The sequence below is a fragment of the Zea mays genome, chromosome 6 (assembly GCF_902167145.1).
Source record: "Zea mays cultivar B73 chromosome 6, Zm-B73-REFERENCE-NAM-5.0, whole genome shotgun sequence".
In the NCBI taxonomy this organism is placed as follows: domain Eukaryota; kingdom Viridiplantae; phylum Streptophyta; class Magnoliopsida; order Poales; family Poaceae; genus Zea; species Zea mays.
Window position 1 is genome coordinate 124,590,835 of NC_050101.1, and position 71,486 is coordinate 124,662,320.

The 71,486-nt window shown below is 48.3% G+C and overlaps 2 protein-coding genes across 4 annotated transcripts; both read right to left on the reverse strand.

The window, feature by feature from the left end:
• Window positions 1–17,677: 17,677 nt before the first annotated feature.
• On the reverse strand, window positions 17,678–19,497 carry LOC100192054 (putative RING zinc finger domain superfamily protein). Of its 2 annotated transcripts, XM_008649102.4 has the most exons (2): window positions 19,409–19,497; window positions 17,678–19,308 (listed from the first exon to the last, which is right to left on the reverse strand). In XM_008649102.4, the coding sequence occupies exon 2, from the start codon at window positions 19,235–19,237 to the stop codon at window positions 17,966–17,968; it is 1,272 nt and encodes a 423-aa protein (XP_008647324.2). In that variant the 5' UTR covers window positions 19,238–19,308; window positions 19,409–19,497; the 3' UTR covers window positions 17,678–17,965. The 2 variants fall into 2 exon arrangements, with proteins under 2 accessions (XP_008647324.2, NP_001130949.1); NM_001137477.1 differs by lacking the exon at window positions 19,409–19,497 and having other exon boundaries at window positions 17,774–19,226.
• Window positions 19,498–28,529: 9,032 nt separating this feature from the next.
• Window positions 28,530–37,770, reverse strand: LOC100283814 (DCN1-like protein 2). 2 transcript variants are annotated; one of them, NM_001370355.1, is made up of 11 exons: window positions 37,538–37,709; window positions 37,232–37,293; window positions 32,338–32,471; window positions 32,058–32,116; window positions 31,098–31,121; window positions 30,415–30,497; window positions 30,244–30,308; window positions 29,973–30,022; window positions 29,533–29,634; window positions 29,343–29,402; window positions 28,530–28,906 (listed from the first exon to the last, which is right to left on the reverse strand). In NM_001370355.1, exons 1-11 carry the CDS (start codon window positions 37,538–37,540, stop codon window positions 28,796–28,798), a joined length of 753 nt encoding a protein of 250 aa, NP_001357284.1. In that variant the 5' UTR covers window positions 37,541–37,709; the 3' UTR covers window positions 28,530–28,795. The 2 variants fall into 2 exon arrangements, with proteins under 2 accessions (NP_001357284.1, XP_008647909.1); XM_008649687.2 differs by lacking the exon at window positions 31,098–31,121 and having other exon boundaries at window positions 37,538–37,770.
• Window positions 37,771–71,486: the final 33,716 nt, after the last annotated feature.

The following is a 71,486-nucleotide window of genomic DNA, read 5'->3' on the forward strand; positions in this document are numbered from 1 at the left end:
AAGGATGTTGATTGATATAATGTTTGATACCATGTATGAATAGATAGGTTCTCATCTAGTCTAAATTATTATTCTAGAACTTGAAAAGCTAAAACTCGTTTTTAGACTCAGCTAGTGCTTTTGGCAAACCAAACCCCTCAGCCAAACAGCTGCATGGTCTAGAGGTAGAGGAGTAGACTCCTCACACTGGGTAAGTCTAGCTGAGTATTAGTATACTCAGCCTTACTTGTGGCATAATTTTTGCAGGTACCTCCTTGATTTGGTTGATGGTGTGACTTGGCCTCCATCCCTGCCACCGGGATAGACGGTCGAGTGGGTTATTGCTTCCGCAGGAGAGGACCAGGAGGAGTAGCGTGGCCAGGCTTCGCCATGTTACTCGGTTTTCTCCGTTAGTTATTTCCGCTGCATTAAAATTTATGGTTATTATTTCTGAAACTCCGATAATGAAATCACTAATGATACTTATTAAATTTGTGGTATTATGCTTTATTGTATTTCTCTGTGCCTCACCTTCGAGTGAGCTAGTGGTATTCGATCCTGGATAAGTGGCTTTATCAGACTAGATCCGAGGGACTGACGGGTTATTCCGATTTAAGTGTGTTGCTGCCTTTAAGGGTGCGACTTGGGCACTTAAGCTGGAATAATTCGGGTGGTTCCGCCACAGCGCCCAGGGTGGATGCGCTTGCAGTAGGGGGTTACAAGCGTTCGCGAGGGAGATAGAGAGAGAGACTATCCGTCAGCCCATCCTCCCGCGCGGCCACCTTCTTGTACGAGCGCCCTGGACCTTCCTTTTATAGATGTAAGGAGAGGGCCCAGGTGTACAATGGGGGTGTAGCAATGTGCTATCGTGTCTAGCAGAGAGGAGCCAGAGCCCTATGTACATGTCGACGTGGCTGTCGGAGAGGTGTTGCTGCCCTGTTCATGTGATGTTGTGGCCGTCGGAGGAGCACTTAAACCCTGTAGAAGTACAACTGTCGGGGCTGTCGGATCCTTGCTGACGTCTCCTTGCTTCCGTAGGGGGCTGAGAACCACCGTCGTCATGGAGCACGCGGGGTGCCATCATTACTTGTTTACCGGGGCGAGCCAGATGGGACGCCGGTCTTGTTCCCCGTAGCCTGAGCTAGCTAGGGGTAGGGTAATGATGTACCCCCCTGCGGCGTGGTCGGTCCGAGCCCGAGGTCAGGCGAGGCGGTGACTCCTCCGAGGTCGAGGCTGAGTCCGAGCCCTAGGGTCGGGCGAGGCGGAGACCATCTTCCGAGGTCGAGGTTGAGTCCGAGCCCTGGGGTCGGGCGAGGCGGGGACCATCTTCCGAGGTCGAGGTGGAGTCCGAGCCTTAGGGTCGGGCGAGGCGGAGACCGTCTTCCGAGGTCAAGGTGGAGTCCGAGCCCTAGGGTCGGGCGAGGCGGAGACCGTCTTCCGAGGTCGAGGTGGAGTCCGAGCCCTGGGGTCGGGCGAGGCGGAGAACGTCTTCCGGGGTCGAGGTTGAGTCCGAGCCCTGAGGTCGGGCGAGGCGGAGCTTCCTATGGCGCCCGAGGCTGGACTTGGCTGCTGTCAGCCTCACCCTGGCGGGTGGAACATCAGTCAGAGCAGGGCAGGCGGCGCTGTTTTCCTGTCAGGTCAGTCAGTGGAGGGGCAAAGTGACTGCGGTCACTTCGGCCCTGCCGACTGAGGAACGCGCGTCAGGATAAGGTGTCAGGCGATCCTTGCATTGAATGCTCCTGCGATACGGTCGGTTGGCGAGGCGATCTGGCAAAGGTTGCTTCTCCGCGAAGCCTGCCCGAGCTAGGCCTCGGGCGAGGCGAGATCGCGTCCCTTGAGGGGACGGAGCCTTGACCTGAATTGCGCCCATCAGGCCTTTGCAGCTTTGTGCTGATGGTGATTACCAGCCGAGTTTAGGAGTCTTGGGGGTACCCCTAATTATGGTCCCCGACAGTAGCCCCCGAGCCTCAATGGGAGTGTTGGTACTCGCTTGGAGGCTTTGTCGCACTTTTTTGCAAGGGGACCGGCCTATCTCGGTTACACTTTGTTCCGGTGGGTGCGCGCGAGCGCACCCGCCGGGTGTAGCCCCTGAGGCCTCGGAGGGGTGGTTTGACTCCTTCGAGGTCTTAGTGCTTTTCGTGACGCCTCGGTCGGTCTGGTTGTTCCCTCATGCGATTTGATCGTAGTCCGGATGCATGGTCAGGTTCCGACTTCTCGGGCTGGTATGTTGACGCTGTCAACGGTTTGGCTAGAGCCGGGTTTGCGAGAGCAGCCCCCGAGCCTCTGCACAGGGCGAGAGGACGGTCAAGGACTGACTCGGCATTTTTCATATGCCCCTTCGTCTCCTTTCCGCAAGGAGGAGGGGGGAAAGCGCCATGTTGCCCTCGGAGGGCGCCGAACATGGTGTCTCCAGTGAGTTGCTAACGGGTGATCCGAGTGGACGCCTGTGCCCCGTTCGATAAGGGTCGGCTAGTGGCCCAGAGGCGCGCTCCAAAAGTACCTGCAGGTGATTTGCGGGACCCGGTCCCATTTGATAGGGTCCAAGGGCTCGATGCCTCCCTCAGATGGGATTCCGTTACATAATCGCTCCTGCTGGTCTCGGAAATGTCCTACGGTACCTCGGGAGCGTAGCCCGAGCCTCGGCCATGTATCAGACGTACCCAGAGTCATCCCTCGCTCTGCATGTTCTGAGGCGGTTGTCGAACCCTTCGGGGGGCCAGCCTTCAAACCCCTGATCAGTAATGGGCGCGGAGCCCGAGTGGCCTGAGGCGGCTGTTGAACCCTTCCGAGGGGCCAGCCGTCGAACCTCTGACCAGTAGTGGGCGCGGAGCCCGAGTGCTCTGAGGCGGCTGTCGAACCCTTCCGAGGGGCCAGCCTTCGAACCCCTAATCAGTAGGAGGGCTCGGGGCCCGCTTCCTTCGCAGAGAAGGATCCCTTTCGGAGTATCCCCTTTCCCGGTCCCTGTAGCAAGAGAGAGAAAGGGGAAGAGGAAAAGGATACGAAATTGAACGACATGGCGCACCTTTTTTGACGCGGTCATCATGGCGGAGGTGAAGCGTCGCCCGCTTCGCCTGCCAAAGGTGTCGCCTGCCCTGCCGCAGAGTTAATGTGGTGGGACGAGTGGTTCGCGGGGCAGCCGTTGCGCGAGCCGTTCGAGGAACGGGCGTTTCGCCTTCGAGTTTTGAATTTCACGGCGGGTTCGGGCGAAGTGTTGAACGGGTCTTGCCCGGGCCTTTATATATTTGGAAGAGGGACCGGTGGTGGTTCTTTACTCTGCTGCTCGCCTCCTGCTTTGGTTTCTGCAACCTGAGGGAATAGTCAAAGAAAGAAAACCGCGCACCTTTTCCGCTCCGCCGCCACCCCCTTCACTTGGTGATGGCCGACCGGGCAACCATCGTTCCGCCGCGCGGCCCGTGGCCTTTCTCCACCGTCACAGTGGACGATCTGGAGGCCCTTGTTGCCGATGGCTTGCTTCATCCCCTCTCCGGTGACCCGCAGCCGGAGTGGATGGCTCCTCCGAGCGGAGCCGCCCCGTCCCCGCAGTCGGGGTATGTGCTGAGTTTCGTCTCTTTCCATGAGCGGGGGTTCAGAGTGCCAGCAAGCCGTTTCATGCGGGCGATTCTGCATTTCTACGGGGTGGAGCTACACAATCTCAACCCCAACTCTATCGCGCAAGCAGCCATCTTCGCGGCGGTTTGCGAAGGATTTTTGGGGATTGACCCCCACTGGGATCTGTGGACCCATCTCTTCTCCGCGAAGCCTTTTGCCTCGACGACGGGGGAAAAGAGAGTCCGCATGGCGATGCAGGCCGGTGGTTGCATCCTCCAGTTGAGGCAGGCGCGTGCGCAACATTACATCCCCGCCATCCTTGTGTCTTCGAACAAGGGGTGGCAGCGCCGGTGGTTTTACCTTCGGAATGACGATGGGAGGCTCCCGTTGTTTTCTCAACGAGTGGTGACCGCCGCCGGCAGCAACTGGCGCTATGGGGCCCCGCGCGAGAGACAGAAGAATCTACAACCCCTTCTGGAGGCCTTGCAAGAGCTGCGAGACGGAGGGCTCACCGCCGCGGGGGTGGTTGCCGCCATCCATCACCGGAGGGTGCTCCCCTTGACGGAGCGGCGGCTGCTGCTTTCGGAGATGACGCTGGGGGTCAAGTTGGAGGGTTCGCAAATGTCCTCGGTCCCCCTCCCCGCCGATGACCTCCACAGGCGGGTAGCCAGCACGGTAGGGAGGCTGGACGCCGGTGCCCTTACCCAGCCCTCGATGCGTCCCGAGCGCGGGTGCATATCCCTGGTGAGTGCCCGCTCCTTCTTCCTTCTTGTGTCAGATTGCCCTTGGTTCTCACAGTCGAGATTTCCGTCCGTCTCCAGGAGTTGGGGTTTCACAAGCCTTCTCTGCCACCGGTCCCGGAGGACGCGGTGGACCGAGCCGCGCGGAGGGTTGCTGCGGAGAAGAAGAAGGAGAAGAAGGACACGAAAAAGGCTCGGGCCCGCGAGCGGATGCGGGCTCGGGACGCCTTGGAGAGGCGTCGTCGGAAGCAGAAGAGGGACGGGCTCTCGAGGGAGCCGTCGCCGGAGACGCCTGACGACGACGACGACGATGATGACGAAGACATGGTGGCCTGCCTTGGCCTCAGCCCAGATCTGCGGCTGGGCCAGGGGTCGTCGAGCTAGCCCCCGAGTGGGCTGGCGCCATCGGTATCTAGGGCCGGGACATCAGGGTCTCGGTCTGAAGAACAGGGGCAGGCCGAGGGGGTACTTGACCCCTTGGCCGAGGTAGTTGAGGTGACCCCGGGGAGTCAGGTCGACCCGCTTGTGCCCCAAGAGCCGTTGCCCGTGCCGGCCGCACAGGAGGTTGATCCTCAGGTCGTCGTGACTGCGCCAGGGCGGACCGTCCCTTCGGCGCCCTGGGCGCCCGAGGCGGGGATGGTGCCGAAGCCGGCAGCGGGGCAAACCTTGGTAGTGCCCGCGGGGACGGAGGCTCGAGGGGCCTCCCCGCAGGCACGATTGGTCGTGGTCCGGAGTGGGTAAGTATTTGAGGATACCTCTATCCCGGCTCCTTCTTTGTGTGTCCTGATCCTGCTTTTCCTTTTCTTCAAACGGAGGCACGGCTCGACCGGTCAGGCTCCCGGAAGGTCCTCAAGACGGCGTCGGCTTCTGCAGCCAGCGCCGCACCGGGCCACGCCGATCGGCTGGCCTCCTCACAAGATGCCCCCAAGCAGGGGGCTCAGGCGGTACGAGTCGCCGTGGGGCGAGCTCCTGAGGCTGACCCCTCCGTCGAGGCGGCCGTCGTGTCGAGGGAGACTGCTGGCGCGGCCGTGGCCCCGAGCCCACCTGACGTGTTGCTAGCGCTGGCACCGGCTTCTGCCGAGGCTGTTGCCGTTCTGGCCGTGGAGCCACCTGTCGCTGCCGATGCTGAGATGGTCGAGGCGCCGCTACTCGAGGCCGGCGATCGGAAACCTGCCCCTTAGCCGAGGAGGTACCCGATGCGCCGACTGCAGGGGGTGCCGATGCCTTGGAGGAGGGGGCGCGGAACCGCGGCCCGTCCTGGGGAGCGGCGACCTCGTCCTCGCGCGGCGCGGTCCCAACGAGCGGCGTGGGCATGCGCTCCGGTTCTGGACCCGTGGTGCTTCGAAACCCCTCTTCGTTCTTGACGATGAGCGGGAGGAGCAGTCTCGGGACGAGCTTCGTGAGTGTGCCGAGGCAACGATGGGGTCGCTTCGGTCGACCATGGAGGTCCTATCCAGGGACGTTCCCAGGATCCTCCAGGTAAGGATTTCAGGCGTACCTTTCACGTGATCAAGGCATTCTTCGTGACGCCCTGCTTCCCTTCCTCAGGATCTGACGGATCTGAGCACCGCCAAGTCGTCGTTCATCCACCGTGAGGCCGACGTCTGGGGTTCACTGTGATTTCTGAGGGCCGCGCTTGCCGAGGCTACCGAGCGCCTCTCCCAACGGAGCGCCGAGGCGGTGGACCTACGGTTGCTCCACGATGAGCTGGGGGCAGAGGCAGCGGCGGCATGCGCAGAGGCGCAGCTGTGATAGTTGGAGCTTGACCAGGTCATCGGTGAGCGGGACCAATCTCGGAGCCAGGCGGCCGAGGCTGAAAGCCGGGCTGAGGCCCTTGGAGGCTAGCTAGCCGAGGCGTCTGCTCGGGCCGGAGCCCTTGCGGTGGACCTGGTCGTGGCCGTTGGGTCTGCTCAGTCCGCCCAAGCCGCAGCCTCAGAGCAGCGTGCCCGGGCTGAAGGTATGTCTTGGCTGTTTTGAGATTTTGATTCAGCCTCGTTCTTCAACTCGTGTTTGAAGAATTCTGTTTTGGCTGTTTGCAGAGCTCGAGTCTGCCCTCAACGAGTCCCCCAAGGCACTTGCCCACACGGCTGAGCAGAAGGAAGCCGACCGCGTGGCCATGTCCGAAGCTATCTCGGCCTTCTGCCAGATCTTTGGTCTTGACGATGTCCCCTCGGGGAGCTCCCCCCAGAGTCGCCTGTAGGCCTTGGGCGGCCATATGCGCGGCAGACTCCGCGAGGCGCTGCATCATGGCGTTAGGCGGGCCTTTGCCATGCTTGCTTCCCACTACGATGTGGATCTGGAGCGGGTCAGCGAGGGGTACTGTCTTCCCGACGAAGATGAAGCTGCCCTGACCGAAGTTTAGAGGCTTGACGCGGCCGCCGCGGGCCCAAGCGCGATGCTAGCGTCCTCCTTCGAGGTGGAAATCCTTCCGCTTGCGTCACCGTCCGAGGCCGGGGCGGATCTCGCCGAGGGTGGAAACGGCGCTGAGGGTGGAGACGAAGCCGAGGGTGCAGCTCCTCCCTCGGGCGATGCCTGATTCTGCCGGAGCAGTTTGTTTTGAACATGTATGTGTCTTTCGCGGCCACCGAGGCCTGAACACTTTGTCGTCGTGTTATAAAGTTGTGTTTCTTTTCCTCCTGTTTCGAGTATCCGGACTTGTTCGTCAGTAGCAGAATCTCTTATCCGAGTAAGAGTTATTTTTTCACGAAAGGTGACGAGTGAGGTATCCGTATCCCGGAGGCGTAGGAGTCCCTTGGCTCGATCGGCCTTGCCGCTTACATGCGCTCTTATTTGTTTCATGGGGTTCTGTTACTGATATAGCCGGGGAACACGAAAGTCGTTTTGGTAGGACTTTTTCCGAGGAAAATTTTGACGCAGAGGGGATTCCCCCCTTCTAGCCCCCGAGGGAGGGTCGGGCTTTGCCGAGGCTAGGCTGACCCTTCCTTGATGGTTAGACTTTATTTGTGTATGGATGAGGCATATGAACGATTTGAAAACATCTTAAGGGTAAAAGCGACGTAGTTGTCGGATGTTGCAAGCGTTGCTGAAGACCTCGCCTTGACTGTTGGCCAGCTTGTATGTTCCGGGCTTCAAAATCTTGGCGATGATGAACGGCCCTTCCCAGGGAGGTGTGAGCTTGTGGCGCCCTCGGGCGTCTTGACGTAGCCGAAGCACCAAGTCGCCCACCTGGAGGTCTCGGGACCGAACCCCTCGGGCGTGGTAGCGTCGCAGGGACTGCTGATACCGCGCCGAGTGTACTAAGGCCATGTCCCGAGCCTCTTCCAGCTGGTCCAGTGAGTCTTCTTGGCTGGTCTGGTTGCTTCGGTCGTCGTACGCCCTTGTCCTCGGGGAACCGTATTCTAAGTCTGTGGGCAAGATAGCCTCGGCCCCATAGACTAGAAAGAACGGCGTGAAGCCCGTGGCTCGGCTTGGCGTCGTCCTCAAACTCCAGACCACTGAGGGGAGTTCCTTCATCCATCGCCTGCCGAACTTGTTAAGGTCGTTGTAGATCCTCAGCTTGAGTCCGTGCAGAATCATGACGTTGGCACGCTCTACCTGCCCGTTCGTCATGGGGTGAGCTACGGTGTCCCAGTCCACCCGGATGTGGTGGTCCTCGCAGAAGTCCAGGAACTTCCTGCCAGTGAACTGGGTGCCGTTGTCGGTGATGATGGAGTTTGGGACCCCAAAGCGATGGATGATGTTGGTGAAGAATGCCACCGCCTGTTCGGACCTGATGCTACTAAGGGGTCGGACCTCGATCCACTTGGAGAATTTGTCGATAGCGACCAGCAGGTGCGTGAAGCCCCCGGGTGCCTTCTGCAGGGGACTGGCGAGGTCCAGACCCCACACAGCAAAGTGCCAGGTGATGGGTATTGTTTGCAGGGCCTAAGCAGGCAGATGCGTCTGCCTTGCGTAGAATTGACACCCTTGGCAGGTGCGTACAATCCTAGTGGCGTCGGCCACCGCGGTTGGCCAGTAGAAACCCTGTCGAAAGGCGTTTCCAACGAGGGCTTGAGGTGTTGCGTGATGACCGCAAGCCTCCGAGTGTATTTCTTGCAATAGCTCCTGACCTTCGGCGATGGATATGCATCGCTGCAGGATGCCTGAGGGGCTGCGGTGGTAGAGCTCCTTTCCGTCACGCAGCAAGACGAACGACTTGGCGCGCCGCGCCAGTCGCCGAGCTTCGGCTCTGTTGAGGGGTAGCTCTCCTTGGTGGAGATATTGCAGGTATGGGGTCTGCCAGTTTCGATTAGGCGGGACCCCATTCCGCTCTTCCTCGACGCGCAGTGCCTCACCCTCGACGCCCGAGGGTGCCTCAGGCAGAGCCAAGGGTGCCTTGGGCTGGGCCAAGGCCTCCTCGGGTTCGGGCGTGTCGTTGGTCTTGACAGAGGGTTGATGTAGGTCTCGGGAGAAGATGTCCGGGGGAACCGTTGTCTGCCCCGAGGGTATTTTAGCCAGCTCGTCCGCAGTCTCGTTGTATCATCGAGCGACGTGGTTGAGCTCGAGCCCGTAGAACTTGTCTTCCAGGCGCCGAACCTCGTCACAGTAGGCTTCCATCTTCGGGTCGCGGCAATGTGAGTTCTTCATGACTTGGTCGATGACAAGCTGCGAGTCGCCACGAGCGTTGAGGCGCCAAACCCCTAGCTCGATGGCGATGCGCAACCCGTTAACCAGAGCCTCGTATTCGGCCACGTTGTTGGACGCCGGGAAATGGAGGCGCATCACGTAGCGGAGGTTCTTCCCGAGGGGTGAGATGAAGAGCAGGCCCGCGCCCGCTCCTGTTTTCATCAGCGACCCGTCGAAAAACATGGTTCAGAGTTCCGGTTGGATCGGAGCTGCTGGAAGCTGAGTGTCGACCCATTCAGCCACAAAGTCCGCCAAGACTTGGGACTTGATGGCCTTCCGAGGGGTGAACGAGATTGTCTCTCCCATGATCTCCACCGCCCACTTTGCAATCCTACCCGAGTCCTCGATGACACCACAGTCACCGGATGAGACTCGAAGTAGTGTCGCAACTTTCGCCGCGTCAGAATTACCGCGTACAGTAGCTTCTAAATTTGCGGGTAGCGAATTTTGGTCTCGAACAGTACCTCACTGATGAAGTAGACTGGCCTCTGGACGAGCAATGCATGCCCTTCTTCTCGTCTCTCGACTACGATCACGGCGCTGACCACCTGAGTGGTTGCGGCTACGTAGATCAAGAGAGCTTCTCCGGCAGCGGGGGGCACCATGATGGGCACGCTTGTAAGGAGCGCCTTTAAGTTCCCGAGGGCTTCCTCGGCCTCGGGGGTCCAAGTGAAGCGCTCGGTCTTCCTTAAGAGGCGGTACAGGGGTAGGCCTCTTTCGCCCGCGAGATGAAGCGGCTCACAGCCGCAAGGCATCCCATGACCCTCTGTACTCCTTTCAAGTCCTTGATAGGCCCCATGTTGGTGATGGCCGCGATTTTCTCCGGGTTGGCCTCGATGCCCCGCTCGGAGACGATGAACCCCAGGAGCATGCCTCGGGGGACTCCGAAGACACACTTCTCGGGATTGAGTTTTACGTCTTTCGCCTTGAGACACTTGAATGTCGTTTCAAGGTCAGTGAGGAGGTCAGAGGCTTTCCTCGTCTTGACTACGATGTCATCGACGTAAGCCTCGACCGTTCGGCCAATGTGCTGTCCGAACACGTGGTTCATGCACCTTTGGTATGTCGCGCCTGCATTCCTTAAACCGAATGACATAGTAATATAGCAGTACATGCCAAAGGGTGTGATGAAAGAAGTCGCGAGCTGGTCAGACTCTTTCATCCTGATTTGGTGATACCCTGAGTAGGCATCAAGGAATGACAGGGTTTCGCACCCAGCAGTGGAATCCACGATTTGATCGATGTGAGGCAGAGGGTAGGGAACTTTCGGACATGCTTTGTTTAGACCAGTGTAGTCTACACACATCCTCCACTTCCCACCTTTCTTTTTCACAAGCACAGGGTTGGCTAGCCATTCGGGATGGAATGCCTCTTTGATGAACCCTGCAGCCATCAGCTTGTGGATCTCCTCGCCTATGGCTCTGCTCTTTTCTTCGTTGAATCGGCGCAGAGGCTGCTTCACGGGTCGGGCTCCAGCTCGGATATCCAGCGAGTGCTCGGCGACATCCCTCGGTATGCCAGGCATGTCCGAGGGACTCCACGCAAAAACCTCGGCGTTCGCGCGGAGAAAGTCGACGAGCACGGCTTCCTATTTGGGGTCGAGCTCGGAGTCGATCTGGACTTGCTTGGAGGCGTCGTTGTTGGGATCGAGAGGGACGGACTTAACCGCCTCTGCTGGCTCGAAGTTGCCGGCGTGGCGCTTCGCATCTGGCACCTCCTTGGAGAGGCTCTCCAGGTCGGCGATGAGGGCCTCGGATTCGGCGAGGGCCTCAGCGTACTCCACGCACTCCACGTCGCATTCGTACGCGTGTCGGTACGTGGATCCGACGGTGATGACCCCGTTGGGGCCCGACATCTTGAGCTTGAGGTAGGTGTAGTTGGGGACAGCCATGAACTTGGCGTAGCATGGTCTCCCCAGCACTGCGTGGTAGGTTCCTCAGAACCCGACCACCTCGAACGTGAGGGTTTCCTTTCGGAAGTTGGAGGGAGTCCCGAAGCAGACGGGCAGATCGAGTTGCCCAAGGGGTTGGACGCGCTTCCCGGGGATGATCCCGTGAAAGGGCACCGCACCAGCCCGGATCGTGGACAGATCGATCTGCAAGAGCCTGAGGGTCTCAACGTAGATGATGTTGAGGCTGCTACCTCCGTCCATGAGGACCTTGGTAAGCCCGACGTTGTCGACGACGGGATCGACAACGAGTGGGTACTTCCCTGGGCTCGACACGCGGTCGGGGTGGTTGCCTGGGTCGAAGGTGATGGGCTTGTCGGACCAGTCTAGGTAGACTGGCGCCGCCACCTTCACCGAGCAGACCTCACGGCGCTCCTGCTTGCGGTGCCGAGCCGAGGCGTTCGCCACCTGCCCACCGTAGATCATGAAGCAGTCATGGACCTCGGGGAACTCCTCTGCCTTGTGGCCTTCCTTCTTGTCGTTGTCGTGGGCTTTGCCACCTTCCGCCGGTGGACCGACCTTGTGGAAGTAGCGCCGAAGCATGACGCACTCCTCAAGGGTGTGCTTGACGGGGCCCTGATGATAGGGGCACAAATCCTTGAGCATCTTGTCGAACAGGTTGGCCCCTCCGGGAGGCTTCCAGGGGTTCCTGTGTTCGAGAGCGGCGACAAGATCTGCGTCGGCGGCGTCGTGTTTCATTTGTGACTTCTTCTTGCCCTTCTTCTTCGTGCTGCGCTGAGCGGACGCCTCGGGGACGTCTTCCTGCTGGCGTCCCTGAGGCTGCTTGTCCTTCCAGAAGATGGCCTCGACCGCCTCCTGGCTAGAGGTGAACTTGGTGGCGATGTCCATCAGCTCGCTCGACCTGGTGGGAGTCTTGCGACCCAGCTTGCTCACCAGGTCGCGGCAAGTGGTGCCGGCGAGGAACGTGCCGATGACATCTGAGTCGGTGATGTTGGGCAGCTCGGTGCGCTGCTTCGAAAATCACCGGATATAGTCCCGCAGGGATTCTCCTGGCTGCTGGCGGCAGCTCCAGAGATCCCAGGAGTTCCCAGGGCGCACGTATGTGCCCTGAAAGTTGTCAGCGAAGGCTTTGACCAGGTCGTCCCAGTTGGAGATCTGCACAGGAGGCAGATGCTCCAGCCAGGCCCGGGCGGCGTCGGAGAGGAACAGGGGGAGGTTGCGGATGATGAGGTTGTCATCGTCCGTTCCACCCAGCTGGCAGGCCAGCCGGTAGTCCGCGAGCCACAGTTCCAGCCTTGTTTCCCCCGAGTACTTGGTGATGGTAGTCGGGGTTCGGAACCGGGCCGGGAACGGCGCCCGTCGTATTGCCCGGCTGAAAGCTTGCGGACCGGGTGGTTCGGGCGAGGGGCTCCGATCCTCACCGCTGTCGTAGCGTCCCCCACGCCTGGGGTGGTGGCCTCGGCGCACCTTCTCGTCGAGGTGGGCTCGACGGTCGCGGCGGTGGTGCTCGTTGCCGAGGCGACCCGGGGCTGCAGGCATTGCGTCCCGCGTGCGCCCGGTGTGGACCGAGGCTTCCCGCATGAATCGGGAAGTCGCAACGCGATGCTCCGGGGGGTACCCCTGCCTCCGGGAGGCAGAGCTTTCGGCCCATCGGACCGCGGCATCCTCTAGGAGATTCTTAAGCTCTCCCTGGATACGTCGCCCCTCGGTAGTGGATGGTTCCGGCATCGCTCGGAGTAGTATTGCTGCTGCAGCCAGGTTCTGGCCGACCCCACTGGAAGCCGGGGGCAGCCTTGCCCTGGCATCGTCAGCGATGCGGTGCTGGACGTCCTGGGGCAGATGACGCGCTTCTCCGGCTGGTGCTCGGCCTGCCCACTCCTGCCCGATGTTCTGCCGGAGCTGCACAAGTTGTCCTGCTTCCTCGTCGAGCCTGGCCTGCATCTCGCGGATTTGCTCAAGCTGTGCGTCCTGACCCCCCGTAGGGACTGGGACCACAGCTAGCTCCCGAAGGATGTCAACGCGAGGCGCAGGCCTAGGGGGATCGCCGTCCTCCGGCATACCAAGGTGGTTGCCTTCGTCGAGACCCCCTAGATCGACGTGGAAACATTCTCGACTTGGGCCACAGTCCTCGTCGTCAAGGCTGTGGCTACCATCGGAGCAATCGGAGAGGTAGTAGTCACATGCGGTCATGAAGTCCCGCATGGCACTGGGGTTATCGAGCCCGGAGAAATCCCAACCATAGTCGGGCTCGTCATCTTCCCCGGAACCCGGGGGCCCGTAGGTCGAGACGGTCGTCAGTCCGTCCCAGGTTGACCACATATGGTACCCCGGAAGGTTTGGATATGCCTTTATGAAAGCGTCCACCGAAGCGGGGTCGCTTGGTGGATCGAAGCTGAATCTAAAAGGCACAGGGTGGAAAACGGACGGTACCTCTTGATCGACGGATGGTGACGAAGTCGCGTCGGGGACGGACTGCACCGTTATCTCAGGTACGAGGCTAACGCCCAGCAAGTCCTTCGCGAGCGTGCTGGCGTCATCCGTCCGCTTAGGGTTGGCGTGTTGCGGGGAAACGACGCCCGTCTTCATCTCAGACGCGAGGTCGACGCTTGACGTGTCCCCCGCTAGGGCGCCGGCGTCGTCGACTCGCTCGACAGCCGACGAGGTGTCGCCTCCTGCTTGGCCATGGTTGCCCCGCCTCCTCCTCCTGCTGCGGGGAAGGTGACGGGACAGACCCGGATGCTGCTCTTCTGCCACGCGGGGAAGACGTCGTCGATTCCGTCGCCGGCGGGCGGGCTGACGGCCGCCATTGTCGTTGTCATGCGGCGGTGGAAGGAGTGCCATGTCGTAGCTGTCGTCGAGGGACATGAACTCGAGACTCCCGAAACGGAGCATCGTCCCGGGCTGGAGAGGTTGCTGGAGACTACCCATCTAGAGCTTGACGGGAAGCTCTTCGTCAACACGCAGCAGGCCCCTACCTGGCGCGCCAACTGTCGGCGTTTCAACCCCGGGGGGTCCCTGGACCGACGAGTAAATTGTCGCTGGGTGTCCCAGCCCAGATGGGTCGGTGCGAGACGGAACACAAGGGGGAACAATAAGGGGAACCGCGGCTCGTGTTGTCCTGCGCCCAGGGCGGATGCGCTTGTAGTAGGGGGTTACAAGCGTTCGCGAGGTAGAGAGAGAGAGAGAGAGACTGTCCGTCAGCCCGTCCTCCCGCGCGGCCACCTTCTCGTACGAGGGCCCTGGACCTTCCTTTTATAGATGTAAGGAGAGGGCCCAGGTGTACAATAGGGGGTGTAGCAATGTGCTATCATGTTTAGCAGAGAGGAGCCAGAGCCCTATGTACATGCCGACGTGGCTGTCGGAGAGGTGTTGCTGCCCTGTTCATGTGATGTCGTGGCCGTCGGAGGAGCGCTTAAACCCTGTAGAAGTACAGTTGTCGGGGCTGTCGGATCCTTACTGACATCTCCTTGCTTCCGTAGGGGGCTGAGAACCGCCGTCGTCATGGAGCACGCGGGGTGCCATCATTACTTGTTTACCGGGGCGAGCCAGATGGGACGCTGGTCTTGTTCCTCGTAGCCTGAGCTAGCTAGGGGTAGGGTAATGATGTACCCCCCTGCGGCGGGGTCGGTCCAAGCCCGAGGTCGGGCGAGGCGGTGACTCCTCCGAGGTCGAGGCTGAGTCCGAGCCCTGGGGTCGAGCGAGGCGGAGACCGTCTTCCGAGGTCGAGGTTGAGTCCGAGCCCTGGGGTCGGGCGAGGCAGAGACCGTCTTCCGAGGTCGAGGTGGAGTCCGAGCCCTGGGGTCGGGCGAGGCAGAGACCGTCTTCCGGGGTCGAGGTTGAGTCTGAGCCCTGAGGTCGGGCGAGGCGGAGCTTCCTATGGCGCCCGAGGCTGGACTTGGCTGCTGTCAGCCTCACCCTAGCGGGTGGCACAGCAGTCGGAGCAGGGTAGACAACGCTGTTTTCCTGTCAGGTCAGTCAGTGGAGGGGCGAAGTGACTGCTGTCATTTCGGCCCTGCCGACTGAGGAACGCGCGTCAGGATAAGGTGTCAGGCGATCCTTGCATTGAATGCTCATGTGATACGGTCGGTTGGCGAGGCGATCTGGCCAAGGTTGCTTCTCCGCGAAGCCTGCCCGAGCTGGGCCTCGGGCGAGGCGAGATCGCGTCCCTTGAGGGGACGGAGCCTTGACCTGAATTGCGCCCATCAGGCTTTTGCAGCTTTGTGCTGATGGTGATTACCATCCAAGTTTAGGAGTCTTAGAGGTACCCCTAATTATGGTCCCCGACAATATCCTTTATAGAATATTGCCTATCACTAATACAAACACGAACCAATTGAACGGAGTAGGAGGAAGATGGGTCAGTAAAGCATCATTAACATTACAATACTGTCACACATTGACAACGTCAAGGTCGAAACAAAATCTACGTCACATCAGATATTTAAATAACAATTGTAAGTATTAAATATAGTCTAATTATAAAACTAATTATACTAAATGGTTAGATAAATCTAATAAACGAATTAAGACTATATTTAATAAGTACTCGTAATTGATATCGGAACATTTCGGAACTTTAGTCATTAAACTTCTGACAGTCCTGAGAAGAAAGCTGCCGAGCTCAAACCCCAATACCTGTACAATGATCACGACAACACGACAGTTTTTTTTCAATGATGTCCAATCCTGGCCTCTACTCATGAGTGATGAGCGGCTGCATCCGAGAAGAAACAGTGGTCGTGACTAACAACAGCTTTATCTGATCAGCGCTAGTACCTCTGGACCTGAGACCTGAAGCTTTGTAGGTCCTGCTGGAGCCAGCCAGCAAGATTTGAAACTGAACAAATCATTGGGGCTCGTCAATTTAGGGGTTAAGTACAGATATTATTGATATTGTATTTATTTATTGTTTTTTGTTTGAATTTGATTCGAATTCGAATAGTATTAGCTATATTAGAATATTAGATAGGATATAAATATGAGATTTAACTATTCATTCATATATGAATGTGTGGTATTAGATATTAAATAATCAGGCTCATATAAGATGAATCTAAACTCTTGTAAATAAATTCGGACTCACATATACCATCAGAAAATATACGTATGAACACGGAGACGAGGATCTCTAGAGAGAACAAAAACAATTTGATATTCCACATCTGGTTACTAACAGCACCTGATAACAAATTATATCGATTTGGAACAGCAAGAGAAGTCAATTTGATTCACCTCTCAGATGAGATGAGATCCCTATATGGAATATGGCGCATGCATGATACCCGCCCGCTCATCTGATTGAGTGGAGTCATTTGGTGCAGGCACTTCACAATGACTTTTGTGATATAAAATCAAGGAGAAAGGAGGAGAAACACACTACATGAGAGAGTTCCACGTCACTAAAAAGCACTATCCTTCATTATCTCATCGGAATACTTACTGTACCTTGAAAACTCTTGGTTCCACCGTTCCACTCAGCGTGGGCACCGTGTAGTCCACCACGATTGGATGTCGATGCAGAAAAGAGAGATGGTGATAGAGACCAAATGGTCACGCTTTTCCATAAGGACGGAGCATCAACAGCAGTTCACTTGACAGTGGTGGTAAGTGGTATCTTGATAGAGTCCTCGCTGCCCTATGGAATATTAGGGGTATTCTGGTATTTGTATCTACGTGTATATGATTTATAGGTCTTATGACAAATTTTTCTAAACCTATTGATAATAACGGTAAATAGCAAATCTCGTAACAACACTGAACAATGATTAGGAGAGGACGACGGGTCGAAGCGAGGAGCCAGTGGTGCGGTGGGAGCTGCCGCTGACGGCCTACCAATGTGATTAGAGAAGGACGGGGTCGAAAGGCGGACGTCCCTTTTGGCTTTTGGTGTCCTTTACCAACTTGCCAGCTAAATATCTTAACACCTTTGTGGATCATAAAATTGACAGACAGGAAAATCGAATGCCGAATTCCATCCTTAAGTTGAGTAACAGCAAAACCAAAGCAACTGAGAAAGATTGATACCGCAATAAAATAGATATGCAAGTGTTAGGTACAATAAACACAAAGCAATACTGAATTGAATGTCGATAGTACATTCATACTTGGAGCATTATAGGCTTCTGGCTGCCCAGGGATTTCTTTCCGTCATTTTGAGCAAAGAGATTCTTGGAAGAGAGGGTGTAAACTTAACAAAGTGGTCTCAAAGGAAAAGACGTTGAGAATGGTAGCAGATGACTGACAGACTAAAAGCAAAAAAAGGGACGTTTAGTCTGAAAATGCAGGCTCAATCATTCGATATGCATTCATGAAGGCGGGAATATCATGAATGCATATATTCCTATAGTACCATAATTCAGAATTTATGACGTTTCTAACTCAACATGAAGATAAAAAACAAGACGAAATACTGGATGATGTTCTGCTTAAGAGTCAAAACACCCTTTATACTCACAAATATACATGAATTCAGGACCACGTAGTAGTAACAGGCAATAGTACCTGAAAACTAGAGAATCTGGAACTCACTCCCGATTACCTTAATTCATTAGTTTTGTAAAAAAACACCACCTTAAGATTTTGATGTTGTAAGAATTGTTTGGCAGTTGATAGCCACTTTCATGGGATTCTGATGCAATTCCATCTAAATATTAGAAAGTATGACTAGATTGACAGCAGACCCAAAAAAAAACAGGGGGCTTAAAGAAGCCAATCACTCTACTAGTGCATGAACAGTTAAATTGTGCTGTGATACATCTAATAGTAACTCGAAATAGCAGTACATGTTTTCCGTTGCATATTTGTCAAATGAATGGAGTGCAGAAGTCACATGTCGATGTAAGCTATACTCTGATCTAGACATTGCATATCTAGATGCATAACCAAACTGACCTATAGTTTTGGATGGAGGGAACAAATGATACATGAGACCCAACACAAAGTATTAGGCAGACCAGAATCAGATCATTCTAAGTCATCACAATGTACATGGCGCAACATACTAACATGGCAAGATTACCAAAAGTTAAGCCCCCGATGAGGTTGGCACTCCAATCAAAATCAGCACATGAAAACTAGATAAGAAAAATGACTACAGGTAAGAACTTCGGTGAGCAACACTAACTAAAGAAAGGCCACTATCACATTATACCAGTACAGAGAGTCATAAGTTCGATGTATCCACAGCACCTCCTTTCTTCATCCATGGAAGGCTCCCAGCATCCGAACATTCATCAGAACCAGCAGGTAGCTTGCCCTTAAGATTAGACCATTGCCAAATTTTTGACACGGAGAAACTCTCCCCTTTGTTGCGTGCACAGATCTTCTTCCCCTCCATAATATCAGCATTGATTGAACTTAAACCAGGAGGCATTCCCCTCATTGCACCACCAGTGCCATTCCTGATACAGCCAGGCTGGAGAGCTACCCGGAGCTCAGATGTGCCAAGAACATACTGATAGGTGCCCATGGAGAAGCATCTCCTTCCATCCAACCTGCTGCTGCTACTCTCCCCTTCATCCCTAGTCAACACCCTGGGATTAGCATTGGCATTGGCATTGGCATTGGCATGGCCACCTTCCACCGCACCATGGGTTCCGACATTCTTGAACTTCCCCAACCTCACAGGGAATACCTTCTTCTCGGCCACCGGTGTCTGTGCCAACCCTGAAGCCTTCAGCCCAGGCAATCCAAATCCGTCGTCACAGTCCTCGGACAACCGCCCTTCCTCCAGGCCCTCCTCGAAATCGAACATCGGGCTGTCCTCGCCCATGAGCCCCGGGACGAAGAGCACCCCGCGGCAGAGCGGGCAGGTCGAGTTGGAGAGCAGCCACGTGTCGATGCAATTGAGGTGGAAGGCGTGCCCGCACAGCGGCAGCAACCGGAGCCGGTCCTCGGCGTCGAACTCGCACAGGCACACCGCGCAGTCGAACGGCTCCTTGTCCCCGTCGCCGCCGCCGCCCACGACGATCTCGCGGTAGGCGAAGACCGGCAGCGCGTCGATGAAGGCCTGGTCCAGCCCGGAGTCGTGGAGGTGGAACAGCTGCTGCAGCTGCCGCTGCAACGCAGCGTCCGCCCCGCCGCCCTCCCCTCCAGACCCCCGCGCCGCTGCTGACGCCGTGCCCCCTCGGCGGCGCTGCTTCTTCATGAGGACACGCACCAGGAGGTGGAGCAGGCCGGAGATGAAGAAAACCACCGCGAGAATCACGATGATGAAAAGCACCGCGGGGCTAATCTTCCCTCCTCCTCCTCCTCCTCCTCCTCCTCCTCCGCCGCCGCTGCCGTAAGCCGTAACCTGCACCTGCGCCGGCGGCAGAGGCGGCGGGAGTGCGGCGAGGCCATTGTACGTGAGCGCGTCCCTGACGATGCCGGCGCCATGGAGGCGGCGCGGGGCGCAGGATCCGGACGAAGACGAAGATGCGGCCGCTTCAGCCATGCCTGCTACGAGTTCGGACTGCGGGAGTACCCACGCATCTCATCGGATCCCGCGGACCAGGGATGCGATCTCTGGAGGAAGAAACCAGCGATCCCCGTCAGGACAAGATGTGGAAGTCGCACCAAAAAGCGGCGGTCCGGCAAGCAGACGAGGAGCTAGGGGCCAACAGACCTGAAACCCTCGGGACGGGAGCTCTGGCCTCTGGGCTTAACAGCAGGAGGAGGGCCGGTGAGGCGGTCAGCAAACGAATCGCTTCAGTATACCGGCTACGCATAAAACATTATTTTGTACAACTATTTTATTAGTTAGAGTTTAAAATAAAATATGTAGATTTAAAAAGCAGCTAATTAGTCTACTTTTGTGACGACACGTAGTCTGTAGTCGGACAGTTCGATTTCGAACTACACAATTTCAGTCTCGCACGAGCACAACTTAGACTGATGTGTAGTAGATTTAAACCAATCTAGACCGATATATAGGACAATATTTAGGGAGTGTTTGGTTTCTAGGGACTAATTTTTAGTCCCTACATTTTATTCCACTTTAGTTACAAAATTATCAAATATAGAAACTAAAACTTTATTTTAGTTTCTATATTTGTCAATTTATATACTAAAATGGAACAAAATGAAGGGACTAAACATTAGTCCCTAGAAACCAAACACCCCCTTAGTCATGTTACTACTGGATCTGAGTATGGGTCACTCGATCCGATCACCTCGATCTAACCCGTTCGGAAAAAAAACTTTACCTGACTCGATTTAATCCAATCGATACGAACGTGGCCTAGAATTTTAACCCGTCAAAAAAATCAAGTTAGACTCGGGCCACGATTTTAGTCCACGGGCCGGCTCGTCAACCCAATAAAAAATAATAAAAATATAGCTTGGCCTTATCTCGGCTCTCAAGTAGTATGGATTTGTTTGGTTCAGCTTTCTTCTGATCAGCTTTTCTGAGAATTTGGCTGTGCGAAGAATCTGACTATGTAGCCCAGTCCATTCACATTTTCGCTGGAAAAAGATTCCTCTATGTGCTAGCATCCGGGTTGTTAGTATGGAAGAAGCTCGGCTCTCTGTAGTGCGACTCGTCTGTTTTTTCATGTGATGCTGGGCCATTAGGCTGACCCATGGGTCGTCAGGTCGGGTCATGGACGGGCTTGGGCCAAGATCTTAGGGTGTAGGTTGGGCCACAGGCGAGCTCGAGTCGACTGAAATTTTGTCAGGTTTTTTGTCAGACCTAAACCTAAACCCGATTCCGAGGAATGCTCATGTCTAGTTCCTACGCACGAAGGCTAATAGGCACAACCCATTAATTAATATAAGTCTCATATAAATTGAGTATATTTATCTTAAGCCTATGTTTAACACCAAAAGTGATGGACGGTCCAGTCGAATGTCCGGACGTTCCAACTTCCACGCCCCCACAATCAGATTGATTCATGCGATTATCCTTATCTCGTGTGTGGTTATCCACCTAATTACATGGGATTTGTTGGCTATCATCTAGAAACGAGTCCAGATCTCCCCTTATATATATAGGGTACGGTCGATTGAGAATCCCCGAACACATTCCAATCAAATCAATTTATTACTTTCTTTATCATTCCTGACTGAGGAGTAGATGTAGCATAGTCCTAGCTGACTCCAGCAAGGCTCTCTAAAGGGTTCTCTATAGGGCTGGAAACGAGCCGAGCCGAGCCAGGCTCGGCTCGGCTCGGTGAGGCTCGGTGGAATAGCGAGCCGAGCCAGGCTCGGCTCAGTCACTTACCGAGCTCGGTAATGAGGCTCGGCTCGGCTCGATATAGGCTCGCGAGCCGGCTCGGCTCGGCTCGCGAGCCTGTACACTCAAGTACTCAACAACATTAATTATAGTCATTAGTCAAATTTGAAGCACAATATGTTCCATGTAATAAAAAATTATGTCCCTGCACCCTAGTTCCTTGTGAGTTGTGACCAAAACAGCACAATTACACACTGGTCAACGGAGATTCGAGTAAGCAGTAGTTTGGACCGAGCCTCGAGCCGGCTCGCGAGCCTCACCGAGCCGGCTCGGCTCGGCTCGTTAGTGTAGCGAGCCGCAGAATTAGGCTCGGCTCGGGCTCGTTTAGGCTCGCGAGCCTCACCGAGCCGAGCCGAGCCTGATCGAGCCCGAGCCGGCTCGCGAGCCTCGAGCTTTTTTTCCAGCCCTAGTTCTCTACCCTAAATATAGAAGATCAAACGGTCATCTACGCTCTTCAGCAACGTCCTCTAAATGGTCCTCTAAATTCTAAACGGTCCTCTAAATTTAGAGGACGATGCTGGATTCTCTATATATAAAGTTTCTCTAAACGGTCCTCCATCCATTTGAATACTTTAAATAACCGGTTTAGCAAAACTAAAATATGACAATACATTTGAGAGTATGACAAATACGTATGTTGTCACACCTGGCTTTAAAGGACAAAGCCGGGTGCATCTCATACATGCGCCAAAGAAGACAACATATATAATAACAGAGTGTATAGAGATAAATGTCATGTGGGGGGGGGGGGGTGTGAGACAGCAAGAGTGAGCTCACATACGTTCATCGCTCAACAAGTTGTGGGGAATAATGTGGCATGAACTCACCAAGGGTGGGAGTTCATGAAGTGTAAGGCTATTCAATGAAGTAAAGGCTGAGGCTGAGCATTGCTTTTATAAGTTGGTCAAAATTTTATTAGCAATTACTAAGTGGAAGTAAATACCAAACCTTAATAATAATAAAGTAATAGTAAAATAATCCCAAATGCGATGCAAATGTCAAATTAAATTTAAGTTCCATAATTAATCATGTGAGGGTCCGAGCCGCTCATGACCGTGAGCACGGCTAGTATACTAGTTTTACACTCTGCAGAGGTTGCGCATCTTTACCCACAAGTCATGTTACCCATCTGCCAAGAGATGGCCAATCCCATACACCACTACCGAGGAGGCGAGGCAGGGTAACACTACGAGGCCTTTACAAAGTTCCACTAGCTTCAGAAATCCCGCTACAGTTTATAGGAAGCTCCAGTGCAGGGTTCTTGCCTGACCGCCATCGCAGCAAAATCAACCCAAGGACCTCCCTACACTGACCACTCCCCTACTGCCCTTGCCCCTTTCGGGTAAGGAAGACCTCCACTAGCTTTCCTAGTTAATCAGCCAAGGGCGTCCCATTAAACCCTTGTGGTAGCACTGTTTTCCCGAGTGGTCGCTCCATGTTCCCATTAACATAATGATCTTAACATGAACAGTAATAATAACAAGATAATAACAGAATAATCATGAATAGTGTATCTTCATACCCAAATCCACATAAAGCAATAGCAGGTACTACCCAAAAATATTTCAGGGGTGAACAAGGTATAAAGATAGCCAAAACTAGGGTAACCTATTGGGTCCCATCAAAATTATCCTATGCAGATCATTATAATTAATAAGAACATGGCTGGGAAAAAGTAAGTGATCAAGGGCACAACTTGCCTTCAATGAGCTCCTGCTCAGCTACCTCTACTTGTTGAACCTCAGTTTCCACAGTGGCTTGCTCGTCTATTCGCATCAACACAATACATACATAGTATAGCCAAAATCAACATCACACCAAACAGATGAATAAAATATATAGTAAAAATCTACACATTAAAATGAGATCCTAGGAACTGGAATCATTAGATTTGGAGTTATAGATTTCAAGTTATGAATTTCCTAAGGTTTAATGTGATTAAAATAGGATTAGGTGAGAAATTAATTTTCTTACTGTTTTCATGTAAAAACAGAGACACTAAATGATAGAGAATATTATTACAAAATTTTAGAAATTGGAATGGCTCAATTTGGAGTTAAAATGAATTTTCTATGCATTTTACAAGTTTCTAGATTTGTTTTTGTATTAAAAACGAAATTCTAATATTATTTCTCTATTTTTAATCCACTCTGGACTGGGCCTCGATTTCTGGTAAACACAGGGGTTCTGGTGTAAGATTTCATAAGACTCAGTAAACACTTCTCTGGACGGCGGGTTGTTTTATGTAAAGTGCAGGGGTTCATTTGCAATCTGCGCAAGCCGAAGGGGTAACTTCCAATCTGAGCCGTCCGATCAGAAACCTAGGGCTCAGATTAAATCTTTCCTTACAATACACAGCGACCGCTAGATCCTAGATTAACGGCGGGATGGATTTCTACGCTACTCTACACTCTCGGCCGTCCATTCGAGGATCAAGGGCCACAGTTTAACACATCGAATAGTACCTCACCCCAAATCGTGGCCGCCAAAGTGAATCCAACGGCCACAACGTCCGTTGCGGCAACAGCCGCCACCTCCGACCGAGGCCGAGCAGGGGCATGTGAGCAGGCTTCGACGGCGCACTTGCCGGCGAGGAATGATCTAGCGCCCCAACACCCAGTCAATCGTTGACGCTTGCAAGATGATGTGGAGGAGATAGCGAACGCGCGAAGGGTGAATTTACCGGAGATTATGCAGTGACGAGATCCAATTTCTTTGCCCAGCGGCTGAGCGGTGGAATCAAGGACTCAGGCGACGAATTTGCTTCCTCTGGTCTCCAGCGGCTGACGAATTTGTGACACGGCGAAGCCCCTCCGGTACCCTGCCATGGCGAGGCTGCGAACCTGGCAGTATGGTGGTGGCGCCCGGTCTCTGGCTTAGCGCCCCCGTGACGAGTCCTCGTGCAGTACAAGGATGCGCCACCGTCTGGCAACGCGTGAATATTGCGAACGAGCTCGACCTCTCCCGCGATCAAACCCACACTCTTCTCCCATGGTTTCTCTCTCACCGACGGCGGCACAGGTGAAACACCAAGGTGATGGCGGCGAGTTCCATTGTGGCGGGCTACTCACGGAAACACAGGGATGTGGTCCTGTGGAGGAAGAAAGGTTGACGCGTGCGTTTATAGAGGCAGGGGAGAAGAAGTCCGCCGAGATGGTCAGTAGATCCGGTGGCGGAAGTTTCGGCAGCCAACAAGGAGTCGTTGAACGGCCCAGCCGATCCGTGCTCGAGCTTGAAGAACGACCCGGCGAATGGGCCCCACACGTAGAGGCACAAGCACCCAGCAGTACACGGCCCCAGGCGTTAGCGATAGACTCGCCCGAGCAAGCAGCGGCTGTCAGCCAGGGCCCGCGTGCTATGTACAGGGGAGGCACCATGGCAAATTTTGGGCTACGCGGTTAGTGGGGAGCTGGGCTGAATTGTGAGGGCGCGGCCCAACAGCGGGTTTTCTTCTTTTCTTTTTCTTTTAATCTTATTTTCTGTTTTCTTTTCTCATCTTGAATTTCAAATTCAACTTGGTGACAGAATTTGTATTCAGATTTAATGTTCCACTTGATCATACCAAATTTGAAGAAGTTATTTATTCATAGATTTATTTTGTATAGTATGTTATTCCTTTCTTTCCCCCCTTTTTCCTATTTTCCTAATTCTCCTAAATTCCAATTTGAGGTACTAACATATGTTACAATATATATTTTTATATCATCACAAAATGCACAACAAAAATAAAGTCCCAGCATGATGCATATTTCATTTGAGTGTCTTTGATTATTTATTTATTTGTTATATGTGGTGTTCACAAGAAATAATAAATATAGATAACAACCATATATATAAAAGAATAAAATCTCTCTTTTTAGACTTTTCTTATAAAATGGGTATTACATATGTACAAAAACTAAAAATAAAAAATGTCTCTGATATAAGTATTTGAGTATAGAGAACATGATTTAGAGAACGTTATTGGAGAGAAAGAAGATATAGAGAATGAAATCTTTTAGAGGATACTGTAAATGACAGATATAGAGGATGAATATAGAGGACGTTGCTGGAGACAGCCTTATATCTTTCCGCATATCCACCTCTACCCATATTTGACTCTACGTCATCTAGATCTGTCTTGGGTGGCCTACCGACCCTAAGATGATCCCAGGATCTGGCCTACCTGAGGGGCAAGATCCACCCATCTCTTACATTATCCTCGTCAATTGTCCCTAAGCAACTCTACGTCGTCTGGGGCGCTTCGGGCGACCTGCCGACCTGGAGCCTCGTGAGAAAGAAGAGGACCCCGTGCCATCGCTAACAGTCTGGCCCAAGGCATGGACCATCCAGAGCGATGTAGGGAAGGCGCCGCCTTGCAGTGAGGTCGTGAACCGTATGCGTCGCCACAGAGGGCATGGCTAGGCGGTACACCCTAGTGATTGGCGTCCAGATTGGTGACAACATGCTTTTTAGCGACTCTGGTGGGGAACCATTTCTCTAAAAGATTTCAGGTGGCACCCCACTGTAAGTAATGCCATGATATCCGACATTGTTCAATCTTCTAAAAATTCTTTATGTGACAATCGGATTAAAAGTGTGGACGAATATACAGAGGAATTGAGGCATAAGTTAGAAAAAATATGTATGTCTAATTCTTCGTTATGAGAATTGGACACTGAAACAATTTCGCCAAAAACATCGATAACAAATGGGTTTTCTCAGTCCCATCCATATTATGGTATGCCAATGGACTCATATCCGGGGCAACATTTGACATCATCTTGTCTATACGGTGGATCTTCTCTGAGCACGGTCGGACAATCCATGCACAAGTTCAAACCGTCTGGCCCTCCATCAAACCGTCTAGCCCCTTACGCCAGACAGTCCGGAGTCACATAGAGCCCACCACAAGGCTCGCAGGCGATGCCCGGTACGACCGGACAGTCCGGGCATAGTACTGGACCGTCCGGTCCCTTCGCAGACCGTCCGACCACACAGGTCGAACCGTTAGGAATACCGGAAGCCACATATGACCCTCCTAGTGTATAAGGCCGACATAAAAATAGTCGACCCTCTGAGCCCAATAATGTTTATCATGACAATAGTAGCTCAAGGGATGAGCCGAAAAAATTACATGTCACTAAGCTTGTTTGGCCCGCTAAGGCCAAATCTTCTGCTCGCTCTCACCTACACTCGACACAAAAGAGAAAAGTTAAATTTACATTTAATGTTGCTAAATATAATAAAATATTTTATAAGTTACTTAAGAATGACAACATTAAGTTGTCACATACAATTACCCTAATAGAAGAGTTGAAAAAACGTACGTATTGTAAATGGCATGTCGCTTTTCTTCATGGCACCAATTATTATAATGTCTTCCGTCGGTAAATACAATCGGTTGTAAATGAAGACCAATTGAGATTTCAAGAGATGAAGACTGACATACCATCTATCCCTGTCAACACATTAGAGCCAGCAAGCAAAAAAGTCTTGGTTCGATCATGAGTGACCAATAAAGGAAAAAGAAAAACATTATCATTAATGATCCTTGCACACCAAATATGACACGTACAGTAGTTACTCGGAAGGCTCGGGACAAAAGAAAGACCGGAGACACCAGGGACAAACACGATCAAACACCCGATCACAGTCACCTGTCCTACGTACGCTGGATGGTCCGAGCACTTGTCGGCGTTTCGAGACCGGGGGGTCCCTGGGCCGACGAGTGAATGTCGCCGCGTGCCCCAGCCCAGATGGGTCGGCGCGAGGCCGAGCGCGAAGGGGGGAAGTGAGGTGGCCGGAGATGGGCGTGAGAGAGGTGGAAATCCCGCGGCCTTCGTGTTCGTCCCGCGCCCAGGTCGGGTGCGCTTGCAGTAGGGGGTTACAAGCGTCCACACGGGAGAGGGAGCGAGCGGCCTCACGTGAGCGCCTGTCTCGTCCTCGTCCCCGCGCGGCCAACCCTCTGTAAGAGGGCCCTGGTCCTTCCTTTTATAGGCGTAAGGAGAGGATCCAGGTGTACAATGGGAGGTGTAGCAGAGTGCTACGTGTCTAGCGGAGGAGAGCTAGCGCCCTAAGTACATGCCATCGTGGCAGCCGGAGAGGTTTTGGCACCCGGTTCGTGTGGTGTCGTGGCCGTCGGAGGAGCGCTGGAGCCTGGCGGAAGTACAGCTGTCGGAGCTGTCGAGTCCTTGCTGACGTCCTCTTGCTTCCGTAAGGGGGCTGAGAGCCGTCGTCGTCACAGAGTGTGCGGGGCGCCATCATTGCCTATCTGGCGGAGCGAGCCAGATGGGACGCCGGTCTTGTTCCCCGTGGCCCGAGTCAGCTTGGGGTAGGGTGATGATGGCGCCTCCTGTTGACGTGGCTGGTCTGCGCCCTAGGTTGGGCGATGTGGAGGCTCCTCCGAAGTCGAGGTCGAGTCTGTCTTCCGTGGCCGAGGTCGAGTCCGAGCCCCTGGGTCGGGCGAGGCGGAGACCGTCGGCTGAGGCCAGGGCGGAGTCCGAGCCCTGGGGTCGGGCGGAGCGGAGTTCGCCGTCTTCCGAGGCTTAGCCCGAGTCCGAGCCCTGGGTCGGGCGGAGCGTAGTTCGCCGTCTTCCGGGGCTTAGCCCGAGTCCGAGCCCTGGGTCGGGCGGAGCGAAGTTCGCCGTCTTCCGGGGCTTAGCCCGAGTCTGAGCCCTGGGTCGGGCGGAGCGGAGTTCGTCGTCTTCCGGGGCTTAGCCCAAGTCCGAGCCCTGGGTCAGGCGGAGCGGAGTTCGACGTCTTCCGGGGCTTAGCCCGAGTCCGAGCCCTGGGTCGGGCGGAGCGGAGTTCGCCGTCTTCAGGGGCTGAGCTCGAGTCCGAGCCCTGGGTCGGGCGAAGCGGAGCTTCCTATGGTGCCTGCGGCCGGGCCTGACTGCCTGTCAGCCTCACTCTGTCAAGTGGCACCGCAGTCGGAGCGGCGCAGGCGGCGCTGTCTTTCTGTTAGGCCGGTCAGTGGAGCGGCGAAGTGACGGCGGTCACTTCGGCTCTGTCGACTGAAGGGCGCGCGTCAGGATAAAGATGTCAGGCCACCTTTGCATTAAATGCTCCTGCGATTTGGTCAGGGTTGCTTCTTGGCGAAGACAGGGCCTCGGGCGAGCCGTAAGTATGTTCACCGCTGGAAGGGGGCCTCGGACGAAACGGAGATCCTCCAGGGTCGGCTGCCCTTGCCCGAGGCTAGGCTCGGACGAGGCGCGATCGAGTCCCCTCGAACGGACCAATCCCTGACTTAATCGCACCCATCAGGCCTTTGCAGCTTTGTGCTGATGGGAGTTACCAGCTGAGAATTAGGAGCCTTGAAGGTACCCCTAATTATGGTCCCAGATAGTACTAAAGCTGGACAATCCAAGGACAGACGCAGACAGTCTGGCTATGGCTATGAAGACCGAACGGTCCGCAGACGATCAGAAGCAACAACGACCTTAGACCGTCATAGCACAACGTCCTAAAACAGGTACTAGGAAGCCATAATCCCCCCCCCCCCCCCCCAATCCCCTGGTAACCAAACAAGCCCTAAGAAAAACTGAAACAAATCATATAGTAGAGTCCCAAACTCCGTTGCATTTTCGATAAGTTACAGTTCACGATCGCAGGCTGACAGCCACCACTTCCCAGGCAAGTTATGTTTCCCCACGTTTATAAGCAAATTCAATGATATGCCAACAGTTTGGTGAATGAATTGAGCAGGAGTGCCAATATCAGGCCCTGGGCGTCGAGCTGACCGAGATAAATCATGTTTGTACAGCCCAACCATTGTTTGGAGATGCATCTCCCCGTTGTTCATCTTTTACGCTGGACGAGTCCGTTCTCAGTCAGATATTCCACAAATTCGTCTATGAGGTAGGGCCAGGCACCTTCGTCGTCGTAGTTGGATAACTGTGGATCGGTCGTCTGCAAGAAAACAAAACAATAATAAAATTTTGAAAAAGCCAACATGACAGCAAGTTCTTCAAGAAAATTATGGAAACCTCTTGAACTTAATAGGAGACATAATGAATTACTGATGAGGAACAAAACTGCATGTTGCTTCTGAGCGATTCAGCTGCTCAGAGCTTAGCTTGGACGAACAAGGCTACCACAGATTTTAAACCACAGATTTTAAAACTACCTAACGACTAAAGTCATGGCTCATCGCCTAATACACCTCACTATCAGATGGAAATACCTCTCAATCATATCGTTGAAGTTCTCTACCAGATTGTGGCAGCATAAACTGACCACCTAAATGCAATACATTTGCATTTGAACTGGGCGCCTAATTTAGCCCACAAGCCACAACTGGAGTTCCACATGCAAAGGAGGTAGAACAAACAAAGTAGTGAAGTACCTTCACAAATTCCAGCAGCTGGGACCATGTGTCTCTAGATATGGCTTTATTGTGTCTGACCTGAATTTTGAAGAGCTCAAGATGAGGAGGAAGTAACACCTTATGCTTTAACTATGATACAAGTAACGCCTGATGCTTCAACTCTGAGATTCAAATTAATGAAATAAAAATTGCATTTGACTTCAGCTACCTGTAAAAACTGACACCAATGATCCAGAAGAGGCCAGTTCCTTTCAGCAAATAGCAACTGCCACATTCCAATAGCAGTCTCCAGTGAGAGAGACTTTTGACCCTGTCAAATAAGGGATATGTTAAAAAATTTACAAAAAATATATTATACTATTTTATGGGCAGACCCAGTGCCGGAGACTCCACATGAGTGGGGATGGGGAAGGGATAAACAGAGGTAAGCCTTCCTCTGGAAATGCAGAGAGGCTACTTCGAATATGTGACCTGGTGACTCGGTGACGCTTCAAATCCGTGACCTAGCGAGTAGTGACTCAGTGAGACAACTCTCACCACTGCACCAGGCTTGCCCTCTATTATACTATTTCATGAATAAATATAAATTTTCCAACGGCATACAAATATGAATAACTTCTGTAACTACTGGATGAAATATAGGCTAACCTTTTCCCTTGCCCAAGTGAATGCAAAGTTGTATATATCACGGAATTTATCTGGAAGAAGTGTAAACACACATGTTAGAAATGGAGAAGATAACAAAATCATTTCACTCTACACATCTAATTCTGAAGAAAAGGAAACCCCTTTGCCATGAATGCAGAGATGCAGACTTCACATACATTGGAGAAAAAAACTTTCAAACTAACAAGTGGTCACATCTGACTCTAATAAGCAGAACATAATCAAAGTTTTGCCTGAAATAAGGGAAACTCACTGTCATCTTTTAGCTCAGCTCGTAATGATGGTAATTTTCCACGAAACTTCTCGATTGAATCTACCCTGAAAATACCAACTAAACTTACTAAAACAAAAAACTATATGAATGAACAAACCAGAGTCTTGATCAACTTCATATGGGAGTATCACAATTGCAAACATCACTCACCCAATTGATTGCAGTCCACCAATGAATTCCTGACGAGTAAATTCACACATTGTGGCGGCTTTCATGTGCCATGATATGACAAGCTGTTAACAGCATACATCACTATATATGACTAGGAGCAATGATGATCCAAAGATGGTCGTATTTATTTAAATATAGAATAAGCATAAAAAATGCGACCATGGAGAGAAGACATTCCCTTGGTTTTGTCTCATGAAAGGGAAGTATTTAATCCTTTTGGATGATACTCACATGACATAGACACATCCAGGTTCAAGCCTAGGTTAGCAACAACCCCTCAAATAGATGCTCTACCAACCAAGTTATCACTTGGTTAATACATAATAGAAAAGGCATATCATTGGAAACATAAAAAAATGGGAAATTTGGATCCATACCATTAAAAGATCACCACTTTGGATCCATACCATTACTATCTCACTTACATGTGGGTCCACATGAGTCAATGACATGTGAGGTCCATGGTATATATCTAAAGTTTGGATCTTTTAATGGTATAGATCCAATTGTTCCTAAAAAAATCTGTGCAAACACTATCCAACCTAAGAACTGAATTTAGCTCCAGCACACCATTCCACACCACTATCTCTGCCACAGAACTAATTTGCAACCAAACTTTTAGTAAAAATAACAAGTCGGTTCAGAAGAAGCTAATCACATACCATGACAATATCCTGAGGATCAACCTGTACAATAAATATGAAATATATGCATCAAAAATAGTTGGAAAGTTGGTGCCACTAATAGGTACTATAAGGTACAAAACAAAATGCAAAGGTTTGCAAGCACATTCCCTGCAACACAATAAATGGAAACTTATATAAGCAGCAATTTATGTTTTCTGAAACCTTGTGAGATATAAGACGGTAGTAAATTGCAGCTCCAAACTCAAAACTCACTAGTCATGATCCAGTTTAGATCACTTGATAAGGACAGACAATGTAATGACCCAATAAGCCGACATATACAAACTAGAAAGCTAAGCAAGATTCAGTGAAACCTGATCCGCAGTGTCAAAGAAAACAAGACTACGCCATAGCATCTATCTCTTCAACAAAGATTAGAGATAAACAAAAATCAAGGGTCTGTCCAACAGTTAAATGTATCAAGAGTTTGTACAGCAGTTAAATGTATGTTAAAATGATAGACTATCCCCTCATACACAGATCACTTGAGGTCGATTCCAACAGAGAATTCCAGGACTCCATATCAATAAAAACAAAGGTATAGGGATTGGCCACAAAATTGGTATTGTTGAGTATATCCGGATGTAGCTTCATAGTATAGTAATCTACTCCATCTGTCCCAAAATATAGTTCTTTCTAGCCCTCTTTTTTTCTGTTCACATTCGAATGAATAATAATGAATGTAGACATACATAGTTACATACCAACTACATTCATATGTTGATTAATGAATGTATCTGTAGTCTAAAACAAATTATATTTTGGGACAGAGAGAGTATTATGTAAAATCTAAACACATTTGTGGTAGCAATTAACCATTAAAATGGTACCTTCTATTTTCAATAAAATGGATTATGCGCTCCATATGCCTATGGCTGGAAATGAAGTGCGAAGATGGTGAACGGATATTTACAGATGAAAATAAATGCTCCTTACCTGCAGATCATTGCAAAATTGAGATATTCCTTCCACCATTATCATATCAGCATCAGGTTCTGCCAACAAAAGCAAAATACACAATGAAGTTCTAAAATGAGAACATGCAAGATCACATTTTTTCCTTAAAGAAACAAAAAAAAAGGAAGGAGTTAATGTATGTTTTATGGACCTTATAGTACAACATTGTACATAACAGTGTACGAAATCCAAATGAATCAGGTAAACCCCTAGAAACTTAAGCTCTCAAAAGGTTAGTTAAGGCAATGAAAACTGATACCTTTATATCTGTTGAAAATATCTTCAAGATGCCGAGTATTGACCACAGAAACCTGAGGTTGGCTATAGAAGAAGTCAAAAGCTCCTTCCAAGTGCCAATCACTAGCTTTCAGTGCCTGAAGGGCAACCTTCTCACTGCATTAGGTCATAAAAATTGTTCACTGAAATTGTGATGTTTTATACAACTTGGGATTGCACATGTTTTTATATTGAGGTTTTCAGATATATACCATTATGAAAATCCAGTATTCTAAAGATGCCATTATAATTTGTGATACCCAGAGGACCCAGGTTTCTGAATTTTTTAGCCCAAATGCAGCGAACGGCTGCCATGAAATCAGTCATGATTACCGACCAGCAGCTTTTGTAAAATCTACCAGTGAACCCGTCGGGACCCGGGGATTTGTCCGAAGGAAGGGCCTTAATTGTATCCCAGACTTCCTCCTCAGAGACAGGCACATCAAGGGCAGCAAGGTCATAAGATGGCATCCCTAGAGCATCCAGATCCACTGTAACATTCCTTATTTCTGCAGTACCAAGTAACCCTTGATAAAAATTGAAGAGGGCTGCTGCCTTTCCTTCCTGGGCAGTCCAAATCTGCCCATCCTCTGATTGAATTGCTGCAATGAAATTCTTTTTCTTCCTGAACCTTGTTTGTGCATGAAAAAGAGAGGTATTGGCATCCCCTTCTTTGAGCCATCCAATCCGCGATTTCAACCTTGCCATGGTACGAGAAATAGAGGAGAGGGCAAGGGAGTGCTTTTTGAGCATGTTTCGGAGCCACAATTCAGCAGGAGATAAAGAGCGATTATCTTGCGCCACCTCTAATTGATGTAGGAGCTCCCTAGCCATCTCAAGCTGCAGTTTAATCTTCCCAACTTTTTTGTCATTCCAGCTCTGCAAACATCTAGCCGTTGTCTTTAATTTCTTGGCCAAGGTGATAAGTGGGCAAGGCCCTGCAGGAACAGACGTCCAGGCCTGAGTTACCACATCCTGAAAACCCTCCATCTTAGTCCAGAAAGCTTGGAAGTGAAACCTCCCTTTTCCTCTGCTGAAATCATGAAGCCCAAGCAGCAAAGGGCAATGGTCGGAGTCATCCGTGGCTGAGCTCTGGAGAAGAGAATCTGGGAATTGTTCCTCCCAATCTGTTGTGCAGAAAACCCTATCCAATTTGACCAGGGTAGGATTAGAGTGCCCATTTGACCATGTATATTTCCGGCCAATCAACGGAATTTCATTAAGAGCCAAATCATTTGCCCATCTCCTGAATCTACCCATCATGGCACGGTCTAAATTATTATTATTCTTTTCTTCCTCCCTTAAAATCAGATTGAAGTCCCCGAGCACAAGCCATGGCCCATTACAGAGAGCTCTTACTTCTTTCATTACTCTTCTTCCCAAGGTGGAGGGGGCCACTAGTGTGAGGGATTTCCGCCCAATAAGTCTGGTTCATAGTTTCGCGAAGTTGGTGACTAAATTGTTGGCTAACCGGTTAGCAGGCCGGCTGCAAAATATGGTTTCCCCCAATCAAACCGCTTTTATTAAGAAACGGTTTATTCTGGACAACTTTATGCTGGTCCAGCAGACGACCAAATTCCTACATTGTCAGAAGCAGGCTCGTATCCTTCTCAAGCTTGACATTTCAAAGGCTTTTGACTCGGTTTCGTGGGCCTTCCTTCTCGAGGTCTTGAAAAAACTTGGTTTTGGTCAGGTCTGGTGTGATATAATATGTGGGCTGTTAGCTACCTCTTCTACCAGGATTTTACTAAATGGTCTGCCAGGGGATTGGATTGGACATCAACGTGGGCTGAAGCAGGGTGATCCACTATCGCCTATGTTATTTATTCTTGTAATGGATGTCTTGAATCTGCTTGTGCAGCGAGCTTCTGAGGAAGGGCTTCTTCAACCTCTCTCTACAAGGAATATGCAGCACCGTATCTCGTTGTACGCGGATGACGCAGTGATATTTCTATGTCCGACTGCCCCAGACATCAGTATGGTTATGGATATTCTCCATTTATTTGGTTCAGCTTCGGGTCTAAGGACTAATATCCAGAAGAGTAGTGTGTTCCCAATCTGCTGTGGGGAAGAAGATTTAAATTGTTTACAAGACTTGCTACCATGTAATATTTCAGATTTTCCGTGTAAGTACCTTGGTCTGCCTCTGTCTCCCAAGAAACTCACAAGGGACCAGGTTCAGGCCATCGTTGATAGAGTAGCTAGCCTTCTGCCAGGATGGAAAGCTGAACTTATGACCAGGGCTGGTAGAGCTATTCATATGCAGTTTGTCATGACGGCAAAGATGATTTATGCAGCTTTGGCACTCGACCTTCCTGTTTGGGCCATCAAAGCTATTGATAAATTGAGGAAGGGCTTCCTTTGGAGGGGCAGGAAAGAGTTCCGTGGTGGTCATTGCCTCTTGGCTTGGCCTAAGGTTACCCGTCCCAAGGAGCTGGGTGGTCTTGGGATTAGTGAGCTAAAGAACCTATGTTGGGCTCTGAGAGCTCGTTGGCCATGGCTGCAGAAAACAGACCCCAATAGGCCTTGGACGGACTTCCCCATTCGTGTATGTAAGGTGGTTAAAAATCTGATCGCTGCAGCCATTATTACTAAGCTCGGTGATGGAGCCAATACTCTTTTCTGGAAGGATAGATGGTTGGATGGGAAATGTATTAAAGACATAGCTCCTGCAGTGTTTGATTTGGTGCCCCCGCGTCTTGCCAACAGACAGTTGGTCAAAGATGTGCTCCCTAATTTTCAGTGGATCTCCGATGTGAATGGGGCAATTTCAGTTAGAGTCATTGCTGAATTCTTGGAACTCTGTGAAGTGCTTGATGCAGTTGAGCTCCAACCTGGAATAAGGGATCGCCACTTATGGAAATTCAGCGCTTCAGGGGAGTATACAACTAGTTCTGCTTATAAAGCTCTTTTCCTTGGTTCGGTCCAGTTCGAACCAGCAGAACGTGTGTGGAAATCTTGGGCTCCTGGCAAGTGCAAGTTCTTTATATGGCTTGTGGAACATAATAGGTGCTGGACTGCTGACAGGCTTATAAAAAGAGGACTAGACCGACCTGAGCAGTGCCCCCTGTGCGACCAAGAGGCTGAAACCATGAATCATTTGCTGGTCAAATGTGTTTTTGCCAAGCAGTTCTGGTTTCAGTTCCTTAGTTTAGTGGGGCTGCAGGTTCTATGTCCAGCTCATGAGGATTCCTTTGAGTCGTGGTGGAAGTCTAGCAGCTCTCGGGCATCTGATTTTTTGAGAAAAGGTTTTAATTCTCTAGTGATCCTAGGTGCTTGGACCATTTGGAAGCATAGGAATAGATGCGTTTTTTATGGTTGTAATCCCAGCCTGGTCACTGCCCTTAGAGTGGCTAGGGAAGAGGCGGTGCTATGGTCCTTGACTGGAGCCAAGGCTCTGTCCTTCCTCCAAGTTGATGAGTTGCTAGCTTAGATCAGTGTTGTGGGTCGTGTTTCCTCCATGATAGTCGGTGATCCTTAGTTAGTTTATAAGTGGTGTGTGTGTGTGTTCTGTACCGGGATTCTATCCCCCTTTCTATTCTTTCTATTAATGCAATGATACGCAGCTCTCCTGCGTATTCCAGAAAAAAAATTTGTGATACCCGGTGGCTGCCATTACTAGATCTAAAAATTTGGCATATGCCATTATCTACACCCACGCATGTGATGTACATTAATATTACCCCTTTTACCCTTCTTCCTTCCTGCTCTCCTCCCTCACGTTAGGCTGGTGTTTGGTTTTACCATGCTAGCTAAGCCTTCATTGTCTAGATCTGGTTTGGTTGCCCTGCTAATTTGGATGCAATCACCTTTGTCTCGTTAGCTGCATCATCCCTCGCATCTCCAACACTCACGAATGTTCTTTGTTCTCAGAGACATTCCATCAAACAATTGCCTGTGCCAGCACCTGCAGGATTGAACCCGTGCTGGAGAGCAGCAAGAAGATCAGCAGTGCCACGAGCAGCTGGCCAGCATAGCCAGAATCGTCGGCAACAGAGCTCGACCGTGACGCCCAACACCGTCACGGAGCTGTGCCGCACGCCATCTTGATAGCCTTCCATGTTGACGGTGAAGCCACCCTCACCGCGAGGAAGAACGAGGGAGGAGAGCAGAGAGGAAGGGGTAAAAAGGACAATGCTAATGTACATTACACGTGTGAGTGTAGATAATGGCAGGGGCCAAATTTTTAGATCTAGTAATGACAGCTACCGAGTATCACGAATTATAGTGGCATCTTCAGAATACTAGATTTTCATAATGGCATATATGGGGGAAAACCCTTTATATTCCTGATCAATATGTCCTTGCAGTTACATTGAAATTTTCCTAAAGGGACATCCTTTCAGGGCTGCCGACTATAAAAATCATCTAGTCTAGATAAGTAGATATCTACAAATTGTAAAGCAACTAAAATGATTCATATTATGGCACCAATTTTTTTTAGAAAATAACTTTGTTAAAAGGCAAGATTTTTATGGTGCCTAGTACACTTGAAATCTGCATTACAAAGCTAGCAGGATTTCTATGCAAGTATATGCATAGAAAAACGTGACAGAATGCAGCACCACATAGAAAGCAACAAAATCAATTTCTATGTGTTCTTGATAAAAGGTGGATGGCCCAGAACTGCTACAGGATTTTAGAACAAAAATATTATCACAAACACTAAATTCCATATCCATAGTACACCAAACGAGCATATCATACATGGATCACTAGCAAGTTTAATGCAACTTAAACTAGTATATGATGCACAATCCCAGTAAGATTTCGACCAACAAATTAACCACTAAGATGCCTTGTAGCTAAGTTACTAGCTACCTTGCCAATGGCCACAATAATTCGTTCCAATTTGAACAGCAATTGAACAACCATACCTGGCGCCGGTAATGGTCATGAACTGCTGCACCTTGTCGCGGTTTCCTCTCCCCAGCTTATACTGCACAGTGCACACAGACAGCACACAATCAGCTATTTATTTTTTAAAAAATAAAGCATCAGATTCCAACAGTTCACGCATCAGACTGAACCAGTTAACTCACGAATCGAAACCGGGGAGGGAACATAGAAGGGAGCGATTCCCGCACAAACCGATTCAGATACTCAAACGATCTCACAAAAAAGTGCGGCGAAAATCGGGGAGATCAGTACGAACAGAATAGAGGCACGTCGTAGATACTCACCATCTTGGATCGGAGAGCGTGCGAGGACGACGCCGCGGAGGGGAAGGGGCGGCGCGAGGTCTGGGGTTTCGCGGCGAAGCCTCAGCTCTTGCGCTCGGCTCCCTGTCCTCCTCGCCCCTCCTTTTTGTTCCCCTCTCTCTCGCTCGCTAGCTGAATGAATGCTGTGTGCTGAGTCTAAACCAGCGCGTGTGTGTGTGTATGCAGACGAAGATACGGCCCGACCCAACCCGATAACCACAATGACTGGAAAGCCCTTCCACCCATGAATTAGGTAATGAATTAGGTATTAGATCGTCAATCCCTAGTTTACTCAAAAACAATATTTTATATTATTCTACGTTGTAGGTTGTACTATTCACAGAGTATAGTTTGAATATAGACGTAGATATGAGTAAGCTGTTGAAGATAGTCTTAGTGATAGTAATTTGACCTGGATTCCTATATCTGTCAACTATCCGAACTGACGGAGTTAGATATAATATATTTTTCGACTTATAGGTTAGACTCGTATGCGATTAAATTTGAATGGACATAGATTCGGATATTATTTTTCACGCGCAGGTTATCCGTTGGATATCCAAAATCGGGCAATAGTTCATTTTTTATCTATCTTGATAATAAAATGGTTCATGACAATGAAAAGCTTAGATAAGAAATAAATAAACTTAAGTTAGAGAAAAGTCAATTGAGGTGGCAAGTGCAACCAGCCTGTCCATGCACTCGTGGTCGTCTTCTTCCTTAGGCCCAGCCATCAGACTTTGTGCAGATTTATGTGCTCCCGTGGCCGAATCAAGGGGTTAGAAATCGACCGTGAAGCAACAAGAAGGTGATAAGGACATCACTCTAATTAGACCTTGGTGAACCAAGTGCGCAATCTCGGGAGCACCAAATGGAATGACCATGAAATGGTCAAAGTTATTTTAAGATCCCTTGTTTTTCGTAACCCTACTGAAGTTCAATTAATTCGTGGGGATCATAGATACAAATTAATGTCTCTCGAGGAAGTGATAAAAAGTTTGTGAGCTTTGAGGTAATGATCAAAGACTCTAAACACATCGTCAACTTGGAGCAAGGCGGCACCTCCACACCCGAGGTGCAACCCGTCGCATTCAAAGCGACGGAAGAGAAGAAAGAAGAGTCTACATCAAGTAGGCTTCTCATCGACGCCTCCAAGCTCGACAACGAGGAGATGGCGCTCATCATCAAGAGCTTCCGTCAAATCCTCAAGCAAAGGAGGGGGAAAGATTACAAACCTCGCTCCAAGAGGGTGTGCTACAAATGTGGTAAGTCCGGTCATTTTATTGCTAAATGTCTCATGTCTAGTGATAGTGACAGGGGCGACGACAAGAGGGGAGAGAAGAAGGAGAAGAAGAAATACTACAAGAAGAAGGAGAAGAAGAAATACTACAAGAAGAAGGGCGGCGATGCTCACGTGTGTCGGGAATGGGACTCCGATGAGAGCTCCACCGACTCCTCCTCCGACGAGGATGCCGCCAACATTGCCATCAATAAGGGCCTCCTCTTCCCCAACGTCGTCCACAAGTGCCTCATGGCAAAGGACGGCAAAAAGAAGGTACAATCTAGAACCACCCCCAAGTATACTACATCTAATGATGAGGGTAGGTAGTTCTAGTGAAGATGAAGATGATTTGCTCACTCTTTTGCCAACCTTAACATGCAACAAAAAGAAAAATTAAATGAACTAATAGGAGCTATTCATGAGAAGGATGAACTCTTGGATAGCTAAGAGGAATTCCTTATTAAAGAAAACAAAAGGCATGTTAAAGTAAAAAATGCTTATGCTCAGTGCCGGAGAGGAAAATCTCCGGCCGGGTGACGGAATGCACCCGCCCTAAATCCTTAGATGAGGAGGGACCTAAGCGTTTTGCCTGTTAGATGGAAACGGGAAGAACACAAGAACACACAAGGATTTTAGAGTTGTTCGGGCCACCGGAGCGTAACACCCTACTCCACTATCTGATGTATAGAGCTTGTATGAACTTGTGAGCCTGAGCTGGGTCTAAGTGTGCTTGAGTCTATCCTCATGTAACGCTATGTGCCTCCCCTTTTATAGCTCAAGGGGGGCACGTACAAGGGTGCTGGGCCCCGACATGCGGGCCCAGGAACATAACGGATGTAATATTTGGAGCAACTAATCCTCGTCGCCAGGGCAATCTCCTTGTGCCCTGATATCCGCAGCGCGCGAAGTATTGGCGTGCAGGGAAGCTTCCCTGGCCACGTACGAGTGATGATGAGCACAGCGTATGCCGCGGCACGGGTGTATTGTCCGCCACCGGAGTGGATGGGCACACCGCATGCAGGATGACCTGGACGCCGCCCGTCAACAAAGTGGACAGGACACATTTAGGACCCGTTTGGCAAAGCTCCAGCTTCTGTTTCTTTAGCTCCAGATCCTGATCCTCGTGAGGAGCTGATCCTCCTGATTCTCCTAGAGAATCAGAATCATTTTTAAAATCATTTGGCAAGTAAATTGATTCTTGTCTGCTGAGAGTTGGTGGTCTGTGGCGATTGTCTGTTTTACCCTTTACAGTTCAACTTTGTTACAAACAAATAAGTAGGATGCATATACGGAAAAAAAATTATGAAACAATAACATATAAAATATTCCCATCATAGTAGTGCATAAAATGGTCTCAAATGTTTAATCCATAAATTGGCTCGTTATGTTTTTGTCCAATGGCAATTGCGGGTAATTTTGATCAAACTTTAAGGGGAGGTCCATATTTGGTTGGTTGAGGAGCTGTTTTAAGGGAAGGTGGAGCAGGTTTTTTAGATCCCACCTTTCTTCACAAAAACGACTCCCAATCTTTCGGCTCCACACGAGAATCAGTTTAAAAAAATACCCGTTTGGCACGGCTCCTCCAGATCCTCGCTTAGAATCAGGAGCTGGAGTTGTGCCAAACGGGCCCTTAATGCTTAGGCGGCACATCGCTTGTTAGTGGAGTAGACAGGGCGTATTTAATGCTGAGGTGGCACATCACCTGCCAGCTTGATAGGCGGCGCGCCTCCTCCACAATAAATGCGCGACCCGGAGGCCTTACGTCTGGCTCCGCCCGCTGGCTTACGTCACAGGCAGTAGGCCACGTGGCAGCATCGGGTCTCCGCCTGAGCGGGGAGTGGGAGCGCTCGCGGTATGGTCCAGACACGTGTCAGCACCAGACCCCCGCCCGACCTTGATTAAGGTCTGGGTATTCCTCTCCTTGGCATCTTGGGACCCTTACTGAAAGTGGCCCGGACCCCTCCTGAGGGGTCCGGGACCCGTCCCAAGGGTCTGGTTTGTACTTGGCGAGGTTTTGAACCCCGCCAGGAAGTCTGGGCTGTGCCTCCAGGGGTCCGGCATTTTCCCGTGGGGGTCCGGACCCACTGTCGCCACTTTGGAGTATATCGTCTTTCTTGGCCACGTGGCGGCCCTCGAACCGTCCACGTGGTGGGGTCAGGTACTGTTCGCCACGCGACTAAGGATAGCCGCATGGACAGTGCACCTCCATACTGTAGTAACGGGTACCCCTTTTCCAGGGTACTGACAGTGGTCCCCGTGCCCGCCTCAGGGGAGGATACGAGCCTGCAGGTGGGGGCCAAAGCTAGATTGTCGATAGGCGCGCTACTTCTGTGCGCTTGCTGGCGAAATCACTGCCAGCCCACCTTCGAACACGCCAACCGCCACGCCTGTCCCCGCAGCTGACTGACCCGTGACCTCCGCACTTGATGCTTTTTGCTGGGCCACGCGCGGGGTACCTCGATACCGCTGCATCGGTTTTGAAAATTTTTCTGTCTTCTGCGGAGGCCCCGAGGAGGCGCGGTACTGGCGCGAATGGCGGTTTGACTTCTCTGCACCTAGGAACCAGTGCCCATGGAGGATGACTCATGGGCCCGGGCCCCCGTGCCAGAGACTGGGCTGTTGGTTTCGGTGGAGGTGAAGAGGCGCACTACCGCAGGCGGTAGCATGCTCTTCACGCAGCGGACTGGTCTGCTGCTTTCGGCGGAGACGAAGAGGCGCATTTTCCGCGAGCGGTGGCGTGCTCCTCACGCGGCGGTTCGCCTTCTCCGCACACGGAGGCCGACGCCCGAAGAGTATGACTCGTGGGCCCGGGCCCCCGTGACAGAGGATGGGCCTCCCTAGCGCGCATCGGGCGAGATCTTTAGCGGCGTCTTGGGGCGTTAGTGGGGGAATCCTTCTTTAAAAAGGGGATTCCCCCGAGTGTGGTAGCCATCCTCATCACTTGCAACGCCCTTTCGCTCTTGAGTTATCCGCGCTCTTCTGTCGTCGTGGCCGCCATGGCCTTGCTAGACCCTCCCGAGCATCTTCCGCCCGAGGTGGCACTCAACTTGGTGCGCAACCTGCTCGGACGGGGTGCGCCGGCGTTCGTCGGAAGGATCTGTGTCAGCGCCTCTGCTCACGGCGACCTCACCATCAGGGAGTCCATGCTCTTTGTCTCCAACCTCCCCAGTGGGTTGGTGCTACCGATCTTGCCTTTCTTCTGATGGAGGTGCACGGCCTCGTGGGGGCAGCGCTCTTCCACCGGTGCTTAGCTTCAAGGATGTTCATCAGCCTTGCGGTGGTGGAGAGCGAGCTGGGCTGCGGCTCCGTCTTCCACGTGAGCCGGTGACCCGCCTCTTCCTCCAGCATTCGGAGGAAAGGACGAACACCAGCCTTGTGAAGGTTGGAGGCGAACTTCGGCTACGCGGCATCGGCCAGACCGCAAGCGCCGTCTGCCGCCGTGCTTCCAACTCCTTGGCTTGGATGTTCTTGTCGTCACCCCCGTAGGAGGACAGGGGCGAGGGCCTCTTCGCCATGGTGCACACGCTGAGGTGGTCGCCGCTGCTGGCAAGCCGCTCGGAGCTAGCTTTCAACGTGACCCTGTTGGTGCAGAGTAGTCCATACCTGTAGAGTAGAGATGGAGTTAGGACTCCGCTTGAAGGCGGATGTAATAACTTTTGTTTTTTGTAAGGTACCTTTGAGTACTATTTATCAAGCAGTATTAGCACTTATCTGTATACTATTCGTCCCTACTGTGTGTGGTGTTACCGACTCCTCCCTGGTACCCATGTGGTCCCCCTGGGATGTAGGCTCGACGTGTCGAGGCTGGATACCAGTATACCTAGGAATGAGTTGGCAATGGCCCCCAGGAGGTAGACTCGACTGGGACCCGAACCTGCACACAGCTTCGACTAGGGAGCGTTAGTAGTACACCCATAGTACCCATCGTTTGACATTAGCCATCCTTTGGTATATGCACGGGACCTACAGGTTTTAGTCCGGGAAGCCAAGTTGTGTGTCCGGACCCCCTGGACCGCGGTTCCAAATACTAGGACACCCATCGCAGAGTGGTAGAGCGTACAGGCTTACGACATGGAACCAGGCTAAGCGGCTACACGGCTCCGGACCACCCCAGGGGACAAGTATCCATTCTCTAGAGCCGGACCCCAGGTTGTCGGACCCACAGGACTATAGCTCCAAATACTAGGGTGCTCGTCATAGAGTGGTGGAGTGTGCAGACTTTTGGGTACGGAACCAGGCTAAGCGGTCGTACTGCTCCGGACCACCCCATGGAACGAGCTCCTGTTCTTTAGAACCGGTCCCCAGGCTACCGGACCCCCTGCTTTCGTAGAGGGGTCCTAAACTGCAGGCCTGGCTACTCAATTCGGATGTCTTCATGCCAGAACAGATAGGAACTGTACGGGTGGGTTAGATAAAAATAATATCCGGGAACTGCAGGATAAAACCATGGAGGCAGGAGGATAAGACTGTCATAGGAGTGCATCTGAGGGGGTAAATCTTCTCTTTATAACTCGACATGCATGGGTGCAGGCCAATAGGCCGGGCTTATGAGGGCGAACCTCACCGGGCTGGCGTACACGTATGCGCAACCTAGTTACAAAAGGGAGAGAAACTCAACCCCTCAGACTTGCTTCTATGGATAGAACTTACAGAGGTGCTCCAGGGGTTAGGTAGAGGTACTCCAGCTGTAGCAAGGTGGTTACTCCCGGGTTGGCACATTTCTGTCACCTTAAAGGGTTCCTCCCAGCTGGGGGAGCGTTTATGGAACCCTTCTTGGTTCAGTACTCACCATAGGGTTAGGTCCCGACCCAGGGTTCCCTACTATGCACGAACCGTTAGTAGCGCCTAGGCGCCTGGTTGCAACGTGCATTTCAGGCCGCTGCTTGCTTTCTGCGTTCGTCGATGGAGTTCACGTCCCTACAATGTGGCCGCTCCTGCACAGACTTATCAAAAGACTGGACCCGTGGTGAGTCCATAAGGGTTTCTGGGGGAAGGCAGGCTTCGGCCCTGTAGACCGGGGAGTACGGGGTCCCCCCGGTGGCCCGTCTAGCTATCACCACCGGAGTAGGAGTCTCTAGTGATGACATCATCCAGGACCCCCTCAGGTGACTGATACCCGAGGTCCCGTTCAGCCGCGGCCACCTCGCCGTCGTCGACCCTTTCCTTGCCAGGTAGGCGACGAGGTGGGGAGCCGTCCTTGGAAGACTGCTCGCGCCGCTCGCTGACGCGTTTCACGATGTCGATGATCTCGCGACACTCCACGGCGCTGTGGCGACTGTTGGGGTGTACAGGGCATGAGCCGTTGTTATCCCTCTGCGACCGAGGGCGTTTGTTGCGGTCGCCCCGGCCCCCAGTCGCAGCTGTGATGACTAGAGCGGTTGACCGCGGCTTCTCGTGGTCGCGACCCTTCTTTTTCTTTTTACCGTCTCGGGGGACGACACCCGAGCCACCCATCTGGGCGACCCCGGTTTGTGGGGCCGAGTGCCATGCCCGACCCTCGGCGGCTCTGGCGCACTTGTCGGCCAGAGCGAAGAGTGTGGAGACAGTCTCCACGTCATGCGTGGCCAGCTTCTCCAACATTTTTTCATCACATACTCCCTGACGGAAGGTCGTGATGATGGAAGCATCGGAAATGTGAGGTATAGTATCTCGCACCTTGGTGAAGCAGGAGATAAACGTCCGGAGAGTCTCCTCGGGTTCCTGCCTCACTGCGTGGAGGTGGGCCTCCACGCCTGTGAATCATCTAGGCCCCTTTGATAATGTTTTGGTAATTAATGACAACTACTTGTGGACTAACGATTCTTGGAGTAATAAGAATGCAGGGTTGGACCACATAGAAATGAAATGTTGAAGAGTCATACGCATTGGTTGTGGATCAGATGAAGGCAAAGGTATAATATAGGTTTTACTTTTGCCGGTCTTGAGGAGTTTAGAGAAGATACCTGACCGGATTAGTAGGCTAGATAGCCGTACTATTAAGAGGGGTCAATGACTTAGACCTGTGTAAAACTTAGTGCCTCATAGAGCATCAAGTAGTTGCATTTGCATGAGGACTAACAGCGCTTCTCATTTCGTAAGTTAAAAAGTTCATTCAAAAGCTTGTTTGAAACTTGAGAAGTCTTGGTCGCGCGGACTGTCCGGCCCTTAGGGGCGGACCGTCTGCGATCCTTCAGAGGGTCCGAGGTTTGACCATTTGTATTGACTCTATGCTCTTTTGCACTGCGGACCGTCCGGGCCTTAGGGCCGGACCGTCCGCAGTCCTGACCAGAGGAAGGTGGCTTCGGGTCAGTCCCTGAATTATAGTCGGACGGTCCGCCTGTGAGGCACGGACGGTCCGCATGTGTCTAACTCGTTTTTGGACAGGGACTGTGTGTTTTTATTGATTTGTACTACGGACGGTCCGGGGGACCAGTCCGGACAGTACTGTCTCAGGTCGCGGACGGTCCGGGATTTATAGCCGGACGGTCCGCGTGTGTTAACTCCGTTTGATCCGAGGCTCGGGTGTTTGAAATTGCCAGGTCGCGGACGGTCCGGCCTTGATGGGCGGACTGTCCGGACCCACCTTTTTGAGTCTGCTCTGACATGTTTCAACGGTCATTATAGCCGTTATGGTGTACGGCGGACCGTCCGGCCCTAGGGCGCGGACGGTCCGCGTGTGCGCAGAACTGCCCCCTTTTGTGCATAACGGTTGGTATTAAATGGGGGACTATAAATAGAAGGGTAGCTCATGTGTGAGACCTCTCTTGGCCATTCCTTGCATACATTGAGCTCACTTGTGATCCTCCAACTCACTCTCTCACACTCTTTGCTTGAGATTGCATTCTAGTGAGAGATTGAGGGTTTCTAGTGCATTTGCATCATTTGGTGATTCTTGAGGCACTAGGTGATACACCGAGCAAGCGTCGTTGGCTTGTTACTCTTGGAGGTTGCCGCCTCCTAGACGGCTCGGGTGATTGTCTCCGTCGAGCTCTCCAAGAAGATTGTGGAGAAGCCGCGGTGTTGATTGTGAGGGGTTCGCGCCTACCTCGCCGGAGCGGCAAAGGTGACATTAGTGGAATCGAGGTATTGAGTGATTTCTTGTCCACTTGGCTCAAAGATCAAGTCGTGTCTTGATAGAGGAGCAAGTGAGAGCTTGAAGTCCACCTCAACGTGGATTAGGGGTGATCGGCAAATCACCGATACCACGGGATAAATTTCGGTGTCTATTCCTTCTAGCATTTACTTATTGCCTCGCAATTGATTAGTGATTTGCTTATTGTTCTTCAAGTATTCAATCTCCGTAGTTGTCTTTCATACATTGTTTACTTATTGACACTAGTAAATTTATTCCTCCTGTTGTATTGATTAAATTTACTTAGTATTGTTGTTTTTAGTCAAAACCGTCTATTCACCCCCCCTCTAGCCGGTGTCCTAGATCCTACAAGTGGTATCGGAGCCGAGGACTCCATTGTTTGTGGATCTAATCATCCCGGAGTGGGACAAAATGGCTAGTAACAACAATGTGCACATTGGGAAGCCACCGCACTTTGATGGAAACAATTATGATTATTGGAAAATAAGAATGTCAATGCATCTTAGAGCAATGGGTGGAAAAATTTGGCCAATTGTTAGAGATGGATTCGTTGTATTGAAGGAAGATGAACCATCCGTTAGTGATAATGAGAATATCCTCACAAATGATCAAGCCATGAATGTCTTTTATGATGCTCTTGATATAAATGAGTTCAATCGTATCAAGAATCTCACAACCGCTCATGAGATTTGGGTAAAACTAATGGAAATTCATGAAGGAACTACAATTGTGAAGAGTGCCAAACTATATGTGTGCAAAGGGAAGTTTGAGCAATTTATTATGAAAGAAGATGAGAGTGTATCCGATATGTTCAATCGATTGAATGAGATTGTAAATGAACTCAAAGGACTTGGTTTTAATGTACCGGATGTGGATTTCACACACAAGTTCCTTAGATCACTTCCGGAGAAATATGAGACTATTGTGACAATGCTAGTAAGGAGTGATCTATCTACAACCTCTCCAACTGAAGTATTGGGAGAAATTCTCACTCAAGATATATTTAAGAAGTCACAAGCCGATGCTTTAAGTTTGGCAAAGAAGGTGAAAAATGAATCTATTGCTCTCAAAGCCAAGGCCTCAAAGGCAATTGAAAAGGAAGATAGCAATGATGAAGAAAATGAAAGCGAGAGTGATGGTGACATGGCTTTATTTGTAAGGAAATTCAATAAATTCATGAAGATGAAAAGAGGTCAACCTAGAAGAGGTCAAACATCTAGAAGAAATGCTTTCAATGATAGAAAATGTTTTGAGTGTGGGGAACCCGGTCACATTGCCATGAATTGTCCAAGCAAGAAGAAGAAGGGCAAAGATGAAAGTGACAAGAAGAAAAAGAAATACTATAACAAGAAGAAAGATGGCAAAGCCTACTTAGTTGAATGGGACTCGGATGATAGCTCGGATGATGATGATGATGACACCTCATCCAAGCTTAATGCCGGAATTGCCATCAAGGAAGCTCCCTCACTCTTCTCATCCCCCCATTGTCTCATGGCAAAGGGAGATGCTAAGGTAAAAATCATCACCGATTTAAATGATATAAATGATGATGATGATATCGATGATGTTGATGATGATGGCTATTCATATGATGATCTTGTTAGAATGTTAGGTGAGGCCGATGACTACATGCACAAAGAAAAAGAAAAATTTAGGGCCTTGAAGGAATTGTATAAAAACCTCCAAGTGTCTTTTGAGGAGCTCAAGACCTCTCACAATGACCTCAAAGAAAATTGTGAGAAGCTTGCGGATGCTCAAAAATCATCTATTGTGCATGAAGTTGAGGTGGTCACTAAGGATGTTGGAGTCACTTGTGACTTACTTGATAGTCTTACAAGTGAACCACTACCTACTAACTCTATTTGTGATAAATGCAAAATTTCTCTCAATGATAATATTGCTCTTGATGAATCAAAAATTATTGTTGAGAATGAAGTGTTAGTGGATAGAATAAGTACTCTAACTCATGACCTAGAAAAGGCATATGGTGGCAAGAAGAATTTGGATTTCATATTGGGAAGTCAACGATGCTCTCTTAACCGTGAAGGTCTTGGATATGTTCCCAAGAAAGGAAAGAATGCTTTTGTAAAGCAAAAGACATTGTTTGTGAAAGAATGTGACAAAGTGTGTCACAAGTGTCACAAAAAGGGACATGTTAAGAAAAATTGTCCCAAGTTCAAACATGTATCCTCCACTTGTTTTGAGCATTGTTATGTCCTTTCTCATAATGCAAAAGGTGTTCATGCTAAATTTGTTGGTACTTCAATTGTTGGAAACAAAAAGAAAGCTATTTGGGTGCCAAAGACCTTGGTCACTAACATCCAAGGACCCAAGCAAGTTTGGGTACCTAAAAGAGATTGATTTCCTTTTGTAGGTAAACTACAAGGCGGGAGGGAATCATTGGGTGTTGGATAGTGGATGTACTCAACACATGACCGGGGATATGAAGATGTTTACCCAAATGAGTGATGAAGATTGCTCAAATTATGATAGTATCACATTTGGAGATAATCGTAAAGGAAAGGTTAAAGGTTTGGGAAAAATTGCTATTTCAAATGATCATTCTATATCAAATGTGCTATTGGTTGAGTCTTTGAATTTTAATTTACTTTCCGTAGCTCAATTATGTGATTTAGGATTTTGTTGCAATTTCACGGTTGAAGATGTTATTATCTCTAGTGTTGATGGTAGCAATCTTAAATTTAAAGGTTTTAGACATGAAAATCTTTATCTTGTTGATTTCTCATCTAATGAGGCAAAGCTCACAACTTGCTTATTTTCAAAAGCTTCACTAGGTTGGTTATGGCATAGAAGACTTGGTCATGTTGGGATGAAGCAACTCAATCGGTTAACCAAGCATGACTTAGTTCGAGGCTTGAAAGATGTGAAGTTTGAAAAGAACAAATTGTGTAGCTCTTGTCAAGCCGGTAAGCAAGTGGCAAATACTCATCCAAATAAAAGTCAAATGTCCACTCATCGACCTTTGGAATTACTTCACATGGATTTATTTGGGCCCACATCTTTTGTAAGTATTGGTGGTAATTCTTATTGTCTTGTGATTGTGGATGACTATTCAAGATTTACTTGGGTTTATTTTCTACGAGACAAATCCAATGTGTTTGAAACATTCAAGTCATTTGCTATATTGGCTCAAAATCAATTTGATTTCGACATCAAAAAGGTTAGAAGTGATAATGGGTCGGAATTCAAAAATGCAAGGATTGATCAATATTGTGATGACAAGGGTATCAAACATGAATTCTCTTCCAAATATACCCCGGAACAAAACGGTATTGTTGAGAGAAAGAATAGAACTCTTATTGATATGGCAAGGTCTATGTTAGCGGAATATAATATATCGGATTCTTATTGGGCCGAGGCAATAAATACCGCTTGTCATTCATCAAATAGACTATATTGTCACAAACTCTTGAAGAAAACTCCATATGAATTGCTCATTGGTAGAAAGCCAAATATCTCATATTTTAGGGTATTTGGTTGCAAATGTTACATTTTGAGAAAGGGAAGCCGGCTTTCTAAATTTGAGAAGAAATGTGATGAGGGTTTTCTTCTTGGATATTCATCAAATAGTAAGGCTTATAGAGTCTTCAACAAATCTCATGGTATTATTGAGGAAGCATATGATGTTGAATTTGATGAAACAAATGGGTCTCAAGATGAGAGTGATAACCTCGATGATGTTGGGGGAACTCAATTGATAAATGCAATGAAAACAATGGCCATTGGTGAAATAAAACCTAAGGAAGATGATGATGAAGATAGTGTAGTTGTTATTCCTTCATCCTCAACTATAAATGAGGAAGATCACCAAAGCCAACAACTCGATGAAACCTTGGATACTCATGATCAAGGTACTTCAAGACCTACGGTTCCTCCTAATGCTTCAACAAGCAACTATCAAACGGTATCAAGAATTCATCATTCCATTGTGAAGGATCACCCGGTTGATCAAATTGTGGGTGATATTAGTAAGGGTGTTCAAACTCGCTCTCGCATAGCTTCATTTTGTGAACATTTCTCTTTTGTATCTTGCATGGAACCTAACCGTGTAGATGAAGCTCTACTTGATGTTGATTGGGTGAATGCAATGCATGAAGAATTAAATAACTTCGCTCGAAATGAAGTTTGGGAGCTTGTTGAGAGACCAAAGAACCACAATGTTATTGGTACAAAATGGGTGTTTCGCAACAAGCACAATGAAGATGGTGTGGTAGTAAGAAACAAGGCAAGATTAGTTGCACAAGGATATACTCAAATTGAAGGATTGGATTTTGGGGAGACATTTGCTCCCGTAGCAAGATTAGAAGCAATCCGGATTCTACTTGCTTATGCTTGTGCACACAATATCAAGCTCTACCAAATGGATGTAAAGAGTGCCTTTCTAAATGGTAAGATTAGTGAACTAGTGTATGTTGAACAACCTCCCGGTTTTGAGGACCCCAAAAGACCTAACCATGTGTTCAAGCTTTCTAAAGCTCTCTATGGGCTTAAGCAAGCTCCACGCGCTTGGTATGAAAGGCTTAGGGATTTCTTGCTTTCCAAAGACTTCAAAATTGGGAAGGTTGACACTACTCTATTCACTAAAAGAATTGGCAAAGATTTATTTGTTTGTCAAATCTACGTTGATGATATTATTTTTGGATCTACTAATGAATTATTTTGTGAGGAGTTCGGAAAAATGATGTCAAAGGAATTTGAAATGTCTATGATAGGAGAATTGAGCTTCTTTCTTGGGCTTCAAATCAAACAATTGAAAGATGGAATTTTTATAAGTCAATCAAAATATTTGAGGGACATGCTCAAGAAGTTTGGTTTAGAAAATGCTAAGCCTATCAAGACTCCAATGGCAACAAATGGTCATCTAGACTTAGATGAAGGAGGTACTATAGTTGATCAAAAACTTTATCGTTCAATAATTGGTAGTTTGCTTTATATTACCGCATCTAGGCCCGATGTTATGTTTAGTGTATGCATGTGTGCTCGATTTCAAGCTTCTCCTAGAGAGATTCACTTGAAGGCCGCTAAAAGAATTCTAAGATATTTGAAGTATACTCCCAATATTGGTCTATGGTATCCCAAAGGTGCTCAATTTGAATTAATTGGATATTCGGATTCGGACTATGCGGGGTGCAAAGTTGATAGAAAAAGCACCTCCGGTTGTTGTCAATTTCTTGGTAGATCTCTTGTTTCATGGTCTTCTAAGAAACAAAATTCGGTTGCTCTATCTACCGCCGAGGCGGAATATATATCGGCCGGAAATTGTTGTGCTCAACTATTATGGATGAAACAAACCTTATTGGACTATGGAATTATTTTCAAAAATGTGCCTCTCATGTGTGATAATGAGAGTGCGGTGAAATTGGCTACCAATCCGGTCCAACACTCAAGAACCAAGCATATTGATATACGGCATCACTTCTTAAGAGATCATGTTGGCAAGGGAGATATCTCTATTTATTCCATTGGCACCGATGATCAATTAGCAGACATTTTTACAAAACCTTTGGATGAAACAAGATTTTGTTCTCTAAGAAGTGAAATGAATGTGATCGATATCTCTAATGTGACTTGAAGTTGATCACACATGTGTCGCCTTGCATCTTGGGTCTAAGTATGCTTTTTATGCTATTTATTTGGTATTATTTGTGTATTTTTCATTTCTAATTGCTCTAAATAGTTTAATTCAAAAATCTTGCATTTCTCAATTACATCATAAGTATATGCATGCATACCAACTTTTGGATTGGTCAAAATGTCCATATATGAGCACCAATTCGGATTCGGAATTCAAAATCAGAAAGTGGACAGAAATTGGAAAAATGAGTATCAGGCCGCGGACCGTCCGCCCATGGACCGCGGACCGTCCGCAGCATCAGGAAATGGACAGTCCGAGCAGCCTCGCAGACCGTCTGAGATCATCAGGGCGCGGACCGTCCGCCGCCCCCGCGCGGACCGTCCGCGACAGGGCAGAAAAAGGGACAGAGCCCGCAGACTTGCCAGTTGTGCCCATTCGGTTGTTCTCTTTTGCTCTCCACTCGCAATATACTCTCTTGTGTCGAGTGTGCGCGGACCGTGAAGTGAAGTTGCGTGCGGACAGTCCGTCAGCTTGCTGCAACATTCCCTCAACATGTCTTCATCACGGTATCTTCAAATCTTGTGGATTTAATCAAATTTCATCAACTTTGAGATTATTTGGGTTTCTTCTCTGATCTGAAATTGAGCAGTGGGTTTCAAAATCTGATTGGTGGGATTGTTAGTTCTTCTCAATATCAATGCTATGCAAAATTTTCAACTTATTTGGCTGGGTATTATCTGCAAAAACATCAAATTGAACACCTGTGGCGGCTAGGGTTCTTGGAGTCGCCCCTGGTCGGTCGCGGACCGTCCGCCTGGTGGACGCGGACCGTCCGGGCCTCTGGCGCGGACCGTCCGGCCCCCTAGCGCGGACCGTCCGGACCCTGGCAGAGTCTTACCATTCCATTCCTTTTTATAAGTGGCGATTGGTATCAATTATTTATCTCTAGATGTCTGTCACCTTGTTGCAGTGGTTTTGGTGGTCTCCGCAAGAAACTTGCAGGTCGCTTTAAATCAAAGCGCCCTCGTGGCAATGATGATGATTATACACCGACCACTGATTCAGAGGCCCAATCCTCAGCTGGGGGCACTGAATCCATGGATGCTGAAGATTTTCTTCATGTTCATCCAGATTATCCCATTGATATCCAAGGATGGACTTATCCCAAGCGGCGATTTTCTATGGCTGAATACTGCTCTAGACGGACTGTGAACCAGTATGCTCTGCCATCAGATACAAATATTCAGTTTTTCCACACTCAGCTGCAGTTTGATGTCTTTTGGGGCACCCTGGTGGATACCAACTTTCATAAGCATCAGGTGATTGATTGGTCCTTCTTGCTCAGTCAATCAGTCATGGAGGGTCTCATTCCCAAATTTGAAACATGTGGGTTATATCAGTTTATGGGGCAGCGCACTGATTTCAATGAAATGGCAGTTAAGCAATTCTTGGCTACCTCAGAGATTGATATTGCAGAAGAATCTATCACATGGATGACTGGCTTCAAGCGGTATTCTGCTTCTTTTGCTGACTTTGCCGCTGCCAACAGTCTGAACTATGGCACCATTTCTGCTGGGGTGGATCTTTATACTGAAGATAATTTGAGGATTTTGTGCAGTTTTATGAGCCAGCCAGGCTCGGTATACCCAGGAGGTTTGGAGAAACAGCAGGACTCATACATCATCCTGCTGTCATCAACAAGATTGCCAGAGTCACCATTCTTCCCAAGAGTGGTGATAAGAGCAAAATTCGAGATAAGTTCTGGAACATAATCCAGCACATCATGAATGGTGAAGTCATGAACATTTTTCTTTTCATGATGAGGCAACTTAATGATTTAAAGATGGACAAGAATCAAAACTTGGCTTATGCTCCCTACATTATGGCTCTCATAAAATCCAAGACAAGATTTGAGGGCCCATGTGAGATTGTTCACACTCCATTCAGGCCTTTTAAGAATGAGATAGGGTTCCTCACCAGGCCACTCACTCCATTCCCAGATGATGAGGAAGACCCTGGCTATGCGGGTGGAGCAGCTCCTAATGTTGAGGAACAGCAGATGCCTCCTCCTCCACCTCCTCCTCAGCCTCAGCACTATTGGGAGCCTGCTCCAGGATACTTTGATCCTTATTTTCACAATATGCAGCAAGGGCTGGAGACTCATATTGATGCTCGCTTTGATGGCCTGATGTCACATGTGGATCACCGCCTTGATGACATGCAGTCTCGCTTTGACAGCAACTGGGATGCGCTCAACTCTGAATTTTCTGACTTTCGTGATCAAATTCACACTAATGTCACTGATCCCATCATGTCAAGGCTGAATAATATGCAACAAAGTTTTCAAGATAACATGGGTGCTCTCTCCAGTCAGTTTGACAATCTTTCTACAACTGACAACCTGCATGATATAAGTCAGAGGCAGCAGCAGCTCCAGCAGGACTTTGGCCAGTTCTCCTCCCTGTTTGATACCTTCAGCACTCATTATTACAACATGCATCCTCCGCCGAGTGATCAGTAAGGCCTCTCCTTTGTGGCAATTGATGCCAAAGGGGAGAGAAGAAGTGATGAGAAGTTGTCAGGCGTCTCCTTCAGGGGGAGTTGGTGGTTCTATGTGGACATTAAGATCATGCATATGCATTTTACTTTTTCATGCCACTTTAGTTTATGTCTTATGCATTTGGAACTTGGTTTGATCTATTAACTCTATGTCGTATGTCTGTGGACTATTATCTGTAATATTCTGTGGGATGAACTATGTTTTAGTTCAAATTACTCTGTGTGTGGTTAATCGAGATGTGATTATAATTACTGCGCTCATTCTACGAATCATCTCTTGTATGCCTCGATAACCATGATTGTAGGAAAGTCTCCATCAAGTTCAAATATATTATGTGTGTTATATCTTCAACTTCAAATAATCCTGCACACACTTAGGGGGAGCCCTTCTTGCATACTGAGTTTTTTATTGGGATTTATCTATCTTTTGGACAGAACTTCAAATCAAGATAAGTCCTATGAAACTCATCTCCAAAATCTTTCATATACCTTTGGTATGAGAGAGATTTGGAGAAACTAAACTTCTCTTTAATATACTATGTGGTGTTGTCATCAATTACCAAAAAGGGGGAGATTGTGAATCATCTAGGCCCCTTTGATAATGTTTTGGTAATTAATGACAACTACTTGTGGACTAACGATTCTTGGAGTAATAAGAATGCAGGGTTGGACCACATAGAAATGAAATGTTGAAGAGTCATACGCATTGGTTGTGGATCAGATGAAGGCAAAGGTATAATATAGGTTTTACTTTTGCCGGTCTTGAGGAGTTTAGAGAAGATACCTGACCGGATTAGTAGGCTAGATAGCCGTACTATTAAGAGGGGTCAATGACTTAGACCTGTGTAAAACTTAGTGCCTCATAGAGCATCAAGTAGTTGCATTTGCATGAGGACTAACAGCGCTTCTCATTTCGTAAGTTAAAAAGTTCATTCAAAAGCTTGTTTGAAACTTGAGAAGTCTTGGTCGCGCGGACTGTCCGGCCCTTAGGGGCGGACCGTCTGCGATCCTTCAGAGGGTCCGAGGTTTGACCATTTGTATTGACTCTATGCTCTTTTGCACTGCGGACCGTCCGGGCCTTAGGGCCGGACCGTCCGCAGTCCTGACCAGAGGAAGGTGGCTTCGGGTCAGTCCCTGAATTATAGCCGGACGGTCCGCCTGTGAGGCGCGGACGGTCCGCATGTGTCTAACTCGTTTTTGGACAGGGACTGTGTGTTTTTATTGATTTGTACTACGGACGGTCCGGGGGACCAGTCCGGACAGTACTGTCTCAGGTCGCGGACGGTCCGGGATTTATAGCCGGACGGTCCGCGTGTGTTAACTCCGTTTGATCCGAGGCTCGGGTGTTTGAAATTGCCAGGTCGCGGACGGTCCGGCCTTGATGGGCGGACTGTCCGGACCCACCTTTTTGAGTCTGCTCTGACATGTTTCAACGGTCATTATAGCCGTTATGGTGTACGGCGGACCGTCCGGCCCTAGGGCGCGGACGGTCCGCGTGTGCGCAGAACTGCCCCCTTTTGTGCATAACGGTTGGTATTAAATGGGGGACTATAAATAGAAGGGTAGCTCGTGTGTGAGACCTCTCTTGGCCATTCCTTGCATACATTGAGCTCACTTGTGATCCTCCAACTCACTCTCTCACACTCTTTGCTTGAGATTGCATTCTAGTGAGAGATTGAGGGTTTCTAGTGCATTTGCATCATTTGGTGATTCTTGAGGCACTAGGTGATACACCGAGCAAGCGTCGTTGGCTTGTTACTCTTGGAGGTTGCCGCCTCCTAGACGGCTCGGGTGATTGTCTCCGTCGAGCTCTCCAAGAAGATTGTGGAGAAGCCGCGGTGTTGATTGTGAGGGGTTCGCGCCTACCTCGCCGGAGCGGCAAAGGTGACATTAGTGGAATCGAGGTATTGAGTGATTTCTTGTCCACTTGGCTCAAAGATCAAGTCGTGTCTTGATAGAGAAGCAAGTGAGAGCTTGAAGTCCACCTCAACGTGGATTAGGGGTGATCGGCAAATCACCGATACCACGGGATAAATTTCGGTGTCTATTCCTTCTAGCATTTACTTATTGCCTCGCAATTGATTAGTGATTTGCTTATTGTTCTTCAAGTATTCAATCTCCGTAGTTGTCTTTCATACATTGTTTACTTATTGACACTAGTAAATTTATTCCTCCTGTTGTATTGATTAAATTTACTTAGTATTGTTGTTTTTAGTCAAAACCGTCTATTCACCCCCCCTCTAGCCGGTGTCCTAGATCCTACAACGCCGTGCTGTTGGTAAGCGCTAGCGAAGTTCGCTGTGAACCACGCGTAGAGCTCTTTCTAGGAATAGATTGATCCTGGGGCAAGATTCATGAGCCAAGTCTGAGCAGGCCCAGACAAGGCGACATGAAAATATGTCGCCATCATAGCGGTGTTTCCACCTGCTACTGTGATAGCGGTGACGTACACCTGCAGAAATTCCGACGGATTTGACGTACCGTCGTACTTTTCCGGCAGGTGCGGCCGGAACTTGGATGGCCAGGACGCCACGCGGAGGTGATCCGCGAGAGCGGCGCAGCCCACGCTGGCCAAGGGGACACCCGCCTGGAACCGGGCGCCCACTGGGGTTTGCAGTGCTACCGCAACAAAGTCTTGATCGAGGTTGCGACCCTCGATGTTTTGTCAGCGCTCACGCGCCCTCTCCAGGGAGACTCGAGCGTCATCGCGACCCTCGAAGTTTTGTCGGCGCTCCCGCGCCCTCTCCAGGAAGACCCGGGCATCCTCTCCCGCACGCCTGCGGTTGAGCTCTGCCCGGAGGTCGTCGGTCTACGCGCCCCTCATGGAGGGTGAGCGCACTGACGTCGTCGCCTCATGTTAGCGGCGAGATTACTGTGGCCTCGATCTGGTCGAGCCAGAGTGCGCCATGCCGAGCAGTCGGTCGACGTCATCACGCCACTGCTTCATGGCCCCCGATGAGGCCATGGAGCTTGGAGGGTGGCGCAGCAACTCTCTGGCCGCGGACAACGCCCTGGGCGCTGCCCTTGACAGAGTCCGAGACGCCTGTGCAGGCGTGTGTTGCTGCGCAGCGTGCACAACAGCAGCCCTAGTCACAGGGCGGTTGGATACTCGTGGCGCAGAGGATGCAGCTTCTTCCTCCACCACGAAATCCTCCGAGGTGTCAGTGCGGTGCTCAACGATTTGCACCATCATGCTGAGCAAGAAAACAAGCAAAAACCTAAAGCCTAAAGCCCCTACCTGGTGCGCTAAATGTTGGAGAGGAAAATCTTCGGCCGGGTGGCGGAATACACCCGCCCTAAATCCTTAGATGAGGAGGGGCCTAAGCATTTTACCTGTTAGATGGAAACGGGAAGAACACAAGAACACACAAGGATTTAGAGTGGTTCGGGCCGCTGGAGCGTAACACCCTACTCCACTGTGTGATGTATAGAGCTTGTATGAACTTGTGAGCCTGAGTTGGGTCTAAGTGTGCTTGAGTCTATCCTCATGTAACGATGCGTGCCTCCCCTTTTATAGCTCAAGGGGGCACGTACAAGGGTGCTGGGCCCCGACATGCGGGCCCAGGAACATAACGGATGTAATATTTGGAGCAACTAATCCTCGTCGCCAGGCCAATCTCCTTGTGCCCTGATATCCGCAGCGCGCGAAGTATTGGCGTGCAGGGGAAGCTTCCCTGGCCATGTACGAGTGATGATGAGCACAGCGTATGCCGCAGCACGGGTGTACTGTCCGCCACCGGAGTGGATGGGCACGCCGCCTGCAGGATGGCCTGGACGCCGCCCGTCAACAGAGTGTACATGACACATTTAATGCTTAGGCGGCACATCGCTTGTTAGTGGAGTAGACAGGGCGTATTTAATGCTGAGGTGGCACATCACCTGCCAACTTGACAGGTGGCGCGCCTCCTCCGCAATAAATGCGCGGCCCAGAGGCCTTACGTCTGGCTCCGCCCACTGTCTTATGTCACGGGCAGTAGGCCACGCGGCAGCATCGGGTCTCCGCCTGAGCGGGGAGTGGGAGCGCTCGCGGTATGGTCCGGACACGTGTCAGCACCAGACCCCCGCCCGACCTTGATTAAGGTCTGGGTATTCCTCTCCTTGGCATCTTGGGACCCTTACTGAGAGTGGCCCGGACCCCTCCTGAGGGGTCCGGGACCCGTCCCAGGGGTCTGGTTTGTACTTGGCTAGGTTTTGAACTCCGCCAGAAAGTCCGGGCTATGCCTCCAGGGGTCCAGCATTTTCCCGTGGGGGTCCGGACCCACTGTCGCCACTTTGGAGTATATCGTCTTTCTTGGCCACGTGGCGGCCCTCGAATCGTCCATGCGGTGGGGTCAGGTACTGTTCGCCACGCGACTAAGGATAGCTGCATGGATAACGCACCTTCATACTGTAGTAACGGGTACCCCTTTTCCAGGATACTGACGGAAGTAGAAAAATGTGAACACTTGACTAAGGAGCTTAGCATGTGCCGTGATTCAATTACCAATCTTAGAAATGAAAATGCTAGTTTAAATGCTAAGATTGATAAATTGAATGAATCTATTTCTAGCCTTAGAAACGAAAAATGCTAGTTTAATTTCTAAGGTTAAAGATTTAAATGTCTCTAATGATTCTATTTCCCGTCTTAGAAATGAGAATGCAATTTTAAATGCTAAGATAGAGGAATTAAAATCTTACAAACCCTATACATCTACTGTTGAACATATTGCTATTTGTAATAGATGTAGAGATGTTAATATAGAAGTTATTCAAGATCACCTTGCTTTAATTAAACAACAAAATAATCATATAGTTCAATTAACTGCTAAATTAATGAGCATGAAATTGAAAATGAAAAGTTTAAATTTGCTAGAAGCATGCTCTATAATGGCAGACGCCCTGACATTAAGGATGGCATTGGTTTCCAACATGGAAGCAATGTCAAGCTTAATGCCCCTAAGAAATTGTCTAACTTTGTTAAGGGCAAAGCTCCCATGGTTCAGGATAATGAGGGCTATATTTTATATCCTGCTAATTATCCTAAGCACAAAATTAAGAGAATTCATGCTAAGAAATCTCATTCTGTTTCTCACCATGCTTTTATGTATAAGAATGAGGCTTCTAGCTCTAGGCATTCTACGCATGTTAAAATACCTAAAAAGAAAATTTCTATTGCGTCAAGAGAGCCTAACATTTCATTTAAGACTTTTGATGCATCATATGTTTTAACTAATAAATCAGGCAAAGTAGTTGCCAAATATGTTGGGGACAAACACAAAGGCTCCAAAACTTGTGTTTGGGTATCCAAGGTGCTTGTTTCTAACGTGAAAGGACCCAAGACTGTTTGGGTACCTAAGAACAAAGCCTAAATTGTTTTGCAGGTTTATGCATCCGGGGGGCCAAGTTGGATAATTGATAGCGGATGCACAAACCACATGACAGGGGAGAAAAGAATGTTCTCCTCCTACGAGAAAAACGAAGATCCCCAAAGAGCTATCACATTCGGGGATGGAAATCAAGGTTTGGTCAAAGGACTTGGTAAAATTGCTATATCACCTAACCATTCTATTTCTAATGTTTTTCTTATAGATTCTTTATATTACAATTTGCTTTCTGTATCTCAATTATGCAAAATGGGCTACAACTGTCTATTTATAGATGTAGGTGTTACTGTCTTTAGAAGAAGTGATGAATCAGTATCATTTAAGGGAGTATTAGAGGGTCAGCTATACCTAGTTGATTTTAACAAAGCTAAACTCGATACTTGCTTAATTGCTAAGACTAATATGGGTTGGCTCTGGCATCGCCGACTAGCCCATGTTGGAGTGAAGAATCTTCACAAACTTCTAAAGAGAGAACACATTTTGGGACTAACAAATGTTCATTTTGAGAAAGATAAGATTTGTAGTGCATGTCAAGCAGGAAAGCAAGTTAGCGCCCACCATCCACACAAGAACATCATGACGACTGACAGGCCGCTTGAGCTACTTCACATGGATGTATTCGACCCGATCGCTTACATAAGCATTGGCGGGAGTAAGTACTATCTAGTTATTGTGGATGATTATTCTCGCTTCACTTGGGTATTCTTTTTGCAGAAAAAAATCACAAACCCAAGAGACCTTAATGGGATTCTTAAGACGAGCTCAAAACGAGTTTGGATTAAGAATTAAAAATATAAGAAGCGACAATGGGACGGAGTTCAAGAATTCACAAAGAGAAGGATTTCTTGAGGATGAGGGCATCAAGCATGAGTTCTCTTCTCCCTACACACCTCAACAAAATGGTGTAGTGGAAAGGAAGAATAGAACTCTACTGGGTATGGCAAGAACCATGCTTGATGAGTACAAGACGCCGGGCCGGTTTTGGGCTGAGGCAATTAACACCGCCTGCTACTCCATCAACCGGCTCTACCTTTATCGAATCCTCAAGAAGACATCTTACGAACTCCTCACCGATAAAAAGCCCAATGTTTCATATTTTAGAGTCTTTGGAAGCAAATGTTCTATTCTTATTAAAAGAGGTAGAAAATCTAAATTTGCTCCTAAGGCTGTAGAAGGCTTTTTACTAGGATATGACTCAAACACAAGGGCATATAGAGTCTTCAACAAATCCACTGGATTAGTTGAGGTTTCTTGTGACATTGTGTTTGATGAGACTAATGGCTCCTAAGTGGAACAAGTTGATCTTGATGAATTAGATGATGAAGAGGCTCCGTGCGTCGCGCTAAGGAACGTGTCCATTGGGATGTGTGTCCTAAGGAATCCAAAAAGCCCACGCAAGCACAAGATCAACCATCATCTTCCAACCAAGCATCTCCACCAACTCAAGATGAGGAACAGGCTCAGAATGATGAAAATACAGATCAAGAGGATGAGCCTCCTCAAGAGGAGGACAATGATCAAGGGGGAGATGATAATGATAAAGACAAGGAAGATGATCAAGAAATACAGGGTCAAAGACCGCCACACCCAAGAGTCCACCAAGCAATTCAAAGAGATCACCCTGTGAACTCCATTCTCGGTGATATTCATAAAGGGGTAACCACTAGATCTCGAGTTGCACATTTTCTGTGAATATTACTCTTTTGTGTCCTCTGTTGAGCCTTACAGGATAGAGGATGCACTAAGAGATCCGGATTGGGTGCTGGCAATGCAAGAGGAGCTCAACAACTTCACGAGGAATGATGTATGGCGTTTGGTTCCACGTCCTAACCAAAATGTTGTAGGTACCAAATGGGTATTCCGCAACAAGCAAGACGAGCATGGTGTGGTGACAAGGAACAAAGCCCGACTTGTGGCCAAAGGTTATTCACAAGTCGAAGGTTTGGACTTTGATGAAACTTATACACTCGTAGCTAGGCTTGAGTCAATTCGTATATTACTTGCCTATGCTACTTACCATGGCTTTAAGCTTTATCAAATGGATGTGAAAGGCGTCTTCCTCAATGGACTAAATAAGGAAGAGGTCTATATTGAGCAACCTCCCGGCTTTGAAGATAGTGAGTACCCTAACCATGTTTATAAACTCTCAAATGCGCTTTATGGGTTCAAACAAACCCCAAGAGCATGGTATGAATGTCTACGAGATTTTCTTATCACTAATGGCTTCAAAGTCGGTAAAGCCGATCCTACACTCTTTACTAAAACTGTCGCAAAAGATTTGTTTGTATGCCAAATTTATATTGATGATATCATATTCGGTTCTACTAACAAATCTACTTGTGAAGAGTTTAGTAGGATCATGATACAAAAATTCTAGGTATATATGATGGGGGAGTTGAAGTATTTCCTAGGATTTCAAGTCAAGCAACTCCAAGACGGCACCTTCATCAGCCAAACAAAGTACATTCAAGACATATTTAACAAGTTTGGAATGAAGGATGCCAAGCCCATCAAGACACCCATGGGAACAAATGGGCATCTCGACCTCGACACGGGAGGTAAATCCGTAGATCAAAAGGTATATCGGTCAATGATAGGATCTTTACTCTATTTATGTGCATCTCGACCGGATATTATGCTTTTCGTATGCATGTGTGCAAGGTTCCAAGTCGATCCTAAGAAAGTTCACCTTAGGGTCGTGAAAAGAATCATGAGATATTTAGTTCACACTCCTAAGTTTGGTCTTTGGTACCCCCAAGGGATCCACTTTTGATATAATAGGATATTTCGATGTCGATTGGGCAGGGTGTAAAATTGATAGAAAGATCACATCAGGGACTTGTCAGTTTTTGGGGAGATCTCTGGTGTCTTGGGCTTCAAAGAAACAAAACTCAATAGTTCTTTCCACCGCCGAAGCCGAGTACATTGTCGCAGGCCATTATTGTGCGCAATTACTTTGGATGAGGCAAACCCTCAGGGATTATGGCTACAAATTGAGCAAAGTCTCTCTCCTATGTGACAATGAGAGTGCAATCCGCATGGCGGATAATCCCGTTGAACACAGCCGCACTAAACACATAGACATTCGGTATCACTTTTTGAGGGATCACCGACAAAGAGGGATATCGAAATAGCTTATGTAACCACCAAGAATCAATTAGCCGATATCTTTACCAAGCCTTCAGATGAGAAAACCTTTAGCAAACTTAGGAATGAGCTAAACATTCTTGATTCTCGGAATTTTGATTGAAACATTGCACACATAGCTCATTTGTATACCTTTGATCATATCTCTTTCCTTTTGGTACAAATACATATTTCTTATTATTTATGTACCAAGGCTACGACTAATGTGTTTTCAAGTATACTTTTATACCAAGTCATAGATTGAAAGGGAAATGGAGTCCTCGGCGAAAACAAGGCTTCCACTCCACTCTAACGGTATCATTTACTCTTCGCCGACACTCCACATCACTCCAATTTGGTATAATCCTTCACTCTTATTTACTTATACCAATGGGGAGAAAGTATAAAAAGGGCTCTCAGGTCTACGTTTTTGGCGATTAATGCTAGAGAGGGAGAAGTGAAAGTTGCCTAGAGGGGGGTGAATAGGCAAACAGAAACTTTTTCAACAAAAACTAGAAACGAACTTGGCAAAACCGGTTCAGCCAGTGTCAAAACCGGTTCAACCGGTTTGCACGAGCTCAACTAAAGAATGAGATATAAAACTGAATTGATCTCGAAATCCACCCAGTTAACTTTGGAAATGAGATGTTCTAGTTGATCCACAGGGTTCAAAGTAGTAGATCTGAGAAGGACACTTCTCAAAATCCACGCACCAAAAAGATATAAACAAATCTTCCATGCAATGGTGAGAGAACGAAGAACACAAACAAACACAATGAGCAAGAACACAAGGGACACAAGATTTATCCCGTGGTTTGGTCACACCACCAAGGTGCCCTACTTCCTCGTTGAGGCGCACACAAAGAGCCAGGTCTCTTTCAACCCTAATCCTCTTTTTGCCGACCACAAAGGTCAAGCCCACACACTAATCTTTGCTCAAATGAGCGGGTAATACAAACTTTCTTGTAGTCTTTCACAAGATTTGGAGACTCACAAGAGACACCTAGTCATCTAGGAGCTAGAAGCTCCAAGAGTAATGAATCCACAAAGAACTCGATGTAGTATCAAAGCTCGAATCAAGAAGAACAAGAAGGATTTGGAGATGAAGCACAAAAACTGCAGCTCTTCAATCTCACTCAAAGATTTCTCTCCAAAGATTTGAAATGGGAGAGGAAAGAGGTGTGTGAGAGAGAGTGGGAGGTGTTTCTCAGGTTAGGAATGAAGTTTTGTGTGTGCTCTACTGTGGGGGAGAGAGGTAGGAGTGAGTATATATAGGTGGGGCTCCAAAACTAGCCATTTTTGACTTTTCTGCACAAAAACCGGTTGAACCGGTTTTCAAAAAGCTGGCTGACACAATAGACTGGCAGAAAAAGTGAACATTACAAAAACCGGCTGAACCGATTTTAAAAATGGCTGAATCGGTTTCCACCAGAGTGAAAACCGGTTGAGTGTCCGGCTGAACCAGTATTTGAATACGAGCTGAACCAGCCTGAAAACCAGCTGAACCAGTATTTTCCAAAGAGCAATTTTGGCCAGGATAGACTTAAAAAGGTAGTACTATATACTTTCACTAAGGATTAATAAGGGTAAAATGGAAGTTTTAGGTCAAGGATTTTGAGCTTTAGTACCAACACCAACCTTCTTTCTGGATCCCCCTTGATAGTATGACGATTCCTATACTCAAGTTAAATAAAATCTAATTAAGTAAACTCCTTGAGTCATTAGTGTCTCATGTGTGATTTCTCCATGGTGTTGCTTCATAAGGATCACAAACATCTTTGTCTCACCTTTTGAAGCAAACACAAATCAAACCCTGTGACTCATACCGTTTCACCATATATGAGTTCAAATCACAGCTTCAAGTCACCTTACTGATGCATCAACATATTATAACTCTTCATAGCTGATTAGTTCATCGACTTAGTGCAAGTACTCTCTTCTTCACCTTAGCCATGGTACCTCGGTCCATAAGCCGTCGCTTGGCCTTCACCTTCGCTTAGTTCCTCGAAGCTCTTTCCTTGCTATCTTCACCCTATCAAGCCATTCTTGAGTCATGTCATATTGAGCATCCATTGAGAGAATCATTTCTTCGATATTGTGAGCCTTGCTTGAATGTCATCTAGATATAAATGCTGAGATCAATCAAGCTCTAGTTTGATTCTCATAGATTCATATATGGACTAATAGTAATATGGTCACGCCTATTCACGATTCCTCATATCTTATTCACTTTGGCTTGACCAATCCTCTTAATCACGTCAACCTCTATTATGATCATATTTACGCATAGTGATTTCTCAAGTCTTGTCCATATATTCAAACCAATATAGAGACCATATTATATCCATTTGCATTGTCTCACTGGTTATTTAACCTTGTGTTGAACCTTTGTTCACTGATCATTATACACTATTCAAATATATTCATCATACTGAATTTTCTCTTCAACACTTAGCAAACTTGTTAGTGCTTTAAACGTGTTGTTATCCAAATCACCAAAACTCACAAAAGGGATGAATGCACTTTCAAGAAGATATTAAGCCCAAAGCAAAATGACCGCACCAACCACTTCGAAAATTTTTAATTGGTATATTTCAAATTGGTATGTTTACTTTCAATTGGTATATTTAGGAAGATAGATTCTCAATTGGTATCTAAATTCCAAATATATTTCCAATTGGTATCTATTAAAACCCTCTTGAAAACTAAGAGGAGAATTTCATTTAGGGGGAATTTTGTTAAGTCAAAGGAAATGCATTTGAAACAGGGGGATAAATTTCAAATCTTGAAAGTGCTTCTTGCAATCTTATTCATATACCTTTGACTATCTGCAAAAGACTTTGAAAAGTTTTTTCCAAAGTATTTGCAAAAACAAAACAAGTGGTGCAAATGTGGTCCAAAATGTTAAATAGAAGAAAGCAATCCATGCATATCTAGTGAAATTATTAATTGGTTTAATTCCAAGTAACATATGCACTTACATTATGCAAACTAGTTCATTTTTTGCACTTATATATTTGCTTTGATTTGTGTTGGCATCAATCACCAAAAAGGGGGAGATTAAAAGGGAAATAGGGTTAACCTTTTCCTGTAATTAATTTTGGTAGTTGAATGTGTCGGCGTTTCGATCCCGGGGGGTCCCTGGACCGACGAGTAAATTGTCGCTGCGTGTCCCAGCCCAGATGGGTCGGCATGAGATGGAACACAAGGGGGGAAAAGGGGAACCGCGGCTCGTGTTATCCTGCGCCCAGGGCGGATGCGCTTGCAGTAGGGGGTTACAAGCGTTCGCGAGAGAGGGAGAGAGCCTGTTCGTCAGCCCGTCCTCCCGCGCGGCCACCTTCTCATACGAGGGTCGTGGACCTTCCTTTTATAGATGTAAGGAGAGGGCCCAGGTGTACAATGGGGGGTGTAGCAATATGCTAATGTGTCTAGCGGAGAGGAGCTAGAGCCCTATGTACATGCCGACATGGCTGTCGGAGAGGTGTTAGTGCCCTGTGCATGTGATGTCGTGGCCGTCGGAGGAGCGCTTGAGCCCTGTAGAAGCACAGCTGTCGGGGCTGTCGGGTTGTAAGTGCAATCAACCCTAATTGAGGGTTTTGGTGATTAAATGACAAAACAAACTGAGATTCTAACAAGTTTGCTCCTAGCATGTACACAGTAATTCTATAGACAGGAGAAGCACAGATCTTACGAGCATAAAAATAGAAAGCACAGCGGATTTAAAATTCCACATCAAATGGCGTGCTCCAAGTGCTTAGAAACAACGGCGGTGCTAAATTTATAATTCTTGAGTCATAGGAATCGCCGTGCAATTAAGAGGGATCCGCGACGGTTAAGTAAGTTGTGCAATGAGCCAAGTTCAAAATCCTTTGAAAACATCTTCGAGAACATTTTTCCAGATCATGAATGCCCTTGAGAAAAACAAATTTTACTTCCCACAAAGACTCCACTTTTGTTCTCTTCAAAATACTCAAAATTTGGTTTCAGCCCTGAAAACCGGTTCAACCGGTCCTAAAACTGGTTCAACCGGTTTTGGGACTGTTCCTCTGCCATCCCTGCTCTGACCTGTCTGACAGTCAGAGCTGTCAGAAAAGTCGCTGCAGATCCTTTTTGAAAACCGGTTCAACCGGAATTTTCTCTTACTCAACCGGTTTTAAAACCGGTCGAGTCTCCGGCTGAGTAGGTCAGTGGACCGGGATCCCCCTGGTAGAAACCAGTTCAACCGGTCTGAAAACCGGTTCAACCGGTTTTTACTCTTTTTCTCCCAACGGCTGCCAGCTTTTGGGGGATCCTTTATATACCCCCTCACACTCTCTCTCTCATTTACTTCTGCCTCTCCCACGAATTCTTGGCTGACCAAACTTCCAACAAGCGCATTCATTTCACCTTTCACACCCGCAATCGCATCTCCTTCAATCATTTGAAGGACCCTTGGTGTGAGGTGAACTCGATCGAACACGCTGTCAATTTCATCTCGATTCTCCCATTCTCTTTGTTCTTGAGCTCGTTGCAAACTTAACTGTGTGCGGATTTGTTACTCTTGGAACCTCGTGTTCCTTGACGGTCAGAGGTTGCTTGGGAGTCTCCAAATTTGTGGACGACACCAAGAAGTTTGTATCACCTGCTCCTTGAGCTTATTTGAGAATAGATTGCCTTGACCTTTGTGGTCGGCTTGTGGAGGATTAGGGTTGGAAAAGACCCGACCCTTTGTGGGTTCCTCAACGAGGAGTAGGACACCTTTGTGGTGGTTGCCGAACCTCGGGTTATATTGTGTGTTCTTGTGTGTTCTTGTTAATCACTTTAGATTTGTTGGTTGGTTCATATTATCCATTCGAGTAGATTTTGTGTAGAGCAAGTCTTTAGCTATATTCTTCACTACTTCGTATTTGTTTAACAGATTATCTAATTTAAGTTGAGCAGGTTCAAACTTGTTCAGTTGTAATTAAAATCAACTGAACCAGTTTGCACCAGTGCAACTTTAATTTAACCTATCTCAAAGTTTTTAGTGAAAATTTTTAGGTGTAGCCTATTCACCCCCCCTCTAGGCTACTTTCAATTGGTATCAAAGCTTCGTACCTCGTTTTACGCTTAACCGCGTGAGGAAACGATCATGTCTACTCAACGGGACCATGTGGATCCTCTCCTCGAGGAAATCCCCATCACATCTTCCGGTGAGGAAGTGGACCCCAAGGTCCTCGACCTCGCCATGAAGATTGCCGAGAGAATGTTCCTCAAAATGAAAGAGGAAGATGCTAAGAAAAAGGCCGAAGAAGAAGAATCAAAAAGAAAGGCCGAAGAAGATAAAGGTAAGGGAACATTTGATTACAATGACGATCTAGTGGATCTTTTGGTGTCGAAGGTATTGAGCAAGGTAAGTCTCAACACCGAAGGATCATCTACCAAAAGCAAAGGTAACGAATTTAGCAAAGTTCAATTCGATTACTCTAGAAATTATATTCCCAACTTCTCTTCCGCCCCACTTGGAAAGTTACCAACTCTTAGTGAGTTGAACTATGACGAGTGGGCCGACAAGATGAAGTCGCATTTCATCGGTGTGCATCCTAGTCTTTGGGAGATTGTTAATGTAGGTATGTATAAGCCCGTCCAAGGAGAAGAGATGACTCCGGAAATGATGCAAGAGGTTCATCGCAATGCTCAAGCAGTGAGCATAATTAAAGGAAGTCTTTGTCCAGAAGAATACCGGAAAGTTCAAGGAAGAGAAGATGCCCGTGACATTTGGAATATTCTTAAAATGTCACATGAAGGAGATCCCAAAGCTAAGAGACATAGAGTTGAAGCTTTGGAAAGTGAGCTTGCAAGATATGATTGGACAAAGGGTGAGTCGCTTCAATCACTCTTTGATCGGTTGATGGTGTTAGTCAACAAAATAAGAGTACTTCGGAGTGAGGATTGGAGTGACTCCAAGGTCACAAGATTATTCATGAGAGCATATAAAGAAAAGGATAAGAGTCTTGCAAGGATGATAAGGGATCGTGATGACTATGAGGATATGACGCCTCATCAATTATTTGCAAAAATTCAACAACACGAGTCCGAAGAAGCCCCTATCAAGACAAGAGACTCTCATGCCTTGATCACCAATGAACAAGACAACCCCAAGAAGAACAAAGACCACAAAGCAAAGAAAGTGGTCGAGACCTCAAGTGATGAAGATAGCTCAAGTGATGAAGACACAGCTATGTTCATCAAAACATTCAAGAAATTTGTAAGGAAGAATGACAAGTTCCAAAGGAAAGGAAGGAAGAGGGCATGCTATGAATGTGGCCAAACCGGTCATTTCATAGCGGATTGTCCTAACAAGAAGGAACAAGAAGCCAAGAAGGAATACAAGAAGGACAAGTTTAAAAAGGGAGGCAAGACCAAGGGATACTTCAAGAAGAAGAAATATGGTCAAGCCCATATTGGTGAAGAATGGAACTCCGATGAAGAGAGTTCTAGCTCCGAGGAAAAGGAAGTGGTGGCAACGTGGCCATCCAATCTACGTCAAGCGCGCAAGTCTTCACCAACCTACAAGACGACTCCTACACTCCAACTTGCATCATGGCAAAGGGAGATAAGGTAACCTTATTTAGTAATGATTTTCCAAATGATGATGATGATGAACAAATTGCCATGAAAAATAAAATGATTAAAGAATTTGGCTTGAATGGATACAATGTTATCACCAAATTAATGGAGAAGCTAGATAAAAGAAAATCAACTCTTGATGCTCAAGAAGACTTGCTTATCCTTGAAAAGGAAAGAAACCTAGAGCTTCAAGAATTGATTCACAATAAAGATGAAATGCTAGATGTCTTGACTAAGGAAGTATCTTTAGTCAAGATAACTATAGAGAATAAAGATAAAGAAGTAATTAATATGAAAACCTCTATAGCTAATCTTGCAAAGGAAAAGAATGCACTTGAAACAAGCATGTTAAGCTTGAATGTTCAAAATCAAGAACTTCAAGTGCAACTTGAAAATTGCAAGAACATCAATGCCTCATCTTTAGTGATTGAATCTAAGTCTAGCTCCTCAAATGATACTTTTTGCAAATATTGTGCCAAATATCATGCTTCTTGTTGTCTAACTAACCATGCAAGGAAGAATAGCCCACAGGTGAAGGTCAAAGGAATATTGAAAAAATGCTCTAGCAATGATGGGTTAAAGAAAGTTGAACCCAAGTACAAGTCCCTAAAGCCCAACAATGGAAGAAGGGGGCTTGGGTTCAACTCATCCAAGGAAAACCCTAGCACAGTGCATAAGGGGTGGAGATCCCCCAAGTTCATAGAGGGAACCACCCTATATGATGCCTTGGGGAGGATTCACTCCTCAAATGACAAGTCACCCCAAGTTAAGGTAAACTTGAGTTCCACAAAGAGTAAGATGAAGGAAGTGGGATCCTCAAGTGGACAACAATTTAATGCTCCCATTTCTCACTCTTATCTTTGTGATTATATGTTGACTTGAGATTTAGGGAAATTGGTTGTCAAATATGTGGGTGCCTACACTAAAAGAAAAGTCATGAAAAGAAGTGTGTGGGTACCCAAGGCTATAACTAACACTGTAGGACCCAATTCAATTTGGGTACTTAAAAGCATAGCCTAAACTTGTTTTGCAGGTCTACTCCTCTGGTGGGTCAAGTTGGGTGCTTGACAGTGGATGTACAAATCACATGACCGGGGAGGAAGACATGTTTCATTCATTGCAACTAACTCAAGAAGCACAAGAAATTGTGTTTGAAGATAGTGGCAAGAGTAAGGTGATTGGTATTGGTAAAATTCCTATCTCTGACCAACAATCACTTTCAAATGTTTTATTGGTAGATTCTTTAAGCTATAATTTGTTGTCCGTTTCACAACTTTGTGGAATGGGTTATAATTGTTTATTCTCTGATGTGGATGTGAAGATCCTTAGAAGGGAGGACTCCTCAGTTGCCTTTACGGGTCGCTTGAAGGGCAAACTTTATCTTGTTGATTTCACAACAAGTAAAGTAACGCCTGAGACTTGTTTAGTGGCAAAGTCCGACAAGGGTTGGCTATGACATCGCCGGCTAGCCCATGTCGGTATGAGGAATTTGGCCAAACTTCAAAAGGATAATCACATCATTGGACTAACAAATGTTGTATTTGAGAAAGATAGGGTTTGTGGCGCATGCCAAGCAGGAAAGCAACATGGAGTCCCGCATCAATCAAAGAATGTGGTCACAACAAAGAGGCCATTTATCACACCCGGTTTTAGAAGGCAAACCGAATGCGAACCATGTACGTGCCAGGATCAGCAATTCACGTACACAACAGTTACATAACATGGACATCATCACACAGTGCTCAAATAGTATTAAAAGGGAAATAGTCGATTACATCATATGTCTGAGACATCCACATAGTTTTTACAATAAATCAAAGTGCGAAAACGAAACGTAGATAACACGGCCTTCACAGGCAGCCGACTGGGGGGTTGCCGCTAACCCACGCCTAGAACTCGTCGTAGTCTTGGAACTCCTGGAAGTCTCCTTCCACGGCTTCATCTTCTCCTGAGCAGTGGTTGCAATGCTGACAACCTGGGGATGGGGGGGGTTGGTGTGTAGAGCAAGGGTGAGTACACATCAACATACTCAGCAAGTATCCTGTTTGGCTGTAGTGGGCTAGCTTTATGTGGGGATAAGTCAAGCAATTGCTTTTAGTTGGTCAGATTATTATTTACTAGTAGAAAGCCAGGTTTTAACATTAACCCAAGTTATTAGCCCGATGTACCATTTCCAAACGGAAAGAATACCAATTACCAGCACCATAGTCATAACCAAAACCATCAGTCTCATTGCCACCTGTAAACCAAAATGTCTCTGATCAAGTACCACTAATCACTGGAGCTCCCTTGGCCGCTCATAACCGCGAGCACGACTGATATATAATTTTTCAAACACTCTGCAG

Coding starts and splice junctions, on each gene's coding strand:
- LOC100192054 (XM_008649102.4), bottom strand. CDS start 19,237: ATGGCTGAAGCGGCCGCATCTTCGTCTTCGTCCGGATCCTGCGCCCCG.
- LOC100283814 (NM_001370355.1), bottom strand. Junction 32,472..37,231: donor ATGACCATTACCGGCGCCAG/GTATGGTTGTTC, acceptor GACCTAATGCAG/TGAGAAGGTTGCCCTTCAGG. Junction 30,309..30,414: donor GGTGGACTGCAATCAATTGG/GTGAGTGATGTT, acceptor TGGTATTTTCAG/GGTAGATTCAATCGAGAAGT.